Source organism: Schistocerca piceifrons, chromosome 4 (genome assembly GCF_021461385.2).
Source record: "Schistocerca piceifrons isolate TAMUIC-IGC-003096 chromosome 4, iqSchPice1.1, whole genome shotgun sequence".
Classification (NCBI taxonomy): Eukaryota; Metazoa; Arthropoda; class Insecta; order Orthoptera; family Acrididae; genus Schistocerca; species Schistocerca piceifrons.
The window spans coordinates 312,909,398-312,981,486 of NC_060141.1; positions in this window are offsets into that span (position 1 = coordinate 312,909,398).

The window sequence follows — 72,089 nt, forward strand, 5'->3', positions numbered from 1 at the left end:
GTTCTTATTTCAATTTCCAGGAGTGTAGAACGTGGTCCGCTTCGGTAGCTGCGCGGCAAATTGCTAAGCGAGGGGGATACAACTTGCCTATTGTTCTTTTCGACAATGCTTTGTATGAGCGTCTACATGACGCTTTCGCATTTACTATATCAACAAATCAAGAAACGTGCTGTTCTTCTTTGGATCTTCTCTGTTTCTTTTCTCACTCCTATCTCGGAAGTTTGCCAGGCTAACGAGCAATACTCAAGGATTTAGTGAGCCATCTCCTTCGTGGGGAGACTGCACCTCCTCACGATTTTCCCAGTCAACCTCAGTTTGGCACGTGCGTTCCTACCATTAATGCTATCTTGTCACTCCATTGTAAATCGCTCGGAATGCATACTCCGCTATATTATAATGGATCCGACAATTTCCAGTGAGTGTTCGACAGTCCTGTAAATGAACACTACTTTGCGCAATAAACCCTGACTCCTTCGAAGGGAACAGGGTTACTCTCGTGACAGACTGAAAGTCTTAGTGGATCAGTAAGTTGCCCTCGGACGGCGTAATTCGTAGCGCGCTGCCTGCGAGTCGTATTGATCGGAGTTCGAATCTCGGTCAGACACATCGTTTTCGTCACTTTATCTATCTCATACAAGAAGCAGCAAACGAAGATTTATTTCAAGTGTTAGTCTATGACATTGTCACTGAGGAGATACGGGGTCTGTTGATTTGAAACACGTCTAGATAAAAATCCTATGTCAAGACCGTAAATTTCCCATCTTGATTACTAGTTTCGGCTCAATCAATTTAAAATCAAATCAATCTAAAATGTTATTCAATGCTGAAAAAACATTACACATCGTCGTATCCTTAAAGCTGAATCTCCCTAGTTAAATAAACCACACAGTCATAAAGTAAAAGACATTAAGATGTGACACGATAGAAACATACAAAAATATATTATGATTGATAAGAAAGACGTTACCTAAAATGAAAAATCGTAGTTGATTGTGCGAATTGACAACGTTAATCAGTAATCAACGCATGTCTGGCAATGTGGGCACTGTAAGAATATTTGATTAGTGATTAAACACGTGATTTTCGTCTATATAACAAATTATGATTTTTCATTTGAGGTGAGGTATTTCATAGCTCTCAAGATTTATATTTCTGCATGCTTTTATTGAGTCACTTTTTAACGTTTTCCCGTTATGCGTGTATGGTTTACTTAACTCGCACGAGTAAGCTCCAAGAATACGATGTGTAATGAATGTTGCTCTCTGAACAAAATTTTAGATTGATCTGAAGATGACTCGTCAGTGAGCCGAAACCAGTAGTCAATAAAGAAAGTTTGCGATCTTGTCGTAGGGTTTTTTACACACATGTTTTTGTTTCAAGTGGTTGATGGCAACCGTATACAAATGTCATAATGAATAAATGTAAGCGAATATGATATCTAATGCGTCAGTGACAGTCTCTAAGACCACAACCACGGTAGCTACGTTACCACAGCGAAAGAAAAAAATTGTCGAAACGCTCTCATCTAGAACGCACAGAAATTCTTCTCAGGTTACGGATGCGGATGACATATCGCAGGAGACAGTACACGCAGGTGCTAACCCATGTCATGGCGTATTTGGAGTGACACTCCAACACTACTAAGGCTGAAGTTTAAAAATAAACATTTGTAGAATGTGGTGTTGTCAAATGTCCTATTGGTTTTAAATTGAGCAATGAAAACCAATTTTCTGTTAAAAATTTGTAAATAGAAGTCAGTTTTTATTCCCTGTAAACTGGAATTTATTTTGATGCTGCTTAGAACAACAGGGTATCGTCTAGTCTCACACGATAAGGGTGTACGGGAATGTGCTGAAGAACAGGGAGTTTAAAAAAGAATGATCTGATTTCAAAACTCCATATTTATTGATAAAAACAATACAGACATGGGAAGAATTCCAAAATACACACAAAATCTTAAAGTTTTAGGTATGCTATTACACTTGCTCTATGTGTCAACCAGCAGCAGCATGAGTAACATGTAGACGACACGTCATAAACTTTACACGACGTATCCAGTTTAAGAGAAGGTATGGCAGCTGTTATTCTGTTCAACACTACTTCTCTGTCACGAGGTAAACGGGGGATCAACACTCTTTCCTTCATATATTGTCCACAAGAACAAATCTCTGGCGATCTTGGAGGCTAAGAAAGAAGGGCAGTGTCTCGGGTTCGCTTGCGTCCTTCCAGCGTTGAGGCAGAGTGTCACTGAGAAACTGACGTCTGGTGTTGAGCCAGTGTGGTGGAGTTCCATCCTGATGGAAAATGAAGTCATCGTAGTCCTGAAATTGTGGAAGAAGCCGACTCTGCAGCATTTGAAGGTACTATAGTTTAACGCTGAGTAGGGCGCACGGAAGCCCGAGAGACTGCTCTGCATCAAGGCTTGCAAGATCGCAGGACATTTCCACAGAAAAGTGTGTTCATCTTCCCTTCACCTCGTGACATAGAAGTGAAGAATAGAATAACAATCGCCATAACTTCTCTAAAAGCGTACATACTGTGTAAACTTTATGACGAATTTAGCCATCCCCTAGATGTTGTTCGCGGTGCTGTTGGAGGACACATACAGAATTTGTAATAGCACAGTCAAAACATTAAAATTTTACGAGTGTTTTCCAATCCATCACATGTTTGTAGTATATTTTTATCAGTAAATATAGGCTTTTGAATCCAGGTAATTCTTTTTGAAACACCAGTATTCTTATTGCCTGAGTTATAACGGGATTAACTTTATGGTATCAAAAAATAGATATATTTATTTTTACATTATTAACCCCTCCTTTAGGATGACTATCAAAGATCGCAGTGGTTAAATAACCTATAGCTATTTTTACATTCGTTATTTAATGGCCTCTTAGTGTTTATATGTCAGATTTATTAATTTTCGCCATTTAGAACGCTAGATGGTGATTATCCGTTCCTGTGTTGGAGAAGTTGGCGGTCTATTATCTGGAAAAACAATCTGTTTAAGAAGTTAGTGTCCTAATATTATACTTTCCTAAGCAATATTAACCACAAAACTAGCTGCAAAACATCAATTAAAGTCCCCTTTCTAGGTAGCAGAGTACATTTGCAATAGCTTATCAGAAACTGAAATATACTGGATTAATGTTCGACAATAATATTTGTTTTAAATTTCGTTGTGAACGGGCTTTCGGCTTCCTGGACCGAAAACCTTAAGATGATGGTGTTTAAAGTGGAAATCCGGTTGACAATAAAATGTAAACAGAGTAAGTTCTTCGAAATACCGACGAAATTTTCCGTGACTTTACAATAACTGCTCACAGGTTTAGGATGTGTGGAGGCAGCCTTCAACTTTAGTCATCTCCCTTGACAAGCTGTATTCCATGTTTCGACCTTCGATTTGTATTTTAGCGGTTACAATAGCAATCGAAATTGTTGAAGTTTATCAGGAGACGGTTAGGTAGATGGCGCAGGTATCGCTGTGGTCCTACGTCACAAGAAGGAAGAAAGAGAGAGATGAGAGTCAAGAAGATAATAAATTCAGAAGAAATTCGGCAAGTAACCAAACACAGGAATAATGAGGAGGAATAGAAGGTGGTAGATGATGGGAAATTACAAGGAAAGGGTTATAAAGAGCGTCAGAAGTCGTGTGTTACTGAATTTCCGTGACAAGTGCCAGTGTCGTGCAACTTTAAACTCATAAACATATTCCACAACATATGACGAAATCATAATTGATGAGGTGTGATAATTATGATACCCTACCGCGAATTACATGCTTGTTTGCAGCGGGTTACTCAAAGAATCTGTACTTTCAAACTGGAAACTTCTCATTATCTGCACATCGAAACAGATTTTTGGGTGCAACAAGAAGTGTAAAAATAGATGGTAACATCAACCAAGGTAAACTTCTTGGATGTATTCCACATGCCAGAATATGAGTACCGTGTGGTGCAACGACAAAGCAAACCTCTAACACGTCTTATATGGATATGGTGTCTGTTCTTTCGGACATGTCTGAAAGAACACACACCATTGATGACCTACAGCCGTCTAGAACAAAATTAGAATTATATCAATACCTTCAGCGGCTAACGGGGACAGGTGTACCCCGACCGGGAGTCGATCCCGGGATTTCCTGCTTACATGGCAGACGCTCTATCTATCTGAGCAACCGAAGGCACAGAGACTAGCACGACTGCAGGGAATATCTCGCGCACGCCTCCCGCGAGACCCACATTCTGACCTTGTATGCCGACACACTACCTGCGTAGTGTCCCACCCCAACACACTCATTACTCGTGGAAGACATTCTTACCAAGTCCCGTAAGAGTTCGGGGAACATGTGTGGGTCCGCACAGAGGAAGAAGGTCATGGCCGGTATTGCCAGACTATATACTTATATGGATATGGTGTCTGTTCTTTCTGACATGTCCGAATGTAGTGTGTGGACATACAAGGTGAGAATATGGGTCTCGCAGGAGGCGCGCGCGAGATAGTCCCTGCAGTCGCGGTATCCACTGTGCCCTCGGTGGCTCAGATGGATAGAGCGTCTGCCATGAAAGAAGGAGATCCCGGGTTAGAGTTCCGGTCGGGGCACACATTTTCACCTGTCCCCGCTGATATACATCAACGCCCGTTAGCAGCTGAGGGTATTAATATAATTCTAATTCCTAGCACGTCTGGTCCTTGCCCCTAACACCTGACTTTGGTAATGTAATTCTGAACCGACCCCACGGACAGGCATCATTATTGTACCATGCGATAGAGCAACGGTAGTGAAGTCTCATTTTCGGCAAAAAGTGGGCATATCTAATTATTGCACCAATGCGTTCAATTACTGCAGCGATGGGAAAGAAGGCGGCAAGCTCTCGGTGTGGGAGGCAGGCGAGCCGTGTCCTCCTTAAAGGTGCCGCCTGCGGAGTCTGTCACCAGTGCGCCGCAAACGCGGCTAATTAATGTACTGGTAAGGTAATCTTTCCCGTCAGAGTTTTCGCAGGCAGCTGGCCAGCCGTGGGTGGGGTCCAGAAAAAGAGCCGCCTGCCTGCGTTCTCCCCTCCCGCGCTCTGCTACAAGCCTACAGGCGGGGTGATGGATGGTCTATCGCCGGCCGATATTAAATCTGCGTCCTTAATCGGACGTCCCTTATTGGCAGACTGACGTTGCGGAAAGCGGAGCTCCAGTAAGAAACCCGCTGCTGCAGGCTACTGCTGTGCCTGAGGGCCCGCTGGGCGATGCCAGGGGTGGACGGCTTTCAGCGTCACCAGTTAGACACTGCCGAAACTGAAATGATTGTGCGTTTATCGTGAAATGCTTTACGAAAATCGTGGGAGGTGACGAAGAGAGGGAGAACTAAAACTGCCTCTTCACTGATTATTGTGAAATTAATCGCATATCCATATGGTGTAGGACTACATGCGTCGTTCACAAAAATCTCAAACATCAAGGTATTCGATGTATAATTGCTGAGATGTGATCAACTAGTTTTCGAAGCACAAATCGGAACGATGCCCTTATAATTTTCTATCTATGTCCTGATGTGTACAATTAACATTTTTTACAGATCACAGTGCCTCCATATTATTCAAATCGTACGAGTCTTATGATTTACGGAGACGTATTACTCCATTTGCGTCCTCGTTAAACCGATCTTGGATATTATCTGCCCTTTAGTATTAACTGATTTGAAAACTGTAGTTCTCTGTGCGAAACAGTGTCTTTACTAATGATTCAACATGGCCACCTATGGTGGGTTTCCTTAGCAATAGAACTCACCTTTCGTTGCACTTTGACCAATTCATGGAATTCTGCAAGTCTGAATTTATTGATGGAACGTCGAAGTACACATCTTCGCGGTGGAGGCTTTACATTGAAGTGGCAAAAGTCATGAGATACCTCCTAATATCGTGTCGGACCTCTTTTGTCCGGACTAGTGCAGCAGTTCGACATGGTACGAATTCAATCAGTCGTTGGAAGTTCCCTGCAGAAATACTGAGCCATGCTGACTGCATAGCCGTCCGTAACTGCGAAAGTGTGTTCTGTGCGAAGCTCTGCGCATACGATGACCTCTCGATTATGTGCCACACATGTTCGATAGGATTCATATTGGGCGAAATGGGTGTCTAGATCACCCACTCGAATAGTCCAGAATGGTCTACAAACCATTCGAGAACGACAGTGACACTGTTACGAAGCGCAACGTTGTTTGGAAACATGAATTCCATGGATGGCTGCGAATGGTCTCCAAGTAGCTGAAAATAACCAATTCCAGTAAATGATCGGTTGCTGGACTAGAGGACTAAGTCCATTCCATGTAAAGACAGCCCATACCATCATGGAACCACCGCCAGCTTGCACAGTGCCCTGTTGACAACTTAGGTCCAGGCATTCGTGTGGGCTGCACCAGACTCGAAGCCTATCGTCAGCTCTTACCAACTGAAAACTGGACTCATCTAAGCAGTCCTACATTTTCCAGTCGTCTATGTTGCGACCGATAAGGTCGCCAGCCCCAGGTGAGGCGCTGCAGGTGACGTCATGCTGTTAGCAAAGGCACCCGTGTCGGTCTTCTGCTGACTTAGCCCATTACCACTAAATTTCGAGACTGCTACGGTCGCAGGTTCGAATCCTGCCTCGGGCATGTATGTGTGTGATGTACTTATGTTACTTAGGTTTAAGTAGTTCTGTTTTAGGAGACTGATGACCACAGATGTAAGTCCCATAGTGCTCAGAGCCATTTTTAAAACACTAAATTTCACCTCACCGTCCTAATGGATACATTTGTGGGACGTTCCACATTGATTTTTGCGGTTATTGCACGCGTGTTGTTTGTCTGTTAGCTCTGATAACTCGACGCGAACGCCGCTGCTGTCGGTCGTTAAGTGAAGGCCATCGGTCACGGCGTGGCGGGAGGTAATGCCTGAAATGTGGTATTCTCGGCACGCTCTTGACACTGTGAATCTCGGAATATTAAATGCCCTAACGATTTCAGGGCTGATATTTTCCATGGGTCTAGCCTGAAGTATCTTTCCACGTTCTATGTCCGTTAAATCCTGTCGTGTGGCCATAATCGCGTAGGAAAATTTTCTTATGAATCACCTGAGCCCCAATGACAGTTCCGGCAACGCACTGCCCTTTTAATCCATGTGTATGCGACACTACCGGCATTTGTATATGTGCATATCGCTGTCCCATGACTTTTCAACTCAGTATATGTCTCTCGTTTCTATTACTGACTCTGATGACGGCGTTACTTGTATATGGTCATTGAATAAACTGCGATAAATGATGTAGAAATTATGCTGAAAGGAATAAAGAAGTTATGCAACATTTGTCATGCATTCAGTACTGATACTTTAAAGTAACTCACGAACGACAAACGAGACTAACCTAAAACTAACTCATGTGTAGAACATCACATCATAAAGATTTAGCGAGACTGTTTGGTCTGAATAAAGATCGTTTGTCTCAAAATGGACAATGAAAACCCCAAAAGTTCCAATAGTGAACCAAGTGAAACAGAAGTAGTGTCTCTGTGAGCATCGTCCTTCACCAGGAATTGGTCCACAGCGTAACCCTTGTACTTGTATTCGCGTGTGCCTCTTCCAACGTCCGCGAACAGCTGTTTGTTCCAGCCACTGGCAGTTTTCGAAGGCCCTTCCACTAAACAAGAAACTTTGACGTTATATGGCAACTAAACAAGAAAGAATGGGAAAGCAGTTTTTTCCTCGATATTGTCTGTATTTTCTGGGAGTGATGTTTCAGTATGCATGGAAAAGTCACACTGTATATTAAGTGAAGAAAATTCCGCCCGCTCGGACTTCACACTTCGATTTCTTGCGTACCGGCAGTAGAGAAACGTAAAAAAAGTTCGTACTGTGCATATTTTCGGTAGAAAATAAAAGCCACAGAAATACCATTTGACACTTGTTATCCGGTATTTGTGGCCGCTGGTGCTGAAAATAGTGTTAATTGTTAAATGATGTTCAACACCTCAACGGTAATAAGTTTTGGAGTAATTACAGTTTAACTCTTCATGAATGCATCTACCTTATGTGACCAATCGTTACATTTACCACTGAAGAGTCTGTATTGCGTATTTGTGGGATATTTGTGGCTTAGGCAAGAACTGATAGTAATAAACATGCCCATCCCTGGAATCAGATCCTCCACCTTGATCATTCTAACACAGTATTCTATACATTGAAATTACGGCGTAGCGCTGTTATATCATCTGGAATACTGGTAACAGTGGTGTATGTAGCTATGTTGTTTTCAAAATGGTCTTTCTTTTCACGTCCATTTACTACCCGAATATATGCATGCCCGCGCTCGTGTGTGTGTGTGTGTGTGTGTGTGTGTGTGTGTGTGTGTGTGTGTGTGTGTGTGTGTGTGTCAGTGGAGCAAGTACAATAAATGAAGAAACTCATGTGGGGCTACTTCCAAAGAATAAGAAACTTCGAAGGCTATGATGGTGGCAATTGGTGTGGTGATTAAGACTGCTTATTTTCTTAAAAAGTAGAACCTATTTTAAAAAATGGTTCAAATGGCTCTGAGCACTATGGGACTTAACATCTGAGGTCATCAGTCCCCTAGACTTAGAACTACTTAAACCTAACCAACCTAAGGACATCACACATCCATGCCCTACTTAAAAGCAGATGTCGGTGGTGACATAAGATCTATGAAATGCGAATCGACGGAGCATTAATATCAGATACGACGCCTTCAAAAGTCTCACCAGGCAAAGTACGATACACACGCGCTGATGCCGACAGTAAACATTCTCTCAATTAAGCTTTGCCGGAATAAAAACAATCTACGTATGATTACCAGTAAAATCTGCCGAAGCGTCTCGCAACGAGAAGTCAGATATGGTTTATCAAATTATTCCAGAAACTCCATAGCGTTTGGCAAATATACGAAGATAGTGACTACTACCTTTCGACATACGTTTTAAATACGTTAACACGTCCTGCGGAAGGGAGTAGCATCCTATTTTCCCGTTGCTCAGTAACTTCAAGTGTGTGCTTTGCATTTTTCAATTCAGTTGGGGAAATTAATTGTGAGAGTAAGCTCATTTCTCAGTACAATTGCTTTCTATGGTCTCCTTAAATCGATTAAGGCGAATGTTAGGATATCTACCTTTTCCCTCAACCAATCTAGCTTGGGCTCCTTCTGTAACGACTTCCCCAGGCGTAGCCTGCACTCTCTAATGATATGATCTAGAACCATATGTCAACCACTAATGTTTGCGTTATACTTTACTGGGTGATTACGCTGACGCTACCGATAGGTTTTATGCAACCTGCAGTGCCTTCAGAAACAATGTGCTTGATTTTCATATTCACTTGCTTACTTCGTGCAAACTATTAGTCCTACAAAAAAATAAAACAGGACTTTTTGTAGAAAATTTAATCTAATATTAAATTTTGTACTGGGATGCGTTTTCGCTGGAGGCCACACTTTTTGAAGTTATTCAAGAGAAACGTGCTTTAAGATCACTTTTGTACTTTTTTCCTTGAATAATAATAAACTACTGTCTCTATCGAAAACATTAAATTTCCTATAGAAAGATCCAGGTCATTTTTGCTGTAGGACTAGCGTAGGCTCATAGCAAGCCAGATATATATATATATATATATATATATATATATATATATATATATATATGTGTGTGTGTGTGTGTGTGTGTGTGTGTGTATGAAAACCTTGCTCGTGGTATCTGAAGGCTTTGCGGACTGCATAATACGCATGGGGAGGGGCACCTGAATCACCTTGGATGCAAAAGGCTTGCCTACAACAATTCATGAACAAATTTTTATTTATGCTGTTCCCGACACACTAGTTTCATTAACACTACGTTCCCTGGGCGCACATTAATTACAGCAGTCATTTCCGAAAGCTGTTTTGTTAAGATATAACAATACTCTTTTAATGGCCTTCTCTCCCTGTTAATAACTTAATGAATCCTCCACTATTGTGCTTAACAGGCCAAGTTTCCCCATTAAACCCGTACGTTGAACGTTGTCGGGCACAGAGATGCAGTGGCTGTTGATACCCCAAGTACGTCCGAGGCGATAAACATACATACACCAACTAAGCAGACCTCAACGGAAACCGTACGTGTCTGACATGATGGTATATTAGCTCAAGAGAACACTGTTATCGGAAATAACTTAGCAGCATTGGACGCTCCCAGAGACAGCGTGAAACGAAAGATTTGGAGCTGGGTGTGTCTACAATTTCTCCAGTTCCTTCAATCTTCTGCTTTTGGATATAATGGAATACAAACCAAATTTCTGGCATACAGATTTTTTCCATAAAGCTCACTGGTACTTTTGAGAAATCGCAATGTGCAATCAATTTTAGATGAGCTATTCGTTGATCGAACCTAGTATTTGTAAAGTTGAAACTGGAGAATTTTTTTGCGTCTACGTGACCGGTTAAAACTTCATTTCGAACTTAGTCTTAAAAAAAGATATTTACTTTTCGTGATATCTACTCTGTGTTAATATTCCTATCCAACTGACAGTGTTAACTTCGCACATGTAATCCCCACAAAATACTGCACATGTAAATGGGATAAACTATACACGTTTTACACTGAATGTCATACAAATCACGGGTTGATGAAACTGTTGGAAGGTGGTCTTCGACAAAGATCTTGATTTCTTTCGTAGCCACTAACTACATTACAGTTCCTCATATACATCATTGTAAAGGTATGCTAATGAGCCAAAACATTACGACCATCTGCTTCGAAATCAATACAGCAGCGATTTTGCGTTGCATGGATTTCACAAGTCCCAGGTAGACTCCCAGAGGTATGCGCCACCAGATCTCAACGCACAGGTCACGTAGTTCCGGTAAATAACGGACCGATGGTTTGTGGGTGTGTAGCTGCTGCCCGATAGCGTCCCACAAGCGTTCCACTGTGTTCCTATCACGCGAATTTGGTGGTCAAGACATCAACACGAGTTCACTACCCTGCTCCTAAAAAGTCTGTAACACTATTCTGGCCTTGTGACCTGCTGGAAGATGCCATAGTCATCAAGCACGAAAGGCAGCAGGTGGTCCGCAATAATCTTCACGTAGGCCACAACTGTCGTGGGAACCTCGATTACTAGCACAGGCGTACCGTAATAAAGACTCCCCTCCAGCCTAACGCCGTGGCGTGTTGCATTTTTCGAGCAATCTCGATGGCGGCATATACAGAAACGACCATCAACCTGTTGCAACAAGAAGAATGATTAATCCGACTAAGCGAAACATTTTCATAGACCCAAGTTCAAGTTACTATAATACGATGCCCAGTTCAATCGTAACTGACGTCTTTGGGTCAACATGGAGACATGTAGGAAGCGGCTACTGCGGAGACTCGCGTTCAACAACGTGCGTGCTGATAGGTGGGATCTGAAATACTTGTGTCTGCGCCAGCATTGAACCCTGTCGTGATATCTGCCACAGATCCCCGCTTATCTTGACTTACAGAGCAGGAAAGCGTCCGACCTCGATGTTCCGTTATATGGTGTGGTCCTCCTACATCCTGTGGCGTATTCATGGTCTCACCGTAGAGCAACCGCTCTCCATAGGTGCCCAGGACAGTAGCATTGAGCAGCGGACCACCTGCGCCGTTTCCGAGATGCATGTCCCAGGTGCCGGGCCATATCAAACGCGCTTTATCAGAGTCGCTTATGTCACTGAGTTTTCCATGTGTGCCGGCCAGAGTGGCTGAGCGGCTCTAGGCACTACAGTCTGGAACCGTACGACCGCTGCGGTCGCAGGTTCGAATCCTGCCTCGGGCATGGATGTGTGTGATGTCCTTAGGTTAGTTAGGTTTAAGTAGTTCTAAGTTCTAGGGGACTGATGACCTTAGAAGTTAGGTCCCATAGTGCTCAGAGCCATTTGAACCATTTTTTTTTCCATTTGTGGCCCATGTCGTCACTAGAATTGTAGGTCTCTGTCCCGCTTACATCCTTTTCTTATCGCGTCACGCTCCTGTAGCGTCAAAAGTGTTTGGTTCAAATGGCTCTGAGCACTATGGGACTAAACATCTGAGGTTATTATCAGTCCCCTAGAACTTAGAACTACTTAAACCTAACTAACCTAAGGACATCACACACATCCATGCACGAGTCAGAATTCGAACCTGCGACCGTAGGAGTCGCGCGGTTCCGGACTGAAGCCCCTAGAACAGCTCGACCACTGCGGCCGTCCGTTTGGCAGTAGTCAAATCATTTTAGCTCATTAGTGTATTCTCATACACCGACGGAACCAATCAAGTGAATTACGTCAGTAGTACGAGGGGCGTTCAATAAGTAATGCAACATTTTTTTCTCGGCCACTTTCAGTTGAAAAAATTCGGAATTTGTTGTGAGACATTGTGGAATATTCCCGCTTCAGCTCCTATACTTGTAGTTTCATGAAGTGCCGACAGGTCGTGGAGCTAGGAGAGAGATGTAATTAAGTTCATTTTGGTGGGGAACGACAGCACTTCAGTTATTCATAGATGCTTGCACAATGTCTGCGGAGACATAGCAGTGAACAAAAGCACGGTGAGTCGTTGAACGAGGCACCTATCATCGCAACAAAGTTGCAAGAACCTGTCAGAACTCCCGCGTGCTGGCCGGCCGCACACATGTGTGACTCCCGCAATGCCAGGACGTGCGTACTCTTTCATTCGAGGTGATCGGCGGATCACAACCAAATACCTCGCTGCTCAGATGAATTATCTCATCCACCAGATGGGGTACTCATAGGTGTCAGCCCACCCTGTTCTTCGACTCGTAACACAAAACCATAAAGAGCAACGAAGGATCATCTCAGTGGGATTTCTTGCACGTTGTGAGGCTGTTGTGGAGCTTATTGAAGCAGCAAGGTGTTGGCTTCGATGTCGACCAGTGGAGTGTTGCCGTGCGGGCATACAGGCGTTCCTAGTTAGGTGGCGTAAGGCCAACGCATTGAAAGAAGATCACGTAGTAAATAGAATATTGTAGCCAAAAGAGTGAAGAATGATATGGTGTATCCTGGACAGAACCAACCTGCTTCCCGAAAAAAAATGTGTTGCGTTTCTTATTGAACGTTCCTCGTACATCCGCGTCCCATCTGAGCCACACATATTCGGTACAGAACACGTACTTTGATCGTGATGTCCAAGGGAATTGACCAGCGATCTTGGAGAGTGCTGGGTGAGGCAGAAAGTGTGTGCACAAGCTGTGTCCTGTGTCAAAAGATCTTCTCCCTGCCAGGGAAGTAACGGGAACACGTCTGTGTTTTGTCAGAGGTGAATAGGTGTCGTAAGCTACGGTCCCTCCCGCCTTGACGTCGAAGTTTGTTCCGCATGTAGCTGGTTGTCTCCCGTGGTTACCGCTCACTTGCTTGAGACCAGTGAACCATCACTGGCTCCAAGGCACAGCCTGATCTCACCACTAAATATAATTTTCGACCACTTTTTTTTCTCCATTTTCTTTCGTCACCTGCAGGACTATGAGCTGTAAGAGAAAAGCTTGTTCTTGCTCTTGACATAATTTCCACAACAAGATTTATGATGGTCGTAGTTGACAATCTGAGAGGAACTGTAGTCATCATACGTCCTACGAAAGCCGACGATCAGCAATGGGTGCTTACCTTATCCATTCGAAGCGTGATTACCTTGTAATCTTGGCTGAAGATGAGATGTCTTGGAGCAACGGCACGAAGATGGCTAACAGCTCGCGTGCATCATGTTGACTCGTTATTCGGATCAATCTTACGGCTTTCTACAACACCACTACTAACTGCACGAATTGTGCTCACCGCTACGTCTGTTATGTCCAATGGTCTAGTACAGTGACCAAAGCAGATTACTACTCCTTGGAATAAGTGATAAATAGGTGTAAGAGCACACAATTTTTCAGCTCAGTAAGTAATTCCTACTAGTTCCAAGGAACATTGCTACGAATTAATGACTTTACTGCCTTCCATCAGTGTCCCATACAAATAAGAAGTTCTTCCGGCTGTCCCTTAGAGTGTTCTCACTTAATTTATTACCAAATAAGCAACGACAGTCAGGAAGTGACGGATAGTCTAAAGAAATTTCTTTATAGTTATGAGTGAAAAATCACTCATTGACGACAAAATAAACTATGTTTATACAACGAAATAGTCTGGTAATCGAAATGTGTAATTATCATTACACTTCTTGCAAATATGCGTGATGGAAAGGTCTTTAACAACAGTACACCTTCACAAGCAGAGGATGAAGATATCATGTGCCACCTATCATTCATTTTGAACTAAAAATCATTCCACAGCTACGCTGATCAGTAACTGCAACCTTACTAGTTCATCGACGAATTGTGCATCTGATTTATCTGGCGTTGGATAAGAGCGTATAGCAACATGCCCTTGCATAATTTCCCTAGTGTAGAATAAATGTCCCTGAACACACAAAGTCTTCAGTATCATTACTAGAACAATCTCCCTGTGAACTGACTTTTTGTACCCCAATCCCAAAATGATTGGTAGTCAACTAACAAATTCCACGCGGAGTTTTCTTGCTTAAGTACACTGTGGAAAGTATAATGTTTTATGTACCATTCTACAGTTTTGTTTAGGTCCACGTAATAACAGTGCTATGAATTTCACTTTTAAAACCATCGCACCATTGAGCTATAAGTCTGTTTGGCAGGAAGAATGTGTTGACAGGAAACTTTGAAGTGTATCAGTGCGTGCCTGACATTGCGCACATCTTTCCTCCTCTGTGTACTTACGAAGACGGAGCTATTGAAAATCTTACATTCCTTAAGCTCTACAAAACGAATACAATAGAATAAACAGGAAGACGCCCTGAACATTCAGCACTTCAAGTACTGAGTCGCAGTCTTCATTGTGACACAACTTATTGCATCATGCTGTCCAAATGTGTTTGAAGTGTGCTTGCCCTTGCCAACAGGAAAGGTTAGAGGTTTTATTTCAGTGAATCTGCATTAGCAGTTCTGCTTCCTGCTATTACATCTGAGTAGATAAGTATGCATACTCACTTTTTGTGTCAGAATGAGAATGATATCATACTTTATTTGCCACTCGTTGTTCCTTTTGAGACAGAATTGTGAGGAATGTTTGCTGTTGCTGATCCTGAAATTTTCAATCTATTTCAGACTTATCTTTCTATAAACTGATGAGCCGTATGTAACTGGCTGTATGGTGCTTGAAATTCGCCAGGCAAAATTCACCCCAATAATTCAGCAAATATATTTCGACGAGATGATTAACAGAAGACTCTAACTGTTTATCAATTTAGGTTGTTCAGGATGTCCTTGGTACGGTAAGAGAAGATACATGTACTGTTAATCACCAGGAATTTAACATAACAAAATCAACCTAGGCCGACCAAGAACTCTTAGCTCAAAAGATGTTCCAGCACAAGTCGATGACGTAAGCAGCTCTTTCCTACCTTCTGGATCCGTAAAATACAGTACTCCATACGTTAGTACGACATTTCGTATCCGTGCACATTCTTCCTTCAGCGCATTTGTGTCAAAGGAATGACGCCACCATCCCAAGTGATATGTATTCATTTCGTAATAAAAGGTCCTACCAGCTTTTCCGCGTAGGAGGATACAGCTCTTAAATATTTATTGACTTTGTTATCAGTTACTTCACCGCAGTAGGATACTTCAGAATGATGACTGTATTTTAAATTAGCAACACGGTATTTCACAGAACTGTCATAGGGAACAGGGTAACATTTACATACAATTGTGTATTTTAACTCATTAAAGAGGATCTAAGACTATTAGTATTTGCGCCTCATTAAATACGAGTTCCTGTTCATATTTATTTGCGTGTGACCTGTACGCTGCGCTTGAAATACTTTTAGATATATGTTACATCACTGATAATAATTTTTAAGGCTCTGCAGTGTATGTCAAAAATACAGAAATTGCCTGAGTGGCAGTAGAAAGTACTAGAGAACGTTTTTTATTATAGACGTCGAAAATACCACAGACGGCACACATTGTCAGCGAAACGTGAAATAACGTGAAAGCAAGTAATTAGGTATTACAATTACCGAGACCAACATAAACATCGATAAAATAGTCGAAAATTTTGCAACACAATGGACAAATGAGGAGGGGCTGCTATTAAATTACGAGGACAATGAAGCAGACGATTGAACGCATTCGGGTAAACATAGCACTCGTGTTCAGGCCAGATTAAAAATGTGCGGGAAGCCGGCCATTTATGAAATGGAAAGTAGCAGAGGATGAAAAGAATTTATAACGAGAGGGTGCCGCTCGTAACATAAATTAAAAAATATGGAAGATTTAGCCCAAGTAAATCAAAACAACGGTGCAATGTAATGGATTGTCTTTAGAAGAAAATTTAAGGGTACAAATAACTTTTTTGAGACACAGCGTATTGTATACATAATCATTCCTATTATACCTTCACAAAGTGAAGCTCATCTTCAGCCGGAATATCGAATACTTCGAAAATGACATTTTTGTTAACTGTGTAATATGTTGTTCATTCTGTTGGTAAAACTATTCCTTATCTTTTATATACACTTTGCCGTACAGTGCAGATAAAAATTTGTCTATAGTGTCGCTATAAAGTGAACAACACGCGAGTTAAGGACTTCATCTGTGTTTTAAATGGTGTTAAATCTGAATACTATGTAATGGAGAGAGCTAAAATAATTACCAGTAACATCAAATAAATTTAACTTTTGTTTTTGTTGAATATCTCCGAGGAAACTACCGAGTCAGAAAAACCCGCTGTTATGAAATGAAGGGTCTACTCGCAGATTACAATTGTATGCATAGGTGAGATAGTCTCACATGAAAGAGTACCAGCGACTTTTCTAAGGCATTGAAGGCACCCTTTCGGTAACATTTCAGGGCAGCAACTGGATTCCATTCATAGTTTCTTATAAACCAACTAACTGCACTTTCTATTTAAAAGTAGTTGCCATAGTCATATTAATAATTATATGACGATTTTTGCTTTTTTGTTTTAAATGAGGACGACAAGACCAATCGTGAGCCGTATTAGTTATGCGAAAATGGAATGCATTAAACCAAAAATATAAAGTTAAAAATTTGCTAAGACCTTTGAATGCCCTCCAGATACCATTTAATAATATACTTTACACCTTAAAAACTACATTAACGTTTTTAACACTCTTTTTGGAAGAATATTCAGGCTAGTTAAATTTTCATTAATGAAAACACACATTTAAAATCATACTTCTCGTTGTCTTTATTCTAGAACGATATAAGTGAGCAAGATGAGTAGCGGAGGATCTGATAAGACAGGTTTTCCGTCACGTATTCATAAGAGACACTTACCACGACAACAAAATATAAAGCATCCTGAATCAAGACATCATCTTGCGTCTAACAAAATCTTTCAAGTCGCCATGGAACTGAAGACAGTTCAATTGCCACAGAATGTTTCATTGGATCACTGATGTTTATGACAATAATTATTATAGGATTTGTCAAGTAGCACAAATAGCATTAGTAATGAATTAAGAGGTTATAAGAAACTTTACTGACATACCCGAAATTTTTATGGATCTATACGTCTTTCAGCGCTGTTGTAGGACAACACTCTATCTTTCGTTTTCATTATATAACTTCCGTTTTGTAAACGATTACGTCATTTTAATTGCCTTACTTTAAGAAATAGATTGATTAAAAGCATAAGAATTTATAAGATAATTTTATTTCAAACGTACGTCAAATGAGGGTAACCAGCTCAGTGAAAGAGAAAGAAAATGAAAAAGAACCGTTGTGTTAGTGAAATGTTAGCACTCTGCGCATACGTTAATAGTTTCAGAATTTGTACTTGCGCATAAGAGACACGCTTAGCTATAGGTAGGTAGCTAAAACATTCATCACCTTGTGGCACTCTCCGTTCCATAGGGCCGTTACAAAACTCCTTGGCTGTAGGAATTAACGTGACAGCGTTGTATGCCATGTGTTTATTATTATTATTTTCAAATACTAACTTTTGACACACAAGTATCGTCACTCATTTTAGTTGTCACACCACATTATACTACGAAGGAGGGCTATACGAAGCTATCTAACCAACACCTTGCATTCGAAATTATGGGTACCTGCTGCCTTCCTTGGACTTTTAAAGGAATGTGGGTTCATTTACACACTTATGAACGTAATGGATATAGAGCAAGTGTTCTGTGTAATTTACGGCCTTTTCACATGAAAGAAAGAAATATTGTGACCTTTTTAATTTGTCGCTATATGACAACTGGGCGAGTTTCACTCGTCATAACGAAGTAACTCAACCGGTTATCGGACTGTCAAATATACCGAACCGCTCACTATGCCAACAAGAATGATAAATAAAGTTCTTTGGAGTAAATTCTGGTAAAAATGTACTTATCGGACTGTCAAATATACCGAACCGCTCACTATGCCAACAAGAATGATAAATAAAGTTCTTTGGAGTAAATTCTGGTAAAAATGTACTTGTAATAAGTGAATGTATTTCTTCGGTATTTTGGAGCCAATTACCTAAATAGGCAAAATGTATGTAATGCGAGAGAGAACGTTGTTAAAATGACGTTTGGTATTCACTCATTTGCGTGTAGCACGTGTCTGTTTTAGCAACTGCGATTATTAACTTAAGCTTCACAGAACATTTATTGAGTGATAAATGTGTTATCAACAATACATTTGAGTTTGAGAGCATCAGGGTTATTTACATGCAATCAGTTTAACGAATCTAACATCGATAAAGGAAGAAGTGAAAGAAGCAACACTCTTTTACACCACAACGTACGGGAGTAGAATATCAGACTGGCAGTAGAACCGTTTTCAAATAAAGACTAGTTTCTTCTCTTCGACAAAATACTTAAATAGAAACAAATAGTTACAAACTCGTAAACGGTCAACGTTCAGCCACGAAAATACATTTTTAAAATAACTGTGTGCAAATTTAATTCAGCTGGCGCGTTCTCCAAAATACATTTCTCTGCAATATTGCGTGTGTAATGCCGAACCAAATTAAACTCGGCTTTATACAGGCAAAATGATATCCAACGGCATCAGATGAATGTTTTGTAAAGTTCAAAGAAGCAGGATTTTCTTTTGCTGACAAAAGTCTCTCAGTGGCCCGGTTTCTTAGTCACAGAGGTTCGGGCGTGGCTTCTCAAAATTATAGAAACTTAATTCAGCTTAGTAATTACATCTCTAATTAGGGACGTTCAAGAAAAATTGTAGGAAAAGGTATAGAACGAAAGTGTAACTAAGAACTTATAATGTAGTTATCTACAAAGTATTATGTGCAATTATATCCTTACTTACTAACGTTCGTCGGTTTCTGTAGTTTTTTACTGTTGTGATATTTTTGACGAATTTTTCCATATCATTTATTGTGTCATAAGTTGAACGATCATGAGGAGGAAAATTAATCTCTTACCTTTCTTGTCATCCAGACATGTTCGCTGAGTCTATGTTTCGTAAAGCACTGAATCCTTTTGAATCTGTGTGAACTTTCAAATCACGGACAGCCACTACATTTTGCGGAGTATGTACGAATAACAAATCATACGATTAAAGCAAATTCAGAAGTGTACAACGGTATCTTAATATCGATTTATATTTACGTTTCGAGACAAAATGAATCTACAGCCAGACTGTTTTCTGGAAATGACACTCTTATAAAAGGAGAGTCGGAACTCCACCTATTAAGTTTTGGAAGTTGTTTAGGGACATTTTCATAGCATTTTGATATCAGGGACCACTGGGCTTCAGGTCTTCGCTACGTTTAATTATGATTTCTTCGATTTGTTGACGTAATTACCTTTGGTTCTGTGAGAATACCTTGACAACAGAAAAAAGTATATGACAAGCAATCATTATAACGTCAAGACAAAATAAAGAGTAATGAAACATCATCCAGACGTCATTGCCGTTCGTGTGGAACAGTCCATCATATCTTCATCATTTAATTTAGTGAACCCATACACGAGGTACGGATGGGCCATCTCTCAGCACTAAACGTATATGTATTGTTTTGTATCACTGCTGACGTACAACTAACGCAGCTGCAAAACAAACCCGTTACAAATCCGTAGAAAACAGTGCTAAATGAAAGCTTCAGGGTGAAGAATAAAGTGAGAAATGCTATTGTCAGTACCAAGTATCACGAGAAAATGAAACGGGTTTTTGTCCAAGCAAGATATACCGTGTAAACCGTCGTTAACTGCGTCGTCTTGTAGGTATGTTCGGTGCAATACAGATAAATGGGGGTACGAAATAAGAAGAAATTCAAATCGTGTGAAAAACACTACCGGAGACTAGGGATCCCGCATACCATAATTGACAGCCATGATGACCGAGCGGCTCTAGGCGCTTCAGTCCGGAACCGCGCGACTGCTACGGTCGCAGGTTCGACTCCTGCCTCGGGCATGGATGTGTGTGATATCCTTAGGTTAGTTAGGTTTAAGTATTTCTATGTTCTAGGGGACTGATGACCTCAGATGTTAAGTCCCATAGTGATCAGAGCCATTTGAACCATTTGAGCATACTGTAATACTCAGAAAAAATGCCTGAACAATCTTCTTAATTTTGACAAAGAATAATCATCTTTCAGATGTTGATGCCTTTGTTTCTTTCCGTGTTTGTTGAGAAAAATCTGAGAGATATTGGGCCTCTGTTTGCTTTCTTTAGCCAAACATCTTTCAGGACTTTTCGTTCAATTTTAAGTGGGATTTTCTCATGTATCGTTCTTCCTACATGATGATAATCAGTTACTTTTACACTGGCATCTTCACAGCTGCGAGACATTTCTCATCCTGTCGTGATTTTAGGTTCTGTGGCCTTGTATCCAGTTATTTTAGATGCATCTAGCTAGATGGCAACTGTAGTACTGAGTACCGTGCCAAATTAATAAAAATACGTATGTAGCGATCAAAACTTCTGTCAACAAAGGAAATAATGAGTGTCCTAATATATCTGAAATAATGAGAAACAAAGCTACAGAATCAGAAATCGCGACAGGTTGTTAAAACTTGTGGAACTTACAAAGGTACCATCATAAATATAGCTTGTTAGCATCATGTATGAAGAATAATAAACAAAAAAATCTCAATGAAGTGGTGGAACGTGTTTGGGTAAAGAAAATTAGGGAAACAAACCTCTGTTCAGTGCCACGATGGATGGAAGTAGGCTGTTTAGGTTTTTAATTTGGTAACGCCACGTAGCGCTCTGTATGAAAATCACCGGCTGCGCTGTGTGCAGTCTGTGGCTGGTTAGCATTGTTGTAATATTCGCCATTGTAGTGTTGGGCAGTTGGCTGTTAACAGCGCGTAGCTTTGCGCAGTTGGAGGTGAGCCGCCAGCAGTGGTGGATCTGGGGAGAGAGATGGCGGAGTTTCGAGAGCGGATGATCTGGGCGTGTGTCCATCAGAGACAGTAAATTTGTAAGACTGGATGTCATGAACTGATATATATATATATATATATATATATATATATATATATATATATATATATATATAATGACTTTAGAACACTATTAAGGTAAATACATTGTTTGTTCTCTATCAAAAGCTTTCATTTGCTAACTATGCCTAGCAGTGGTTAGTGACTTCAGTAGTTAGAATCTTTTATTTAGCTGGCAGTAGTGGCGCTCGCTGTATTGCAGTAGTTCGAGTAACGAAGATTTTTGTGAGGTAAGTGGTTTGCGAAACGTATAATTTAACGTTAGTCAGGACCATTCTCTTATAGGGATTAATGAAAGTCAGATTGCGTTGCGCTAAAAATGTTGTGTGTCAGTTTAGTGTTGATCAGAATAGGTAACGAGCGAACTGTCTGAGTACGTTCAGTTCTGCTCAGCTGTTTGAAAATCAAATAATGTAAGAGGTTTATCAGCACAGTAATTCATTAATTTTTCTAAGGGGATGTTTCATGGAGTTCGGGTGCGGCGTGTGCAGAAGGATCAGCATGCAGCGAACAAACACAAAAACGAGATGCAATTGAAAAAAATGGTTCAAATGGCACTATGGGACTTAACATCTGAGGTCATTAGTCCCCTAGACTTAGAACTACTTAAACCTAACTAACCTAAGGACATTACACAGATCCATGCCCGAGGCAGGATCCGAACCTGCGACCGTAGCTGCAGCGCGGTTCCGGAGTGAAGCGCCTAGAACCGCTCGGCCCGCGAAATGCTACACAACTGCTCGCTTACTGAGGTTTTAGAGAGTGAAAACTATGAGATTTGGTAACTGTTGCCACTTTATAGATTTTTCTCACTCATGTTGTTGCCGCTAATCTCAGTTCGACTGTACATTAATATTTTCCATCAGGCTCCACTACGAACTACGACGCTCATATATTTTTGTTTTGCATCTTCAGGTAACAACCATTGCATCATTACATTTCACTGTACTAGAAGGGAATACCATTGTAGAATCTTTGACCTCAGCATATTACTTTCTTCTGTGAGAATCCCAGAAGTGGATGGAGGAGGGTGGTGGGGGTGGAGGGGGGTGGGAGAGGAACCGATTAGATACGAGAGGCCAGGTCCGGAGCAGCGAACCTGGGGGATCGCGCAGCACGTGCGACGCACCATCGATCGTGTTTACGGCCGGGCCAGAAAGCTGTCGTTAGGAGGAGAGGACGGCTCTCCTCGTGGCCAGCACGTGCTATGCGGCCCGCGCACACACGGCCGCGGCCGGAGCCACCCTGTCTGAGCCCGCTTGGCTGCCGTCCCACTCAAGTCCCTATCTTCCCCCGTTATCTGAGACGCAGCGTAACTCCTTAAATGTCGCCATGTACCACGGACAGGCGTCACGTACAACGATAATTAATGAAAACACAATCTACAGCAACTCTCATAAGAGCCTACAGCTTTTTATTTAAAACTGCTCTCATATCAGCACCTACCGCTTTTTACATTGAACTTTTATGTGAACACCCTGCGCATGACAAATACCCATCAGAAAATAAAACTGTTCCGTAATCGTGTATAGAAGAATAATGCAATATTTCCACGGACTACACACTGAGTTTGGAACTTGACGAGTTACAGTTTCACTTATTCCAATCATCTGATAACGACTTGGTAATAAGTCGAAACCGTAATAGTAACACCTTTCCAGTGACCTCTGCCTGAAATATGTAATATAAATGAAGTATTTCTACACTTCTCACCTCGACAGCTCGACTTAAGATTATATTTTTATTTATTTATACACTGTTATTGTCCACTTATGTATTAAACATTCAGAGGAAATACGTGGCAGCAGAGAGAATGATAATAATTTTATAGACTCGACACACGACGTATGAAGTAAAAATACTTGCTGCCTACCCTACTTAGCGTATAGCTGAAGAAAATAAACCTTTGCATCCGGTTGAAACAAAGGAAGCTGCCACCTCGAGGTAAGCTATTTCAAATGTTAATTGGGACTGACTGTGCTAATAATCTCTGACGGCCGTGTACAAGGGTGTAACTGAAACATATCGATTTTAAATAAACTGATTTGTTGAGAGACGGTATATCAATGGGAAGGACGAAATTTTTAAAGAACAATTTGTTAGAATTGGAAATTACTAAATCACGAGAAAATAAATATGGGCCGAGTTATGTAAATTTCCGCAAGGACTCCGTGGGTCGATCCCACGAGTGACCTAGTTTGCAGCTCCTTTCCGACTTGGAATGAAGCACCTAAACTCTATTCTTCCGTTATAATATTCCAAGTTAAAATTTAAAGATAAATTGCGAGATCAAAATTAATATGGGATACCAGCAAATTTCAAAAGTCGTATGTCTGACTTCCATATCGATGCACTTAACTTGTGGCTGTGATTCAATAGCTGTTTTAGATCTGAAAACGGCTACAGAGATTGTAGAAATTTCGTGTAACTCCTTGCTGCACTGTTGGTCATTAAAGGTGCATAGAGTTCGGTACATTTGTATTAACATCTGAACCTGAATATGAATTATTTGTAGTGTAAGATTATAAATGGTGCTGGTGGTACATCAGAACATTCATTATTGCTTAAAAAACTAGAATTTTAAGGAAGGAATAAGTAATTTTGTTTTACTCTTACAGTCAATGTTTCACACTGTGGCAAATAATTAATCGTTTACCTCTCGATGAAATGTAAAACATGAATATAAAAAACAACATGTAATGAAGTATTGTGATGCGGAGAAAATAAAAAAAATCTTACAAGATAAAATTCGAATCTTGGAGGCAGAAAATTCTTCTCAAAGTGTACCTTCGTGTTACCTTTGTGGCCTACAAATGTCCAAATAGTTTTGTAGTTCTGTTTTGTAGTGTAACATGTTTATAAAGCTGAAGATGCACCAGAATCTCCAGTATTGTTACCATTATGTTTGTCGAAAGTACTAGAATGTTAACACAGGTACAAGAGCTCTTTTTATTTTGACACTCAAGTTATCACATTCTGGCGTCAAGTAAACCGATTATCGCTTGATGAAATACTGATGAAAACGCGAAAAAATAAAAAAAGAGACCAAGTGTGGAACGAAGAAAGTGAAAAATGCTAAATAATATTGCAAATTTTGAAGGAAGCAAAACCATTTCAAATCATGGAATTTAATTTTGTAGAGCGTAATGCTACAATGCCCGTCATATTGCTGCTAAGACACGTTGTTAGAGCCTGAAACAATTTTCTGGAAGAACGGAATGATAGTGTTGTTTGTTTCATAAAGCAATAGTTCTCACTTTGCTCCCCCTTTCAGACGTCCTCGCCAGTGCGCACGGCAACAGAGCAGTGTGAACTCTGCTCTCTCGGTGTGAAGTAAATATGAGCGATGAGGGAGAATCGCTTGGCAGGGGAGTGGCGTGGCCCGCAGCCAGGGATGTGGACTGGGTCGGTCCAAGCTGCGCCATGCGGAAGCTGCAGCCCCGCGCTGCCATGTGGCTGCAAGGCATGCCGGCGCGCGCACAGCGGGTAGCGGATAAACACTAGCTCCAAAAAACAGGCGCGCCCGCATAAAGAGAACTGAACAAAAACAAGTACTGTTGCAGCGATGGCTGCACATCGACTCTCACCTGGCCAGGGCGAATTCGCCAAAATACTCTGTCATGGCAAACATGTCGAACGGGTGTTAGTGTCATCTCAGTCTGAGGCACGGCGGTAGTTGGACGGGTTATGACGGCACTCGGTCGTTGGTCGTTGTAGTTGTAGTTGTTGTAGTAGTTGTAGTGGTGGTGTTGATTGTTGTTGTGTGTCACGGCAGAGAGTGGAGCGCGCAGGTTGGCATCGCGGCTGGCCCGGAACCCTGCCCCTGACAACTAGTCCAGCAGCGGCGCGCGGACCGGGGGTCGGCGCTCGGGAGCGCTCGGCAGGACTCGGATGCGCTCGGCGCCGGCCCGGACGCCTCGTTATCACCTGCAGCGCCCCGCAGACGCCACGGCCGCCCCAGTAAACGCCGGCTGCTTCCTTTCGTTTGTTGTCGAGGGCCCGCCGCGCCGCCAAGAATTATATCCTGGCCGCGTTCCCGCTCGTGACACCCCCAATGCGAAGACAGTTCTCTGCGCCATCCAGATGACACGCAAACGTTCGTGTGCCGGCGTTATCGCTCACGTCCGCTGTTCTCAGAATAACTTACGCGAAAGACAGGCGATATTGCGTTAGAATTCATTGCGGTCTGGACCATCAGTCTTGGAAAGTCCGAGGACAACCTAACCGAGAATTCCGATCTCTGCCTCACAATCCACAACCGCCCAATCGATCTATCTAAAAACCTAATCAAAAAGTAGCACAGAAACCCCTATCTTGTATGGAGGCCAAAAGCAACCGTAAGTTGAATAATAGCCGCTTGAATGTTCTTACAATCTATTTAACGAGCTGTTTCGTTGCCTAGTAGCCACATGATTAAGTTAAGTCTGTTAATTAACAATAATTATCATTTGTAATTGTTGTATTGTGTTATTCTGGGCAGGATCCTAACACGTCTACGAATGTGACCATGCCGCGAGAATTTCTATAGGTCATATTGCCACACTGCGTATGCGCAGACCCGATTTTTGCCGCTGACACGACGTATCGCTCAGTCTAAAGTTGGCCACTTTCCCGCCTGCATCTTCATGCACTGCTGTCTGTTGTATTTATGGTGTGTGATTTTCACAGATATTTTCCGCATCAACCATCGCTTTTATACTGTTTTCGTTATAAAGCAGGTTCTTGTTAATACTTCCTACTTTGGCATTAAGTTTTAGGCACTCTGAATGGCCTGGGCATCTGTACTTAATGTTTAACCGGTAATGTTCGGCCTAGTGTCGTCCATTTTGATTCTTGGTAGTTGGTTTTGATTTTTAATTTCTGACTGGGTGTTCCAGCCGGTATTGGTCTTTTATCGCGTTAGGTTGGAAGAATGTTTCTTGGTGGTTCCTACCGTTTTTTAAAAAAAATTTAGGCACGCTTGACGAACTGCAGATCCATGCTTTCCGTTTATCTTACGATCCACTAATTGAACTTTTTATTCATAGACAAGGAATGTTCGATCCCGTCCATGTTACAAGTTAACGTCATAATTCACCATGTAAGTAATTTGCTCTATTTATCACTATGGATTGTAACTATAATTCGACCACAATTTTAGCGAACGCTTTTCGTAATGTTTAATCCGATGATGTGGCTTCTAGTCTCAGAAACCGGTTATTAAATAAATTACTTATGAGAGCAGCCAAGCGATTATTACTCAAGATAACATGGAACCCTCACCTATAACTCTTCAGAAGAATGTCTACAACAGACGAAAGTTGCCAACCGGCTGAACATGGCCACATTATTTTCAGTATCCCACACTGCTGAGGAGAGTGAACAGCCGTTTTAGTGTCGGACATTTACTCGCTCTAAATTTTAGAAAACTTGCTTCGTAATTACTAACAAATCTGAAATTTTGTTTAATATATCATGTGCTATTCATGTGCAACATTCGATCTGTTCTTTTTACAGGTTACAGACTATTACAAAATAGCAAATAAATAAATAGTAATAATTTTAGAAAATATGAAGATTAAGTTACGGTTTGGCACGTTTTTTTCTTTCTTTTTTTCTATTAGGTGCTTGCACTGGCTTTGTGTTCCCTCAATTTAAAAAATCTTTCATTATTTCAAAGGTGGCGAAATCGGCTGTGACGGAGCATGCACTGTGTGAGACCGGTCACGCAACAAACAAAATTCACCGACATAGAAGTTCTTTCTGCAGGGAAGAACTACCAACCCCCGCTCGTTCGTGGAAGTCATATAAATCCACAAAAAAGACAATAGCTTCAACAAGAAGGAGGGAAGCCTCACGCTAAACGAACCGTCGATCTCCGAGCTGCACCGAACGAACTATGCAAACAGCAGAGAAGGAACCACAGCGGTAACGATCAGGAAAAAGCCCTCACACATTAGATGGACAGCTATACATAACTCGCTGCAACGAGTTCGACTGCAGTCCGCCACCAGCAATGAAGGGTAAAGCTTTCACAATGTCAGCTACTCTTGCTGTCGGAACATAGGAAAAATCGTCAAGCAAACATCTGCCGGAGAACTCGGGACAGACGCCAACAGCCAATATGTCAACAAGTGGGTGCGGAAACCTCAACAACCTTGTCCTTTAATTCTTTTTTCGTCCTGCAAATGCATTGAAGACACGGGGAAATAACCTCAAAAACTCATCAGAAATAACCTATGAACACTATGTTGAAGTTTTACCTAATGCAATGAGTTCTCATATACACTACTTGTCTACCCTAAATTATTCTCATTCCACGTAAAATTTTGTCTAACCTCACTAATAATCACTATTGTAGTAGGTGATCGTGAGAGTTTCAGTCGTGCATCTAACCCACGATCATCATCCATATGTATAAAACCATCAACCGTGACGTCCTTACCTAAGTCACTGTGGCACAGACTTCCGACCTTACTGAGATTTATCGATCCCCCCCCCCCCCCCCCGCCATTACTGAAACGATATAGACTGCCTATCACTTTCCGTATCTGACTACATACTCCCGCGTTAATCCTGTACCAGCTCACATGGTTCCCACACCTCCGCCTCTCCTACATCTCCTGTAAACTTGAGTCTCAACACCCTGTAGCCTTCCCTGTCCTTGATAAAGTTGGCCATTTACTGTATCTCTATACACACTTCCAAATTTTCCTCCATATACTAACTCTCCATGCCCTTTCCCATTGTAATTTCAGCCGCCTGTCCCTCCTAAAACATCAACTCAGCTCTGAAATCCGCACTAGCACCTGCACCATCCCAAAAGAAGAGCTCCCACACACTCTTTTCTTCCCCAGCTAGCTTCCTATTTATGACAGTTCCTCTCCACGTTGATCTCCCACACTATTATTTATGTAAAGTCCTCCCCAGTGCTTTTCACGTCACCATCTGTACCCACGTTTACCAGGAGCCCCATCAGATCATGGCCTTGAAGCTACACTGCGGGCCATAATTTATCATATTGTGTAGGACGTCACTAGTGTAGCTATGTGAGCTGCTAGGAGAGGTAGATTAGCCATTCGAAAAGTGATAGATGCTCAAGCTATAAGGAGCGGGGGTGTAGGAAAGCGATGCCAACAGGCTTTGTTGTCCTTCAGCAAAGAAAGGTAGGAGGGAATCCCATATCAGATTTTGGGGCCAAGATGTATAACTTCTAGTATAGATATTGAAATCACTAAGAAACCAATGTAACTATGCTGAACACTTTACCTATACGTTCATACAACTACAATTTCAGTTATTATAAATTTTCCTGCTAAGATTACCAAAAAGAGGGGAGGAGAAGGAGGTAAGTGTTTAAGTCCCGTCGACATGAAGGTCATTAGAGACAGAGCACAAATTCGGATTAAGGAAGGATAGGGAAGGAAAGCGGCCACGCTCCTTTAAAGAAATAATCCTGGCATGTGCCTCAAGTGATTTAGGGAACTCACAGAAAACCTTAACCTGGATGGCCCGGCGCGGGTTTGAATCATCGTCCACTCGAATGCGAGTCCAGTGTGCTACCACTGCGCTATGTCGCTTGGTAGGTGTTAATATAATGTTACGAGGGTTGGCAGACTTGAACGACCAATCATAAAAGTGCCCAGTGCGAGCAGGTGGGAGGGCGTTAGGATAGCTCATCCCAGTCTAGTACCACCATCTAGACTGTCAATACATACAGATCACGCGTGCCACATTTCAGTTAAGAAGTAACTTCTCCTCTGAATAGTGCGACGATTTGAACTGAATAAACATGGAAACAGTCACAGTGCTTTGTTTTGTTAATATCATGCTGCTCTAAGGGTTATAATCAGATTCCGACACCGTTACTTTTACGAGTTCAGATTGGCTCTCATAAAGGGTTGATTGTGGAGACTATTTTACTCAGGTTTGAATTAATAAATGATGGAGAATTTCATGCACCATTATTATATCGTTATTGTAGTAGTGTAGTAGTATCCATGAAAGCCATTCCAAAATACACTGTCTTTAAATCACGTATTAGGACCCGCAGCTTACAGAGTAGAAATTCAATGCGGACATCGAGACAGCTGTAGAAGAGATGAGGTGAGGTGAGTGAGCCTCCACCTGATTGTCTAAGGAAAAATCAAATGCAGTTGTTGGAATTTACCATTGCGGTTCATTTAACATAGCCCTCCACATGCAACTTTCTGCAACCTACAACTTGTGCGGTTGGTGCGTCCGAGGTAGTAATGCGCCATGGCGAGAACTCCTCATTTTAAGAGGGGAAATGTTACAAGATCGTGCTCGTAAGAAAGAGACTATACGTTATCCCACTGTCATCTTATTGTAACCATCATTTCTCTGCCTGCTGAAATTTTTTATATTTGAATTGTTAACTAGGTAGCGCCAACGGCCTTGCCGCAGTGGTAACACTGGTTCTCGTCAGATCACCAAAGTTAAGCGCTGTTGGGCTTGGCCAGCTCTTGGACGGGCGATCTCCCGGGTCTGCTGAGCGCTTTCGGCATACGGGGTGCACTCAGCCCTCGTGAGGCCAATTGAGGGGCTACTTTGCTGAGGAATACCGGTTCTGGTAACGAAAACTGACTACGGCCGTGAAAGCGGTGCGTTGAACACGTGCCTCTCCATGTCTGCATCCAGTGGCGCCTGTCGGTTGATGAGGATACGGCGGTAGGTCGGTACCGTTGAGGCTTCTGAGATCTGTTTGGACAGAGAATTAGTTACGCAATGCAATGGCTGCATAACGACAATTAGGCCGCTGTCCGCCCGCGCTGCAGTAGGGATGTGTCAATACCTGTTGACTAGTTGAAAACATGTGATATTCAACACTTTCATTAAATCGCTCAATCGATAAGTTGTATAATAACGTTTACTGTCAGACCAAAAGGAAAAATTTTTCATTTGCCTGTTTCCCGAACACTTTTGGTGCTTTCATGCTGGATGATTTTGACATAGGCTGACGTGTCCCAGACTTTTTTTGTCTCCAATAACTACAATTTAGTGCCACTCCAAATTTTCGAAAAAAATGCTTAGTCAGTACTCTGTGACCTGGTTGGACCTACAGATGCCAGGAATGATCACTACGTTTCACGGAAAGGTACTACACTGGTTGCCTTTGTGGCGTTGTAAGGACAGCGGGTGACCGTAGCTTGCAGTAGGTTAGTTTTTGGGTACATTACATTTATGACAGAATTATAGTAATGTTAGCATTTGTCTTCGATTATTCCTTATCTCTTACGTAATTCTCCTCAAACAGATGGCTTTTCCCGCCTTTCAGTATTCAAGAGAAAAAATTTGGGACTAAAATATATAAACAAGGAAAACAATTAGCAATTTTTACAATTACTGTTAATTTTGTTCCCGTTTGGCCCCTAACGGGCCAAGCGATTTATTTTAGAAACTTATTTCAGCCTTTATTTTTCTATATTACTTTCGTTGTCACAATGAGCTCTTTTCCTACTACCAAACCAAGTGATTTGGTTTTCTGTGTGACAAAATCGCCCGAGTTATCTTTCTCCACATCTCTCTTTTATGTTTAATGTTGTAGTATCTCTTCTTTCAGTTCTTCTTTTACTGCTGTAATCCATGTAAATGCTTCAATTCTAGCTTTACAAAAAGAATGAAATTCTTAATCTATTTGGTTCCATTCTTTTATTGTTCGACCCATTACACTTCTAGAGCGATAGATTACTAGATCATGAGGGCCTTATCGTACTTTTAGAAATGTCATAGTACATTAACGTCACTTTTTAAAATCCGAGTAAATGTTAGTCTGCTTTTGAATTACCTCGTTTGCTCTCTGTCTGTATATTCCATCTTCAGTGCACTTTTTCTTTAAAATTTTGGTGGTTGTTCTTTCTTCTCTGTTTCGGAATTCTCTCTTCCCCTCTCAAATGAGCTTCAGGCCCCAAAAACACTGTGGATTGATGGTCGTGTTGTAGTGGATTTACTGTTTCAAATGTCTTTCAAACGAGGGCCTGGTGAAGTGTAATGCCTCCGAATTTTTTTATGTGAAAACTAGGAAAGCTTACTAAATACACTCCTGGAAAATGAAAAAAAGAACACATTGACGCAAGTGAACAAGACCTGTTATAATTGCACGGGACACTGTGAGAGGGCAATGCATGCGATGATCAAACGCGGCCGGCCGCTGTGGCAGAGCGGTTCTAGGCGCTTCAGACCGGAACCGCGCTGCTGCTACGGTCGCAGGTTCGAATCTTGCCTCGGGCATGGATGTGTGTGATGTCCTTAGGTTAGTTGGGTTTAAGAAGTTCTACGTCTAGGGGACTGATGACCTCAGATGTCAAGTCCCATAATGCTTAGAGCCATTTGAACCATTTTGATCAAACGCGCCACACTGCGGACACACCAGGAACTGCGTTATCAGCCGTGGAATGGTGGAAGCTGTTCAGCGGTTGTTCACCGCCAGAGCCAGTGGCAGCCAGTTTGCCGTGGTATATGGAGCTCCTTTGTCTTCAACATTGTCAAGACGCCGCGACAGCGTGTTTGAGCGTTGTTGGCCTGCTGAAGGCCGGATGGACACACCGCAAAATTGCGCAACACGTGGGGCGAGAGGTCTCCACAGTGCATCGATGTTGCCGCCAGTGGTCAGCAGAAGGTGCACATGCCCGTCGACCTGGGTCCGGACAGCGGCGACCCACAGATGCGCGCCAAGACCGTTGCATCTTACGAATTTCCGTACAGGACCACACCGTCACTTCACAAAAAATTAGGGACACTGTTGCTGCGGGGGTATCATCGAGAACCATTCGCAACCGTCTCCGTGACGCAGACCTACGATCCCGCGTGCCGTTAGCGCGTCTCCCGCTCACGCCCCAACATCGATGAGCCCGCCTCCAGTGGTGTCACCATAGGCGTTTATGGAAGAACGAATGAAGACCTGTCGTCCTCAGTGATGAGAGTCGCTTCTGCCTTGGTGCCAATGACGGTCGAACGTGTGTGAGGCGTCGTGTATGGGAGCGCCAAAATCTGGAGTGTGTACGACAGAGGCACACAGGACCAACACCCGGAGCAGTGAACGGTACATTGAAACCATTATTCACCGTTCATGCACCAACAAGGCGACATGTTTTTTCAACAGGACAATGCACGTCCACATGTCTCCAGTACCACCCAACGTGCTCTTCAAGGAGTACGCCAACAACCATGGCCAGCACGATCCCCAGATCGGTCCCCCATTGAGCATGTTTGGGACCGGATGAAACGTCATCTTGCGTGGTCTGCACGACCGGCACGGAATCTGGCCCAGCTGAGGCACCAGATGGACACTGCATGGCAGGTCATTCATCAAGACTACATTCGGCACCTCTACGATCGTCATAATGGGAGAAATGCAGCCTGCGTTGCTGCAAAAGTAGGGTATACACAGTATTACCGACGACATTGCGCACTCTCTGTTGACTTTTCTCACGTGGGTGTGGCTCTGTCTTTGTGATCGTGTGTTGTATACGTCCCAAGAGTGTATCAAAATTACCCTCTGCTGGGTCGACGAATTCATGGTAATCTTTTTTCATTTTCCAAGAGTGTAAAACTCATTTTATCAACATTCCCAATCTTTTGTCTTCATGTTTACATATCTGCAGCCTTCTGCAGTTAGAGAGCTCAAAATTGGAGCGTGTGACGTGGCGATGTGTGTGTGAATTCCTATCAAAAATAACTGCCATGAGAAACAAAGGTGTAGATATACTCGGTGTAGCAAAGCATCTTAAATCACTTAATAAAGGCGAGGCCTCTGGTCCAGATTGTATACCAGTCAGGTTCCTTTCAGAGTATGCTGATACAATAGCTCCATATTTAGCAATTGTATACAACCTCTCGCTCACAGAAAGTTCTGTACCTAAAGACTGGATATGTGCTCGAGTCACACCAGTACCCGAAAAAGGGAAATAGGAGTAATCCACTGAATTGCAGGCCCACATCACTAACAGCGATTTACAGTAGTGCTTTGGAACATATACTGTGTTCGAACATTATTAATTGGCTAATGGCTCTGAGCACTATGGGACTTAACTTCTGAGGTCATCAGTCCCCTAGAACTTAGAACTACTTAAACCTAACTAACCTAAGGACATCACACACATCCATGCCCGAGGCAGGATTCGAACCTGCGACCGTAGCGGTCGCGCGGTTTCAGACTGTAGCATCTAGAACCGGTCGGCCACCGCGGCCGGCTGAACATTATTAATTATCTGGAAGAAAACGATTTATTGACACATAGTCAGCAAGGATTCAGAAAACATCGTTCTTGTGGAACACAACTAGCTCCTTAAACTCACGAAATAATTAGTGCTACGGACAGGGGATGTCAAATTGATTCCATATTTTTAGATTTTCCGAAGGGTTTCGACACCGTTCCTCACAAGCGTCTTCTAACCAAACTGCATGCCTATGCAACATTGCCTCAGTTATGCTAGTGGATTAGTGATTTCCCGTCAGAAAGGTCACAGTTCGCAGTAATAAACGGGAAGTCCTCGAGTAAAACAGAAGTAATATCTGGTGTTCCCCAAGGAAGTTTTACAGGCCCTCTATTGTTTCTGATATACATATATTAACGACATAGGAGACAATCTGAGTAGCCGTCTTAGATTGTTTGCAGATGATGCTGTCATTTACCGTCTTGTAAAGTCATCAAATGACCAAAACTAACTGCAAAATGACTTATGTAAGACATCTGTATGGTGCTAAAAATGATAATTGACCCTGAATAAAGAAAATTGTGAAGTTATTCAGGTGAGTACTAAAAGGAATCCGCTAAATTTTGATTACGCGATAAGTCATACAAATCTTAAGGCTGTAAATTCAACTAAATACTTAGGGATTACAATTACAAATAACATAAATTGGAACGGTCACATAGATAACGTTGTGGGCAGAGCACACCAAAGACTGCGACTCATTGGCAGAACACTTGGAAGGTGCAACAGGTCTACTAAAGAGACTGCTTACACCACACTTGTCCGCCCTATTCTGGAGTATTGCTGTGCGGTGTGGTGTGGGATCCGCATTAGGTGGGACTGACGGATGATATCGAAAAAGTTCAAGGAAGGACGGCTAGTTTCGTACCATCGGGAAATAGGGGAGATAGTGCCACAGACATGATACGTGAGTTGGAGTGCCAATCATTAAAACAAAGGCGTTTTTCATTGCGGCGGGATCTTCTCATGAGATTTTAATGACAAGTTTTCTCCACTGACTGCGGAAACATTCTGTTGGCACCCACCTACATAGGGAGAAATGAACGTCACGATAAAATAAGAGGAATCAGAGAACGCATAGAAAAATTTAAGGGCTTGTTTTCTCCCGCGCCGTGGAACGGTAGAGAGACAGCTTGAAGGTGGTTCATCTGTCCAGCACTTTTTTATGAACAACAGTGTAATTACGTAGATGTAGACGTGACTACATAGGTGCGTAAAAGACAGCGTGCAGCAGTCGAGTTTCGATTCGAAAAGTTCTTCCACACATGGAGTATCCTCACCTTCAGCATTACAATGCCAGACCTCAGACGAGAGTTGCGACTTCTACAACAATCCGAAGCCTTAGATTCACTGACATCGATCATTCTCCATACAGACTCAATTCGGGCCCATCCGATTTTTAGAGGTTTCCAAGACTTAAAGAACATCTTCGAGGACTTCACTGTGATAGTGATGAGGTGTTACAAGCTAAAGTGAGGTTGTGTCTCCGTAAACAAAATCCAACATTCTACAGTGACAGTATCAACAAACTAGTCTCTCACTGGGAAAAATATGTTAGTCGCCAAGGTGACTATGTCAAATAATAAATATATAGATATGAAGAATTAATACATTGTTCACTTACAGTAATGTGACCACCGCCTGATCAAAAGTATCCGGACACCACCAAAAACATACATTCTTCATATTAGGTGTATTGTGCTGCACCTACTACCAGGTACTCCATATCAGCGACCTCAGTAGTCATTAGACATCATGAGAGAGCAGAATGGGGTGTTCTGCGGAACTCACGGACTTCGTAGGTGGTCAGGTGATAAGGTGTGACTTGAGTCGCACGCCTGTACGCGAGATTTCCACACTGCTAAACATCCCTAGGTCCACTGTTTCCAATGCGATAGTGAGGTGGACACGTGAAGGGACACGTACAGCACAAAAGCGTACAGGCCGACCTCGTACGTTGACTGACAGAGACCAGCGACAGTTGAAGAGGGTCGTAAAGTGTAGACATCTATCCAGACCATCACACAGGAATTCCAAACTGCATCAGGATCCACTGCAAGTACTATGACAGTTAGGCGGGAGGTGACAAAACTTGGATTTCACGGTCGAGCGGCTGCTTATAAGCGACACATCACGCCGGTAAATGCCAAACGACACCTCGCTTGGTGTAAAGAACGTAAACATTGGACCATTGAACTGTGGTAAAGCGTTTTGTGGAATGCCGAATCACGGTACACAATGTGGCGATGCGCTGGCTGGGTGTGGATATGGTCAATGCCCGGTGAACGTCATCTGCCAGCGTGTGTAGTGCCAACAGTAAAATTCGTAGGCGGTGGTGTTATGGTGTGGTCGTGTTTTTCATGGATGGGGCTTGCACCCCTTGTTTTGAGAGGCACTATCACAGCACCGGCTTACATTGATGTTTTAAACAACCTCTTGCTTCCCACTGTTGAAGAGCAATTCTGGGATGGCGATTGGATCTTTCAACACGACGGAGCTACTGCTCATAATGCAAGGCCGTGGCGGAAAGGTTGCACGACAATAACATGCCTGTAGAGGCCTGGCCTGCACAGAGTTCTGACCTGAATCCTACAGAACACCTTTGGGATGTTTTGGAACGCCGACTTCGTGCCAGGCCTCACCGACCGACGTGGATACCTCTTCTCGGTGCAGCACTCCGTGAAGAATGGGATGCCATTCCCCAAGAAACCTTCCAGCACCTTGTTTAACGTATGCCTGTGAGAGTGGAAGCAGTCATCAAAAGCGTGGGCCAACAGCGTATTGAATTCCAGCATTACTGACGGAGGGCGCCTCGAACTTGTAAGTCATTTTCAGCCAGGTGTTCGAAAACTTTTGATCACATAGTGTATATGAAACGTGTTGCGGGGGATACGAGTACCAGTGCAATCGTTGCTATAACGCAGAATCGGAGCAATTTATCTGACGTACAAAAGGGCATGATCATTGGCTTTCGGCTTAAGGGTGGAAGGATTTCCAAAACGGTGTTTGTAAACAGTTCGCCTGCCACCGTGGTTAAAATAAACCATGAACTATAGAATGGCGCTATCCAAAACCTGCGCGTGCGCAATTATGTTGCATCATGGGTCATAGATGACAGGTGTGAGCGACGGCTGCGGAGTTGTGTACGTTCGAATAGACATGCAACTGTTGAGCAACTGACCACCCAGATGAAACAAAGGGCTACCAACAGGGTCTTCTCAACGACCATTCAGCGGAGGTCGGTGCGTATGAGCCTCCGCAGTCGGTGCCCTGTTCATTCTCATCGGCAACGACGGCTGGAATCTGCGCGCCAATGCCGCAACTGGACGTCCACTGATTGGCTGCAGGCGGCCGTCAAATCCTTTAAATATCGAAAATAAAGTAGCTTCTAACATCGGAGGCTGATAATCGGTGTAAATAGACAAGTGCCGCATATGTGAAAGACCATCAGCTGAGAACGGCTTGAGGAATTCGGTTGATTGTTGTCTTTGTTGTGTTCGTAGTTGGGGACGAGGTTTGTATGGAAGAAAATTTTTGGAAAATCCACCAGGAAAGTCGGAAATTAAAATCAGTTTTGAAAAATCATCACTCGAGAACGGGTCGACCGATTTGGTTTTCTTTTTTTGTTTTTTGTTCGTAATTATGGATCGTAATGGTATTTTTGGTATGAAAAACAAAATAGAAAAAATTGCGTTCAGTTTAAGAATTCGGCTGTCATATGTTTACATAAAAAAGTCAGTATATATATATATATATATATATATATATATATATATATATATATATATAATGGGGCAGCGTTGTTACCTAAAGATTCTTGACCGATTTACTGAAAGTTTTTACTTGACACTAATAAACGTTCGGACAGAAATAGGCCATGAAGGGAAAGCGTATTTATTGCAAATCTCGAAAAGATCTTGAACGATTTGCTTCAAATTTACACGATACTCTAATTGACATTCGGACGGACACAGACAGATGAGCAATAGATTTTTGTAATATACTTAATACACGTAATATATACAATATGTAATAAGGGGAAAGCGTTGTTACACAAATCTCGAAACTTTCTTGACCGATTTACTTCTAATTTTTACACTACACTTTATTGAACATTCGGACGGACATAAGCTATGTATTTTTGTAACATATTACATACATAAATACGTGAAGGGGAAGCGTTGTTACCAAAAAGCTCGCAAAGATCTTGACGGATTTACTTTAAGCTTTTACACAATATATTGAGACGGAAGTGGTCAGAGAGGGGGAAGGAGGAGATGGAGAGAGAGTGGCGGAGGAGGAAATGGATAGAAAGAGCGAGGAGGACGTCATTCACAGAGAGATGAGGAGATGAAGTGATGTACGGAGAGAGAATCGGGATTAAAAGATGGGTAGAGAGGGGGGGGGGGGGACAAGGAATGTAGTATGTGTATGCGATTCCCATATGTGTTTAGCAATTGCGAAGATTGCCAGCTTCGCAAGTGTTGCAATAGTACAGGGTGTACGGAGAACAGTCTGCGACACTACACTGCACTGCGCTACACGACAATACGGTAGGCACTGGAGGGAGCAGCGGAGCGATTGACATCAGTTTGAAGTTGAGGTCTGACCCACGCCAGGAGTGCTCTCCATGATGACGTTACCGTGGTAATCAGCGACGTACACGTTGATAGCATAACATAGGTACGACGTGGGCTATGCTTTCTTTATTAATGAAACAGTTTCAACTCTTGACTTTACTTACGGAGGGTGTTAGGAAAATCCCATTACAAACTTCTGGGACTTGTAAAGGGGAGTAAGTACATTATATTTTGAATAGGAACCCATGTCTGGAAATGTCATACAAAGACGGTACAGAGCGTCAAAGCTATAGGTGCCGGCGTCTGCAAATGTATGTATATGTAGGCGATTTCATGATGATTTTAGCAACTTTCTAGGATGATGGAAAAGGATAAATGTATCAATTTGAGGTAAGGGTCCCTGTACCGAAAATGTACGAGTCGAAACATATAAGTGAAAACTGTTCTGGTATCTCTGACTGTGGAATACATCAAGTAGTACTGTTGTTGTTAAGAGTGTGGGATAGTCAACTTTCGAAACAAGAAAAAATATCTAGTAAACATGGACTCTGAAATGTATAGCTTAAGAGTTGTGAGCCTTGTTCAGTAGGAGAGACATGTTTCACATAGCTCCTCACGTAAGCCTTTTAGAGCTCATGTCTACGGGAAGGTTTTCCTTGTTTTGGTCCACACTACCATCTCTGAAAGTTACCTTACCTACACTCTCAGCAACAACTGTTACTGTATATGTGTTCCACTGTCAGAGGTGTCGGAACGGTGTTCGCTTATAATTTCCGACATGTTTGTTTTAGATACAGGAACCCTTACCATAAACTGACACATTTACCTTTGTCCATCATCCTAGAAAGTCTGTAACACTATCACGGAGTCACCCTGCACACACATATATTACAGGTGTCGGCGCCTACAACATTGACGTTCTGTAGCGTCTCTGGATGTCATTTCCGGGCATGGTTCCTATTCAAACTATTATGTACTCACTCCCCTCTACATGTCCTAGAAGTTCGTGATGAGAATTTCCGATCACCCTGTATAACTGGTAGGTCTTATTACGACGTTATCGGACTGATTGCCGGCCGAAGTGGCCGTGCGGTTAAAGGCGCTGCAGTCTGGAACCGCAAGACTGCTACGGTCGCAGGTTCGAATCCTGCCTCGGGCGTGGGTGTTTGTGATGTCCTTAGGTTAGTTAGGTTTAACTAGTTCTAAGTTCTAGGGGACTAATGACCTCAGAAGTTGAGTCCCATAGTGCTCAGAGCCATTTGAACCATTCGGACTGATTTCGTATCGTGCCAAACGGCGCACACACCCGCTGCCTAACCACCAGATCGCAGCCCTGACTGATCAGATTCACTCTCACTCTGCTTCTCATTTTATTTGCTCACTGCCTGTTGCAACCCTTTCTAGCTGGCACAGTTTCCAGTACGTGACAAAAATAGCCATCTCGCGGACAATCACTGCTGCCACAGATTTGTGCCATTGAGTTACGCCAAAACTTCAGGATGAATCGTTACGGCGTTGCACGCTGTGTACAAACCCATTATTTCCTCCCTCGACTCTGTTCCATGCCCCGCAATAAGTCAAACAAGCTACTGACGTCGGTGTTGTATTCTGTGATTCACTTTCGGTCGGTATATAACTCTCCTTTTCGCTTCGTTGCCCGTTACTTCATTCAGCTCTACTTGTGACGTCAGACTTGTTGCAGCTTCTTCAAACAATAGTAATTCAGTTCAATAACAATTCTAGACATCGAATAATGCGCTAACCAAGCTTATTCAGGCGGCATCAGTCACATGCCTGTGTGCGACAGCCAATAACGCACAGCATCACTTGTGACAGACCCTAGAAATTAGCACCAATTTACTGACAACAAGTGATTTTTTTCTTTTTTGTTACTGCAGGAACGTAGCTTTGCAGAAACAACATGGTGCTATATGCCAGAAAAACATTTACGCGATTACATGCCCAATTGTAGGGTGATTCATCTGCCCCTACCGATGTCGTTTAATGCAACCCGCAATGTTATTTCTAGCCTCCAGAACCCATGAGCGAGACTTTCATATTCTCTCGCTCGCTACACGAATTTCGGAATCTTTTGGTTGGAAGTTTAATGCATTTCAATTCTGCACTGGCATACGTTTCAACTAGAGGCCGAAGTCCTCGAGCTATTCAAGAAAAAACCTGCAAAAGTGACTTTCAAACGCACGCCTACTTCCACACTCAAGCCCCAACGATCAACATTTCTAGTATTTTGCTCATGGCATTCCATCCTAACAGTGTAAAAAAATTTGAGACTGCAGGAATTATTTTCCTCATTCGACCTTCTTTAGTCTTCATTGGCTGGCCTTATTACGCCATCGGGTTCGTTGAGCACTTAAAAATTGTAAAATCCACGTTTGTGCAAATTGTACCTAACAATTTTGGGAATTTTAACAGCATAAAGTAAACAATTACTTCGTCGTGTTCGTCAGGCGGTCTGACTATTGGACTATTGTACTTGTAAGGATTAAGTGTGGACTGAACTGTCAAAGTAATTGGTTTCAGCAGTAATGTTTACGAAAGTCGGTTTTCTTTCACTAGCCTCACTCGCACATTTAAGTTAATAATATTAACGAAATAGCAGACCATGGTAGTGGCGTAATAGCCCAATCAATAGAGATCATAAAAGGTCGAATATCGGGAGCAATTCGTGTAATCGGAAATTTTTGTATAGCGGTAGGAGGCAGTCCCATGAACAACGTACTATAAATCCTGACTGGTGATGGATATGTGTGAGTTGAAGGTGCATCTGAGGATAACTTTTGCACGGTTTTCTTGAATAACTCGAAAACCGTGACCTACAGCGAAAACGAATCCCTGCTCTAAATCGAACTACATTAAATTTCCTACGAAAAGGCCCTGTTCATTTCTATTGTCGGGCGGACTATTAGTTTGCGCGTAGCGAGAGAGAGAATATGAAACTCTCGTGTGTGGGTTTTGAAGGACAGATGTAATATTCCGTGTTGCATAAGATGACCTTGGTAGGGGCAGCTAAATCACCCTGTATATAAAATGAAGTGATACGCTAGACAACGTGAAATGACGTGTAAATAACATTTTGCAGCAAATCCGATTGTGACCCATGTGGAAAGCGAACAAATTACATTCTAAAGCGTAAAATGCTTCAACTAAAATCTTCACTGACTATTTACAAAGAAATAATTCTCTTCCTTAACGACTTATGAAGCGGAACACCGCGTCAAAAGCGATTACAAGCATATCACAATGGTGCGCTGCAACTTATGTAATTTACATTTGCCTGTAAAATTCTTCCACTGACAATTTTGATTTTATTAAGAGTAGAACTATGATCTGCCATTCCTAAATGTTCAGCGAACCTTATTTTATTTTCTGTTTAGAATTTCCTGTGTAGTTTCATTTGCTTTCCGATAGAAACTTGATAGTTATATTCTGTTAGGGGCGGTTTATGTGATGTGCTTGCCAATTTCGCGCTATGTATTAAAACTTCGATAGTACTGGCAGTAACATTCGCACCAAATATTAATATTGAACTCGCGGGTTCGCCGCAGCTTGCATTTTGCGCCGTAGAAGCTAGTTGCCGGTAAATGCCAAGCACTCGCATTGCCAGTAAATCAAGATAACAACACAGACAAGAACATATCAAAGGCAGTTTTTAAAAAAAGGTCTAAAACAGGTAGAACAATTCGAAGAGTGGACAGAATATTCTATTACACCCTGGTGAGACTTGTCTGAGGAGCAACTTGCTATACAGCAGCTCAATGTTGCTAAAGTATTAACAAAAAGTCCTTCTGCCTTCGTAGACGAAGCAGATAGATACTATCTATTCAGATGTCGACATTGGTTAAAATTGGAGCGATGTGTACTCGGTGCCTGCATTCACTTCGATATCAGTAAATGTGGTGGAATATCCTTGTAGATCGAATCACCGGACTCTTTGGCACACCGAACCAGAGGCAGACTGCAGAAGCAAACGCCTCTAAGTGTTAATTTTTTTATCTGCTTTTTAATAAAGACAAACAGCTGAAGAGGAAGATCTGACCAAATACGTACACGAGTAACAACAGTTAAAAACAGTGCTAAGCTTTGATACACAATCAGTCTGAGTAAGGGTCTGGAAGCAGAAACAATGTCTCCAAGTACAAACAATACTCTTCTGAAAAAGTTTAATACCATGTTTTGGACTGTGTATACGACTTCAAATACCGCCGACAGGGATGTTTATCTTTATTGTAATTTACACAGGGTATCCCAGAACTGTTACGACAACTTCGAGGAGTTTTAAAGAGTGTCTTGAGAAACAAATCGACGATACGAGCCCGTGTCTGGAAAAGTCATCCATCGACGCTACAGAGCGTCGAAGCCATGGACGCCAGCGCCTGAAACTAGGCCAGCCCTTTCGCAGCAGACGTGATGGATCATAGGCAGAACGTCTCAGAATGTCATTGTTATTCAGTGATCGTGACTGATCGCCACAGACGCTAGTGGAGTAGATGGAGCTAGATTGCAGCGTAGAAGGGTCTTGTCTCCTAAGAATAGATGCTCTGTTGCCTTGGTGGATAATAGTTTAAAGGGTATCAGGAGAAAAATATTTCATTGAGGACTTCGGCTTTTCAACCAATGTGCTTTTGGAGATACGTGGATGATACCTTTTTCGTTTGGCCACATGGACGTGATGCTGTTAATAGATTTGTGGACCATTTCAACTGTCTTCATCCCCGCATTAATTTTACCACGGAGGTTGAAAGTGATGGGATGCTTCCATTTTTAGACGTTATGGTTCATAAAAGCCAGATGGTACTTTGGGATATAGCGTTCACTGAAAGCCGACGCACATATTCACCACACCAACGCAGTGGCGTCCTAGGGACTTTGGTACGCAGAGAGTATGCCATTTCCGACGCGGACGGATTAACCTAAGAACTTGCGCATTTTATGGCTGTTTTTAAGGAAAATAGATACTATGAGAAGCGATTCTTCGGGCTATGGAGTCAGGAACATGACTGAGGTGCATGAAGAGGAACATAGATCTGTGGGCTTTGTTCCTTACGCTGGGCGCATATCGTTTATGACTGGAAGAATTTTAAGGAATTTTAACATTAAAAGTGTGTTCCGTCCACTTAAGGTTAGTGCACTACTCAGCTCTGTGAAAGATGATTTGGGGCTTAGGAACCCCGGCGTGTACAGAATTCCGTGCCAGTGTGGGAAGGCTTACATCGGCCGCTCGATTCGCACAGTTCATGACAAGTGTGTGGAACATGGCCGTCATACGAGGCTGCAACAGCCGGAAAAATCGGCAGTAGCAGAACACTGCTTAAATGAGGTTCACGGTACGAAATTTGACGAAACTGTGATAGTTGCTAACACTTCCTGTTTTTGTAACAATGTCTATAAAGAGGCAATTGAAATTAGGTTGGCGGATGATTTAATTAACAGAGACAATGGGTTTCCTCTTAGCAGGTCGTGGAAACCTGTACTATCCCGCTTCAAAACAGAACGTTCTTCGGTGCGGCCAGTCCGAATGTTCGAAAATCGTCCCTGAGTGCGATATATCGTTCTACTAAGGGCGGCCGTAGCTGCCCAGCCTTGGAGGGCAACAACCGTGATGGGCGGCGCATGCGCTGTGTACGGTACGGTGGCCTATATAGGACGTCGATTTGTAGCCTGGCGTCAGTTCTCGGCGGGACTCATCAGCGGAAGCAGCATGCGCCTAAAGATGGCGACCAGTTGGATGGTCGAAATATCGAATCGAGTTGATTTTAGGATCCGGCAGCAAACCCGAAAAGACTTTCAGGAGAACAATAAACTGCGGATGGAACCCCGTGTCCGAAACTATCATCCACCGAGGCAAGAGACCATTGCGTTCATAAGAAACAAGGTAGCAGATAGCTGCATCTTCTCCACTGACGATCGTGGCAATCAGTCGTGATCACTGAGTAACAAACAACACTACGAGAAGTTCCGCCTGCAGTGCGTCAGCGTACAAGATCACGTTTGCTGCCGAAGAGGTGGCCTAATAGCAGGCGCCTCTCTGTAGCGGCGTTGCATGGCTTCTCCAGACACAGTTTCCTATCCTCTATTTGTTCCTCAAGACACCATCTACAACCCTTAGAAATTTGTCGCATGCGTATCAGGGACATCCTGTATTTTAGAGTTTCACCACTCATGTTAATGACTTCTAGAAGTTAGAGGGTACTTAGCAGATCAAGTTTTACTCAAGAACCTACGTCCGGAAACGTCATTCAACAACTATGCTACACAGCGTCCAAGTTATACGCGCCGGCGCCTGTAAAAGTATGTACATACAGCGTGATATCTTGATGCTGTTACAAACTTTCGAGGATCATGGACATGGTTAGATGTATCAATTTGAAGTAAGGGTCCCTGTACCAGAAACGAACGAGTCGAATATTGTAAGTGTAAACCGTTATACCTCTGACACTGAAATACCTGTACCAGTACTGTTGTTGCTATCAATGTACGGTAGACAACTTTCAGAGGAGTAGTATGGACCAAGGCAAGAAAAAATTTCTAGTAAACATGGTCTCTGAAATGCATGCCTGAGGACCAATGAGCACATGTTAATCTTCGCTAGTGTGAAACACGTGTCCTATGTGGAACAAGTGCTCATAGCTCCTAAGGTATGTAATTTAGAGGCCATGCTCACCACACATTTTTTTCTTGTTTTGCTCCATACTGCCACCTCTGAAACTTGCATGTCCTACATTCTTAGCACCAACATGACGGTACACGTTTTCCTCGGTCAGAGTTATCAGAACGGTCGAAAATTTGTAACATGGTCACGGAATCATCCTTTCTATACATACATTTACAGGCGCCAGCGCCTATAACTTAGACGCGCTGCAGCATCATTGGATGGCGTTTCCGGCCGGTGTGGCCGAGCGGTTCTAGGCGCTTCAGTCTGGAACCGCGCGACCGCTACGGTCGGAGGCACGAATCCTGCCTCGGGTGTGGATGTGTGTGACGTCCTTAGGTTAGTTAGTTTTAAGTAGTTCTAAGTTCTAGGAGACTGTCGACCTCAGATTATAAGTCCCATAGTACTCAGAGCCATTTGAACCACTTTTTTTGACGGCGTTTCCGGACATGGGTACCTCTGTAAAACTTGATCCACGAAGTCCTCTGTACACCCTCTAGAAGAGCGCACCACGAACTGTGAAACAACCTTATAAGTTTCTGTGTGGATATACAAAGCACATAATAGCTGAAAACAGGTTACATAAAAATGGTTCAAATGGCTCTAACCACTATGTGACTTAATATCTGAGGTCATCAGTCCCGTAGACTTAGAACCACTTAAACCTAACTAACCTAAGGACATCACACACATCCATGCCTGAGTCAGGATTCGAAACTGCGACCGAAGCAGCAGCGCGGTTCCGGACTGAAGAGCCGAGAATCACTCGGCCACCGCGGCCGGCAGGTTACATAACATATCTTAGTAATTAGCAATAACTACAGTTCGTTTAGGTTACTAAGGAAAACGTGGTACAAATTTACTAACATGTTCAGTAATGGAAATGCTGTAGAGCCTTTACCATACATGATGAGATAAAATAAATTATTCAGCTAGCTAAGGAAGGCGAAATTTTAGTTGTGATTGGGAACTGGAATCTGTTGGTAAAAAAAGGAACAGAGAGAAAAATAACAGGAGAACAATGACTGGTATAAAGGAATGAAAGGGAAAGCAGCTGGTAGAATTTTGCACAGAGCACAGTTTAATCGTTTCAGACATTTAGTTCAAGAATGATGAACAATGTTTGTAATTTGGAAGAGGATCCCAAAAGGTTTCATATTGATTATATAATGGTAAAACAGATTTAGAAGCCAGATTTTAAACTGAATAATATTTCCATGGCAAATATGCACTCCGACGACAATTTACTAGTTATGAATTGCAGATTAAAACAGAAACTTACAGAACGTTAGCACATTAATTGTAAGAGTCAATGGTCGTTAAGAGTTTTTTAAGGATGCTCACTGAAATTAGTGTACAGAAGCTGAAAGTTCGTCTGACAACAATGTAGACAAGCACACTGTGAACTGGTGCGTTGAGGCAGAGAAATACGACGATGATATTTGGAAGCACATTCAAGGCTGGACGGCCCGTCAACGAATCGAATGAACAACAGCTTTACTGCATTCAAAGATACAGGGTAGCAAATTCAAATATTTCCACAGTTATGTCTATTGACTAGTACGGGGACTCGAATGTACGTTTTCGAATCCTTAAAAAATTGTTCGTAACGGACATAACTGTGGCTGTCCTACAGTACGGGATCAAAATTTAATCACTACACGCTTCCTCCAGACCAGGCAAATTGATATAATCGGTTGGTTGTTTGGCTTTTTACATATGCATCAACACCTGACGGTGTGTGGCGAAGGGTACTCCTGGTAGCACTAACTAAACCTCGTTCCCTGTTCAACTCCCGAATGGGACGTGGGAAGAATGACTATCGGTAAGCCCCTGTGTCAGCTGTAATTTCTAAAATTTTTGGACGTGGTCGTTTCGCGATATGCATTTGGGCGGAAGGAATATGTTTCCTGATTCTTCCAGGAAAGAACTCTCTCGAAATATCAGTAGTAGCACTCTCCGTGATTCACAACGCCTCTCTCGTAACGTCCGCCTTTGGAGTTTATTGAGTATCTGTGTAACACTCGCCCTCCAACCAAACTATCCTGTGACGAACGCGCCGATCTTCGTTGGATCTCCTATACCTTCTATCAGTCCTACCTGTCGTAGATCCCAGATGGACGAACGGTACACATAGTAGATTGAATAACCGACTTATAAGCCACTTATTTCAGGGACAACTTATATTTCCTTAACATTCTTCCTATGAATCTGAGTCTGGCATTTGTTTTTCCTACTATTGTATTTCTTTTTGCCTTTCCACTTAAGATCGGTCTTATCCTAGGTATTTTATCGTAGATAACGTTTCCAGCAGTTTGTCATCAATAGCGCAGTTGAGAAACAGTTGATTTTTTGTGCTGGGTCCACGCAGTATATTACGTTTATTGACATTCAAGGTCACCCACCAGAGCCTGTACCATTCACCAATCCTCTGTAGGTCATTTAGCAAATCGTTACTGTGTCTTCACGTTGCTGCCGGCCGTTGTGGCCGAGCGGTTCTAGGCGCTTCGGTTCGGAACCGCGCGACTGCTACGGTCGCAGGTACGAATCCTGCCTCAGGCATGTATGTGTGCGACGTCCTTAGGTTACTTAGGTTTAAGTAGTTCTAAGTTCTAGGGGACTGATGACCTCAGATGTTAAGTCCAATAGTGCTCGGAGCTATTTGCATCATTCCTTCGGTCGGAAAGATTATGGCGACTGTCTTTTGGGATTCACAAGGGATAATCCTCATCGACTATCTGGAAAAGGGTAAAACTATTACAGGTGCATATTATTCATCGTTGTTGGACCGTTTGAAAAACGAGCTGCAGGAAAAACGCCGGCGATTGAACCGGAAAAAGTCCTTTTCTATCACGGCAATGCACCAGCACACACCTCAGCAGTTGTGGTCGCAAAATTAATGGAAACGGGATTCCAACTCGTTTCACATCCTCCCTATTCTCCAGACTTGGCTCTCTCGGACTACTATTTGTTCCCCAATTTGATGAAATGGCTGGCGGGACAAATATTTTATTCAAACGAGGAGGTGATTGCAGCAACTAATAGCTATTTTGCAGACTTGGACATTTCCCATTATTCGGAAGGGATCATCAAATTAGAACAGCGATGGACGAAGTGTATAAGTCTAAAAGGAGACTATGTCGAAAATAAAGAATGTTTACCCCAAACACGTAAGTAGTTTTTATTTTTGCACGGACTTTTCAAACGCCCCTCGTATACCGTGTATGGCAAAGTGGCGCTATTCGAAAACCGGCGCTAAGGCAATTGTGCTGCACAGGGGTGAAGAAGACTGCGGGAATGCGTACGGGCTTATAGACGTGCAACTGCTCAGCAACTGCCCGCCCAGATGAATCAAGGGGCTACTAACAGTGTCTCCTGAACGACTTAGCGATGCTGGCCACAGCAGTGGAATCGGCATGGGTCCACATTCCTCTCGGTATCTTCCGAACGTCATGGACTCTCTTCCTGCAAGTTTCGCAGCGGTTCGCGCTACGAAAGATGGTAATCCTGGCTTGTGACTGGTGATCACATTATTGTGACTGGGCAGTGTATCTGTCGTCCTAGTGACGCCAAATCAGAGTGCCGCCAGGTGACGGCATCTGCTGAACAGTGGAAAGTCCTTAGAGACGCTCGTCTAACTGATATCAAGGAGACGTCCCCATAGCTATAACCGCGGCTTTCTATAGTTTGCAGGAAACAGGAGGAGAAATATAGTATCTGAAAAACCACGGCTAATAGCGAGTGATGATCACAGTGTAACGTAATTCCTTTCAAAATCTTCGGATTCGACGTTTCGGCCCTATTACTAAGGCGCTCTTCTAGAAACTGCCTCTACAATGTGGCTCACAGATTTCTTTCAATTTTATTTCAACCAGCCACAAAAGCAGATAAAATCGCCCTCCAGCCAAAGATTGTACACATGTAAAAGTAGTTTTAAAAATACATAAAAGACAGATCTCAATAAATTATGTTTCTAGAAAACACATTTTTGGACAATATTTATGGTTTTTCAAATTTATTGGAAAATTTTATTTACAGTCAAAACATGAAATTGATTATGATTTTAATGAAGCTATGGCATAATGGTGATGTTTGTGGTGCATGAAAATGATCAAAATCATGGTGAAGGTGGAATTGAGAGTAAGACTATAGAGCTCTGTTCAGTCACAGTCAGTGACTGAATATCACTGACGAGGAAGAAGGAGTAGAGTGAACAATATGGGAACGGATTTCATTGATGGTAGTGGGAACTGATTGTAATTCCGTCGACAGAGTATGGGTAGGACAAGAAAGCGCATGGGAGGTGGGATATGGATGTAGCGGCGCAGCAGGGTAACGAGCTTGATGATAAGTGTGCCGTGACTGGGTTGGGGTTGCTTGGGGGAGGAGAGCAGACAGCGTGGTCATCGGTCTTATCAGATTAGGGAAGGACGGGAAAGGAAGAAGGCCGTGCCCTTTCAAAGGGACCATCCCGACATTTGCCTGGAGCGATTTAGGGAAATCTCGGGAAACCTAAATCAGGACGGCCGGACGCGGGACTGAATCGTCGTCCTCCCGAATGCGAGTCCAGTGTGCTAACCACTGCGGAACCTCTCTCGGTCCGGCACTTGGTTATGCAAGTAACTGATAGGGTCCAAGGATATTCCAGGAAGAAATGAAGGTGCTAGAAGTGCATGAGGTGTTGTAGGATGCGAGCTGCGGAGGCGGAGTGCATGTCTTTCCTAGATTTCAAGGAACTTGTACACTTTAGGGCAGGCAGAGATCAGGGCTGTGTTGGCATAAGGATTGGGGAGATGAGGAATTTATCGCTAACAACAGTGGTAGAAGGATGCAGACACTAGCTGAAACCTGTTAGTAGTAACTTCCAATCCGTTTCGGGCTGTTAGTTGGATTGCATGGAGGTAGGCATTCCATGTTAGTTCTCTGTCGGGGATTATTCGTAAACACCTTACTATTTTAATGAGAGGGATGTGTAGCTTGTAATCTAGCCCAATGTTCAGAGGTTTGTGACGTCCTTTGAACGCCGAGACCGGTTACCAAGCCACTCCCACAGCCCAAAACCGCCGTCACGGCTGAGGTTGTTCGAACTTCCAACATGCTCGACTGCAGCTCTGACTTTTCGCTGACGCATCACCATCGGAGTCATTGATATAAAGAATTTGGAAGAAAATCGACTGGTATTAGGACTCTGTGTTGTCTGTTGTGGTAATACGCTAGCTGTCGCTCAAATTACGTTCGTCCTCCCAGCCTGTCAGAGACAACGCCTTGTCCGTCACACCGCACTTCGCATTTTGAGAGAGCATTGTCAGTACAATATTACTTTACAATTACGGCTATCGACGTGGGTCTTATACACTGAAGAGCCAAAGAAACTGGTACTCCTGCCTAATGTCTTGCATGGCCCCCGCGAGCACGCACAAGTGCCGCAACACGACGTGGCATGAACTCGACTAATATCTGAAGTAGTGCTGGAGGGAACTGACACCATGAATCCTGCATGGCTGGCCATAAATCCGTAAGATACGGGGGGGTGGAGATCTCTTCTGAACAGCACGTTGCAAGGAATCCCAGATATGCTCAATAACGTTCATTTGTGGGGAATTTGGTGGCCAGCGGAAGTGTTTAAACTCAGAAGAGTGTGCCTGGAGCCAATTCTGGACGTGTGGGGTATCGCATTGTTCTGCTGGAATTGCCCAAGTCCGTCGGAATGCACAATGGACATAAATGGATGCAGACAGGATACTTACGTATGTGTCACCTGACAGAGTCGTATCTAGACGTATCTGGGGTATCGTACCACTGCAACCTGCACACGCCGTACACAGAGTTTCCACCAGTTTGAGCAATCTAATGCTGACGTGCAGGGTCCATGCATTCATGAGGTTGTCTCTATACCCATACACGTCCATTTGCTCGATACAGTCTGAAGCGAGATTCGTCCGACCAGGCAAGATGTCTCCAGACATCAACAGTCCAATGTCGGTGATGACGGGCCTAGGCGAGGCGTAAAGCTATGTGTCGTGCAGTCATCAAGGTACACGGGTGGGCCTTCAGCTCCGACATCCCATTTCGTTGTTGTTTCGTTGAATGGTTCGCACGCTGACACTTGCTGTTGGTCCAGTATTGAAATCTGCAGCAATTTGCGAAAGGGCTGTACTTCTGTCACGATTCTCTTCAATCGTCATTGGTCCCGTTCTTGTAGGATCTTTTTCTGGCCGCAGCGATGTCGGATATTTGATGTTTTATCGGATTCCTCATATTCACGGTACACTCCTCAAATCGTCGTACTGCTAAATCCCCACTTCATCGCTACCTCAGGGTTGCTGTGTCCCGTCCCTGGTGCGCCGACTACAACACTACGTTCAAACTGAAATCCTTATAACCTGCCATTGTAGCAGCAGTAACCGATCTAACAACCGCGCCAGACACTTGTCTTTTATAGGCGTTGCCGACCACAGCGCTGTATAACGCCTGTTTACATATCTCAGTGCTTGAATGCGCATTCCTATACCAGTTTCTTTGCCGCCTCAGCGTACGTCCGTCACAGTGCACTCCGTATTTGTACAGAGAGGTGACAGGGAAACGCAATATATACACTACTGGCCATTAAAATTGCTACACCACGAAGATGACGTGCTACAGGCGCGAAATTTAACCGACAGGAAGAAGATGCTGTGATATGCAAATGATGAGCTTTTCAGAGCAATCACACAAGGTTGGCGCCAGTGGCGACACCTACAACTTGCTGACATGAGGAAAGTTTCCAACCAATTTCTCATACGCAAACAGCAGTTGACCGGCGTTGCCTGGTTAAACGTTGTTGTGATGCCTCGTGTAAGGTGGAGAAATGCGTACTATCACGTTTCCAACTTTGATAAAGGTCGGATTATAGCCTATCGCGATTGCGGTTTATCGTATCGCGACATTGCTGCTCGCGTTCATCGAGAGCCAATGACTGTTAGCAGAATATGGAATCAGTGTGTTCAGGAGGCTAATACGGAACGCCGTGCTGGATCCCAACGGCCTCGTAACATCAGCAGTCGAGATGACAGGCATCCTATCCGCAGGGCTGTAATGGATCGTGCAGCCACGTCTCGTCTCGATCCCTGAGTCAACAGATGGGGACGTTTGCAAGACAACAACCATCTGCACGAACAGTTCGACGACGTTTGCAGCAGCATGGACTATCAGCTCGGAGACTATGGCTGCGGTTACACTTGACGCTGCATCACAGACAGGAGCGCTTGCGATGGTGTACTCAACGACGAACCTGGGTGCACGAATGGCAAAACGTCATTTTTTTCGGATGAATCCAGGTTCTCTTTACAGCATCATGATGGTGGCATCCGTGTTTGGCGACATCGCGGTGAACGCACATTGGAAGCGTGTATTCGTCATCGCGTATCACCCGGCGTGATGGTATGGGGTGCCATTGGTTACACGCCTCGGTCACCTGTTGTTCGCATTGACGGCACCTGAACAGTGGACGTTACATTTCAGATGTGTTACGACCCGCGGGCTCTACCCTTCATTCCATCCCTGCGAAGGCATACATTTCAGCAGGATAATGCACGACCGCATGTTGCAGGTCCTGTACGAGCCTCTCTGGATACAGAAAATGTTCGACTGCTGCACTGGCCAGCACATTCTCCAGATCTCTCACCAATTGAAAACGTCTGGTCAATGGTGGCCGAGCAACTGGCTCGTCACAATACGCCAGACACTAAATGAACTGTGGTATCGTGTTGAAGCTGCATGGGCAGCTGTACCTATACACGCCATCCAAGCTCTGTTCGACTCAATGCCCAAGCGTATCAAGGCCGTTATTACGGCCAGAGGTGGTTGTTCTGGGTACTGATTTCTCAGGATCTATGCACCCAAATTGCGTGAAAATGTAATCACATGTCAGTTCAAGTATAACATATCTGTCCTATGAATTCCCGTTTATCATCTGCATTTCTTCTTGGTGTAGCAATTTTAATGAACAGTAGTGTAGGAGCGCCATCCGCTGTCCGCCAGGAGCCTCAGACAGCACAGGCAACAGCTGTTGTTACTTGGGCAACTATCTGTCCATTAGCTGGCGGCTTGCTCAGTGTGAGCGTCAGCAACAGCAGGACGGAGCGCGAACTCCATCTCCCCCAGAAGCTGTAGCGCGCCGCACTCCCTGCTTCAATACATAGGAGAAAAGCGTTGAGTGAAATCTGTCTTCTGAGGCTCAGAACATTGACACCAATGTCCTTTCCGCACTCTAATTTTTAGTTTTGAATAGATCTTACAACAACTAATAAAATTATGTTAGTTCTAAAAAGAACTGTCATAGCAACGCTGTTGAATTATGTGTTTAAAGTACCATAACGTAATTTACAAGCGTGTAACTTCTGAACAGACGTCTCCTAAAGGTATAGTTTAGTTTATCAATAAAAATACTAGATATATGGCTTCCTAATGTATGTTATTAATAAAAAGCACTCCGTCTTCAGGCCACGGGTGGCCTACCGGGACAAACCTACCGCCGTGTCATCCTCAGTGGAGAATGCGTATAGGAGGGGCGTGGGGTCAGCACACCGCTCTCCCGGTCGTTATGATGGTATTCTTGACCGAAGCCGCTACTATTCGATCGAGTAGCTCCGCAATTGACATCACGATGCTGAGTGCACCCCGAAAAATGGCAACAGCGCATGGCGGCCTGGATGGTCACCCATCAAAGTACCGACCACGCCCGACAGCGCTTAACTTCGGTGATCTCACGGGAACTGGTGTAGCCTCTGCGACAAGATCGTTGCCATGTTATTAATAAAATGAGCCCATATGTATGAGAAATAGTACGCAGTATGTCTCATTTATCTTGACCACCAAAAACAATTATTTTTCTAGATGCGAAATAGAAAAAGTATCAAGAAAATGTTGCTTAGTTACCTGAGAGTATTAATCAGCATTACTGCCTTTCTTCTACGGTTGTTAGGTGTGGCTGTATCAACAGTAATACTTATTTTTTAAACAGCACCGTATATTTTTACTAGGTAATGCTCTTCCTCATACCACTGTGCACCATTCACGTGAACATAGCGTTATTTAAAACTTAACGTGACTGTTGCACTGCGAACTAGTCTCGAGGTGAGCAAGTGAACAGCCGAATGAAACATACGGTGCTGTTTAAAAAAGACGCATTTCATGTCTTCATAACGAAAAATTTTGCAAGAGACGGAATCATTATGGTAACTAAACGACGTCTGCTTGATATTCTTTTACGGTGAAAGTTATTAGGAGTGGTCAATATAAATGGATCTCCCTGTCTACTGGCGGGATAGAATTATGTGAAGATTTAGTATTGCAGGAAATCTGCTCTCCTTTCCAACAGGTTTCAATGGTCTGGCTGATTAATCTCCCGTGACTCCAATGGACACATTGTTAAATTAAGAGTCATCGCCGAGATTTACCCTGCTGCAGCCTATTCTTCAAAAACGGGTATCAGCTAAGTTGGCGATAGTAACAGTGGATTATTATTATGATCAACTGAGCGCTAGATGGGGTATTAAAGAATTGATTGAAGCTGTTGGGGAACATACTAGATCTCATTATCAAAGAACAGCAGCGTTAACGGTTCATATAAGAGCGATTCCGTGACTCGCGCAAGAGACGAGTGGGACAAGAATACTTCAGAATGTGCAGAAAGGTCACTATGGGATGAAATGAACGTTGTCCACTGGAGGAAAAATGGAAGAGTCTGTTCTTGTGTAAAAGCAACATAAGAGATCAGCGGTAGCTTGCAAGGGTAGTTTGCGAGACGCCGCGAATATCCGAGTTCAGTATTAGATTAGTTAATGCAATTAACAAAGGGTTATTAACAACGACGTCACAAAACAAGAGATTCGTTCTATGACGAGAGCCCCTTTTCTCAATCATAAAATTATGTGTATGAACAGAACCGCAGCACTGTTCTTCTTTGTAAGAAAAGCGCTCAACGTGAGGTGTTCTATGATAAAGAAAATAGAATTTTCCGACTGTCACTTCTTTTGTGACGACAGTTCTCCACCGTCTCATATAAAAATTTGGATCGAATTACGATAGGTGAAAAATTGTTTAATGGCCTGCTTCCAGGTATGATCATGACCTGCCGTGTCTTCTCCATGTATAGACTCGAATGAAAGATAGTGAGCCGTGCTTGGCTCGTGTTCACGTCGTCGCGTATTTCACACTCTGTGCTTAACTTACATCCACCTCACTACATTAATTTAAATGACTACTGTCATTGAGTTGCTGTTTTGCCTGACCGTGAGCGGCGTTAGCAGCGCGTATCGATATGTCTCCTCTCGTAGTATCTTTACGGGATTAGCCGAGCGGTCTAAGGCGTTGCAGTAATGGACTGTGTGGCTGGTCCCGGCGGAGGTTCGGGTCCGCCCTCGGGCATGGATGTGTGTGTTTGTCCTTAGGATAATTTAGGTTAAGTAGTGTGTAAATTTAGGGACTGACGACCTTAGCAGTTAAGTCCCATAAGATTTCACACACACATCGTAGTATCTTTGCTCGACTGCTATTACTATCCGGTCGTTGTCTATCGTAAGCGAGTTCAGGTCGCGAGTTCGAGCTGCCGGTGAGTTGGAACGCGTCTGGAGCGCAGTCCGGACCTGCAACTCTGGTAGTTGCAATGCGGCACAAGTGCAGTCGGGTTGGAGGAGCAGTGAGGTCTGCGTCGACATGGCTCGCCCGACCATTCCCGCCACGCATCACTTGAGCCGGTCACGGTCTTGCTGGATCGTCGGTCGTGTTTTTGCTCGCCGATCGTTCCTGAGTCGGCTGTGTGTGTGTGTGTGTGTGTGTGTGTGTGTGTGTGTGTGTGTGTGTGTGTGTGTGTGTGTGTGTGGGTGCGCGTGCATCGACTCCCGATTTTTTTTTTTTTTAAGTCTTATGGGACTTAACTGCTAAGGTCATCAGTCCCTAAGCTTACACACTACTTAACCCAAATTATCTTAAGGACAAACACACACACCCATGTCTGAGGGAGGACTCGGACCTCCACCGGTACCAGCCGCACAGCCATGACTGCAGCGCCTTAGCCGGCCGGAGTGGCTGAGCAGTTCTAGGCGCTACAGTCTGGAACCGCGCGACCGCTACGATCGCAGGTTCGAATCCCGCTTCGGGCATGGATGTGTGTGATGTCCTTAGGTTAGTTAGGTTTAAGTAGTTCTAAGTTCTAGGGGACTGATGACCTCAGCAGTTAAGTCCCATAGTGCTCAGAGCCATTTTAACCATTTTTTTTGCAGCACCTTAGCCGCTCGGCTAATCCCTCGCGGCACCCGATTTGTCTTAGTGTGTGCTTAATTACTGTTGGGTGTCGTTCAGGTCTTCGTGCAAGTGTTTGTCAGGTGGTGTGTGTAGTTTGTGTGATTTTGATTGACAAGTTATTATAAATGTTCTCGGCGTATTGGCTCTGAGAGGTCGGTCGTATCATTGGGCGACGTGTAACTGGTTCTCTGAGCGCTTCTGGGCCCCTTCGGTTACCATCTTGTGGAACTTGTGTCGGTCCTTTCCTGGTGCAGGGATGTCGGTTAGCCAGTGGGTGTGTTTCCTCTGCAAGGTTGGGTTCGAGCCCGTATTTCCGCCGTCGTGTGTCTGGTAGTAAGTGGGAGGCACACCAGCAGTGCAGTCGCTACGGAGCAGCAGTCGCGGACGGACCTGTCAGCAGTCGGTCGGTTTTTGCGGACGAGGGAAGTTATCTCCACGCGGTGCAGTCAGCTGGGTCCTCTGGCAGCCCCGGCAAAGTGTCGGAGCGTGTGGGGAGCTGTCCGATCGCTACGAGCTTCGTGGTTCAACGACCTAGAACGTCAAAGTTGAGTAGTGGTTTCAACTACCCAAGCCACGCCCATTCATGTTGTGATGGTTCGTTGTGGTGGTTTGCTGTTGGGGAGGTTTTCCTGTGAGCAACACCGAGTGTTACTACTGCTGAAATTTAGCCGCCATTCGGCGCAGTTAACTATTTTGGTTGACTACAATTCGAGTGCACCATTGTTATTTTCTGTCTTGTGGCCGTTAGTGTTCTGGTTACCCTCCCTGGGCACTGACGTAAATTCTGGCAGTGTTCTTTTAGGTGAATTGAACTATATTAGCGTGTTTCAAACATAAGTGTACCAGCGGAGTTTTCTGCCTAGTGGCCATCAGTGTTCTGGTTACCTGCCCTGGCCACTATCGTAATTTCAGGCAGCGTCCTTTCCTCACCTGTCGTCGCTGTCCAACATGGTGTGTAATTCTGACAGCTAACACATACTCCATTGTGGATTATCACGTTTGTAACCTTTTCTGTTTCAGTTCTCATGTACTGATTGGGGGGAAACAAGCAGTTGTGGCGGTCGGTCCGTGGCTGTCCCCTGGTTGGACTCACCACCTGTATCGCCGAAGTGAACGAAGGCAGACTGGTTCCCTGGAGACTTCCGAGTGCCACCGGTGTTTAATCATCTGTTTTCAGCTCCTTAAAATTTAAGGCTTATGGTTATTTTTGTCTTTTTCTTAAAAATTTTTGTAAAATTAATTCTTTAATTTATCTTTCAAGCTTAAACATTGCGGCCTTCTGCCTTTAAATATAATGATAATATATTCTAATATTTTGAAAATTAATGGTGGACTTCAGCCTTTCGTATTGCACCTTGCATGTGTTTGTTCCATCTACTGTGACGTTTCTGGTAATTATTTCATTGCTATTATATATGGGCGATATGTGGGAAAACTGTCGCACAATCAGCTGAACATTTCAAGCATTCAAGCTGTAGACAATAATATACAGGAGAATGGAAAAGAAAAGTGGGCATCTGTTACATGAAGATTAGTTTGGCTTTAGGAAAGGTAAAGGCACGAGATGTGCAGTTCTGACTTTGCGCTTGGTAATGGTAGCAAGACTGGAGAAAAATCAAGACTCGCTTATACGACTTCACGACCTAGTAAAAGCGTTCGACGGTCTAAAATGGTGCAAGACGTACGTAATCCTGAGAAAACTACGAGAAAGATACAGGTAACGATTGGTAATGTATACTTCCATACTACTATACGGACAAAAAGTGGTTCAACACTGTCACCGAAAATCTGTAAAAATTCTTACTCAATTTACTTTATATTTTTACGACTTTTACGCGATACTCCAACAAACATTGGGATGGACATAGGCCAATATTTTTAAATATATATGGTATATGAATATGAATATAAAAATGTATACTACATACATCAAAAAAGTTTGGCATCACCTCGATTCCGAGAGTTCCGGAACCTGTACAAAAAATTGGAATAGACATCAACATAAACATCATTTCCGCCCTTTTTATTGCTCATGAAAACCACACATTGCATGCTGTCCCACCACCCACCCAGACCTACAGAGGTGATGGTCCAGATTGCTGTACACACCTGTATTTCTAATACCCAGTAGCACGTCCTCCTACACTGATGCATGCCTGTATTCGTCGTGGCATACTAGCCACAATTTCATCAAGGCACTACAGAAATTCTTACAATCCATATGTGGCATACAGCAAACCAGTGCTTAACAGTATTTGTTAAAAACAGTCTTTGTTGCAATTGTAGTTTTTTTAGTTTTCAACTAAGCGTTTCACCTTATTTAGGCATCTTCAGGTTATCTTAATTTGGTATTTATTAGAAGGACCCTTTAGTCAGTGTATCCAAATTAAGATAACCTGAAGATGCCTAAATAAGGCGAAACGCGTAGTTGAAAAATAATTAAAAAAAACGAAAATTGCAACCAAGACTGTTTTTAACCAATAATCATCAAGGCACTGTTGGTCCAGTTTGTCCACTCCTCAACGGCGATTCGGCGTAGATCCCTCAGAGAGGTTGGTAGGTCACGTCGTCCATAAACAGCCATTTTCAACCTATCCCAGGAATGTTCGGTAGGGTTCCTGTCCGGAGAACATGCTGGCCACTCTAGTCGAGCCATGTCGTTATCCTGAAGGAGGTTTTTTACAAGATGTGCACGATGGGGGCGCGAATTGTCGTCCATGAAGACGAATACCTCTCCAATATGCTGCCGATATGGTTGCGCTATCGGTCGGAGGAGGGCATTCATTTATCGTACAGCCGTTACGGCGCCTCCCATGACCACCAGCGGCGTACGTTGGCCCCACATAATGCCACCCCAAAACATCAGGGAAACTCCACCTTCCTGAACTCGCTGGACAGTGTGTCTAAGGCGTTCAGCCTGACTGAGTTGACGCCAAACATGTCTCCGACGATTGTCTGGTTGAAGGCATATGCGACACTCATTGGTGAAGAGAACTTGATGCCAATCCTGAGCGGTCCGTTGAACATGTTGTTGGGCCCATCTGTACAGCGCTGCGTGGTGTCGTGGTTGCAAAGATGGACCTCGCCATGGACGTCGGGAGTGAAGCTGCGCATCACGCAGTCTATTGCGTATGGTTTGAGTCGTAACACGACGTCCTGTGGCTGTACGAAAAGCATTATTCAACATGGTAGTGTTTCTGTCAGGGTTTCTCCGAGCCATAATCCGTAGGTAGCGGTCATCCACTGCAGTTGTAGCCCTTGGGCGGCCTGAGCGAGGCATGTCATCGACAGTTCCTGTCTCTCTATATCTCCTCCATGTCCGAACAACATCGCTTTGGTTCACTCCGAGGCGCCTGGGCATTTCGCGTGTTGGGAGCCCTTCCTGGCAGAAAGTAACAATGCGGACACGATCGAACAGCGATACTGACCGTCGAGGCATGGTGAAACCACAGACAACACGAACCGTGTACCTCTTTCCTTGTGGAATGATTGGAACTGATAGGCTGTCGGACCCCCTCCGTATAATAGGCGCTGCTCATGCATGGTTGTTTACGTCGTTTGGCGGGTTTAGTGACATCTCTGAACAGTCAAAGGGACCGTGTCTGTGATACATGTCCACAGTCAACGTGTATCATCAGGAGTTCTGGGAACCGGAGTGAGACAAAAGTTTTTTTTGTGTGTTTACTACATAAAGACAAGTCTTTGTCTATCGTTGTTACCAAAACTCTCGAAAAGCTGTTGACTTATTTACTTCAAATTTTTACACGATACTGTAATAAATGTTTGGACGTAAACTATATACAGGGTGATCCATTGATCGTGACCGGGCCAAATATTTCACGAAATAAGCGTCAAACGAAAAAACTAAAAAGAACGAAACTTGTCTAGCTTGAATGAGGAAACCAGATGGCGCTATGGTTGGTCCGCTAGATGGCGCTGCCATAGGTCAAACGGATATCAACTGCGTTTCTTTAAATAGGAACCCCCTTTTTTGTTACATATTCGTGTAGTACGTAAAGGAATCTGAATGTTTTAGTTGGACCACTTTTTTCGCTTTTTGACAGATGACGCTGTAATAGTCACAAATGTAAGGCTCACAATTTTTGACGAACAGTTGGTAACGGGTAGGTATTTCAAATTAAAATAAAGAACGTAGGTACGTTTGAACAATTTATTTCGGTTGTTCCAATGTGATGCATGTACCTTTGTGAACTCATCATTTCTGAGAATGCATGCTGTTACAGTGTGATTACCTGTAAATACTACATTAATGCAATAAATTCTCAAAATAATGTCCGTCAACCTCAACGCATTTGGCAATACGTGTAACGACATTCCTCTCAACAGCGAGTAGTTCGCCTTCCGTAATGTTCGCACATGCATTGACAATGCGCTGACGCTTGTTGTCAGGCTTTGTCGGTGGATCACGATAGCAAATATCCTACGTAAAGAAATATGAATGTTTTAGTTGGATCATTTTTTTCGCTTTGCGATAGATGGCGCTGTAGTAGTCACAAACATATGGCTCACAATTTCAGACGAATAGTTGGTAAGAGGTAGGTTTTTTAAATTAAAATACAGAACGTAGGTTACTTCGGTTGTTCCAGTTTGATACATGTATCTTGTGACGAACGGAAGGAATACTGCTACTCGGAAAGCAAAATAACAGTACAGACAAGGTGGCTATAACAAGCAGACTAACACAGACAAAGAAGGCATTCCCGGGCAAAAGAAGTCCATCAGTAACAAACACTGGTAATTTTTAAATTTGTGACACATTTATTTTTCTATGACGCGATCTTAATCAGTTTCAGGCCTCAAGAACCATCTTCAAATTCCGCGCACAGCATCTGAAAACGGCCTTTGAAATCCGGAACAGGTTGTGATTATATCAAAGAATAGTGGTTATGTAAAAAATTTAAAAAGTAGTAGCTTACAGTGAGTGTCACCGTCCCCGTTAACGGAATGTCGTTTTCCCAAAAACATTTGTCTTCATCTGAGGAATAAATATCTGATAATGTACATTTGGAGCACAACATTGTATGTATTGCATCGCAAAGTGGAGAAAACCGGCACAGAAGAGAATCGAAGGGTTTGAGCTGGCGTACTACAGGGGGTGGAGAAAAATTGTGTCACGAAATTTTAACTCGGCATAGCTGATGCCAGTAGGGACCAAAATTACTGATGTTGAGTATGTCGACAACGCACCCTTTTTAAACTACGGAAACTTGGCGCCACGTACTCCGATTGGCCGTGGGGTTGCCCTGTTGCCCTTCGTCGGTTGACGGGAAGTGATATGGTTGTCGGTTCACACATACAAATGTCCTGTCACTGCCCCAACGTGATACGCACGCTTGGATACATCGCGATTCCAGCAGGCAAAGCATTCGCTGCCATGCGTTGTCCAGAGCATCCGGCAACAGGGCAATCCCGCGGTTAATCGGAGGGCGTGGCGCCAAGTTTCCATAGTTTAAAAATGGTGCGTTGTCAACATACACAACATGAGTAATTTTGGTTCCTACTTGCATCAGCTATCAAGGGTTAAGATTTCGTGACACAATTTTTCTTCACCCTGTATAAGGATGCTGGAAATTAGGTGGACTGATGAGGTGAGGAATTAGGAAGTTCCTCACAGAATCGGCGAATAAACCAACACATGGAAAACAGTGACAAGATGATAGGACACGTGTTAAGTCATTAAAGAAAGAACTCCATGGTACGACAGGGAACTCTAGAGGACAAAAATTGTGGGGGATGATAGAGACTGAAATACATTCAGCAAAAATTGAGGTAGAAGGGTGCCAATGCTAGTATGAGATAAAGAGTTTTGCACAGCAAAGGAATTCATGGCGGGCCGCATCAGAAGACCTATGCAGTATAACGTAACCATCAGCCAAAACATTATGATCTCATAGTTAATAGTCGGCATCTCCACCTTTGGCACGAATAACAGCGTGGCATGGAAGCAATGAGGCCTTGGTAACTTGTTGGAGAGGGCTGCACTGCATTTGCACGTGCAGGTCACATAATTCCTGTAAATTATTGGGAGGAGTACGATGACCTCTGACTCTATATTCAATCAAGTCCCAGATGTGTTCGATCTGGTTCAGATCTGCGAGTTGGGGGCCAGCATGTCAACTGGAACTTGCCGTTGCGTTCCTCGAACCACTCCACCACACTCCTCGTCTTTGGCATGGTGCATTATCTTGCCGAAAAATACCACTGCTTTCGGGAAACATGATCATCGTGAAGGGTGTACGTGGTCTACAACCAATGTACGATACATCTTGGCCGTCATGGCGCCTTGCACGAGGTCCACTGGACTCAAGGATGCCCACGTGAATTTTCCCCAGAGCATAATGGGGCCTCTGCCAGCTTGTCTTCGTCCCACAGTACAGGTGTCAAGGAGCTGTTCTCCTGGAAGACTACGGATTCGTGCCCTCCCGCCGATATGATGAAGGACGTATCGGGACTCATAAGATCATGCAATGCTCTAGCACTGCGCCGTCGTCCGGTGCCGATGGTTTCGTGCCCATTTCAGTCGTAGTTGTCGATGTCGTAGTTCTATCATAGGCGTGGGTCGTTGGCTGTGGAGGCCCATCGTTCGGAGTGTTCGATGCACTGTGTGTTCAGACACATTTGCACTGCCGGCGAGGGTGGCCGAGCAGTTCTAGGTGCTACAGTCTGGAACCGCGCGAGCGCTACGGTCGCAGGTTCGAATCCTGCCTCGGGCATGGATGTGTGTGATGTCCTTAGGTTAGTTAGGTGTAAGTAGTTCTAAGTTCTAGGGGACTGATGACCTCAGAAGTTGAGTCCCATAGTGCTGAGAGCCATTTGAACCATTTGAACATTTGCACTCTCTGATGTTAGTTCCATCACAGTTCGCCGCCTGTCCTGTTATACCAGTCTTCCCAGCGAACGAAGTCCGACATCTGTAATGAGGGGTGGTCGCCCAATCCGACGACGTCTGGACGTGGTACAACCTTTGGTTGGCCACATGTTGAAGACACACATTACAGCACTCCTCGTGCCGAGTCTCTTGGCCATCACAGTATGCTGACGATCAGACTCGGATAGATCGCACGCCTTCCCAATTCTACACACGGACAGCATGCTCACTGATGCTACGCACGGTGCGTGTGTCTCATCGCCTGGACGGGTCTATATCGATAGTAGGTCGGTGGTCATAATGTTTTGGCTGATTAGTAAAAGAATTAAAAAGTATAGAATTAATAATAATAAGTCAGTGGCCCCACTTACAGAGGAGTAGGTGTTAGATTTGAGTGATCTGAGAGTGCGAAGTGCTTGTTTTTCTAATGAATATGGGAAATTTTAAAACTGGTGTAGTATCATACGTTAGCGGCATTGTGGAAGTGGAGAAATGGTGATAGCAGGCAAGCGTGGCAGGGTGCGAGCTGCGGACGCGAGCACGATGCCCGGGCAGCGGGCAGCGGGCGTCGGGCGTCGGCGTCGGCGTCGGGCGTCGCTACGCTGTCTTCATTGATCGCGGCAGCGGCAGCGGCAGCGGCCACCTTGGCGCACTCGCACGTGCTCCGCACCCACGTGGTCGCCGGCTGCGTCCGAGGGCGCTGCCGCCGGCTGAGCCCGCAGTGTCGCAGTGTCACCGCCCCACTTGAAACATTTATTCCCTCACGTATTTCACATCCCAGCAAGAGAGTGCCATCACCGGCACTCGACTGCCTACATCTGAGACTGGCGACAGTCCGTACGTAAGACATTTGAGCTGCTTCTTGAGTAAGCATCCCACTGTACCACCGACTGTAAGAACGGGAGTTACTCGTGAGAAGTGGCCAGTAGAGGTGGTGCCGGCACCCATCATATCCTGCATACACTATCTGATAAAAAGAATTTGGACACCCCCATGTAAAGAGCAGTTGATCACTAGACGTCACGAGAGGCGGACCTGTTTGTATAAAAGGAGGAGGGGGTATTGTGTCGTCAGTAGACAAGCAGTGAAATCAAAACGTGTTCGTCAGAATAGCTCAGTGACTTCGAAGGTGTTACCGGTAGGCTAGAACAAAAACGTAAGTGTTACGGAGATGCTTCGGGAACTCAAATGGGAATCCCTGAAGGTAAGGCGGTTCCTTTTGGGGAAACAGTATTAAGAAAATTGAGAAGCTGACTGCCGAACGATTCTACTGCCACCAACATACATCTTGCGTAAGGACCAAGAAGATAAGATACGAGAAATTGGGGCTCATTCGGAGACACATATGTTGTCGTCTTTCCGTCGCTCTATTTGCGAGTGGATCAGGAGGGGATATAACTCGTTTGTACAGGCTTCCCTCCACCACACACCTTACGGTGGCTTGCGGGTTATCTATGTATGTGTAGATGTAGATGCAGATGTCGACTAGTCATTGGATGTCACCAGAGTAACAAAACAATTGGGTATGCTTTAGCTTCTCATATTGACTGTTGTCGACGTGCTTATGATGTGAAAAGGCGAAGGAAGAACCACAGATAAAAATGGTTCAAATGGCTCTGAGCACTATGGGACTTACGATCTGAGGTCATCAGTCTCCTAGAACTTAGAACTACTTAAACCTCACTAACACATCCATGTCCGAGGCAGGATTCGAACCTGCGACCGTAGCGGTCGTGTGGTTCCAGACTGAAGCGCCTAGAACCACTCGACCACAACGGCCGGCAACAACCACAGATAAACAAAGACCAGGCAGTCCTCATTGTTGATGAGCAAGAACTGTGGACAACTACGGAGGGTGGCTGTAAAAACACTATGAAATCAGCGCAAGTAATCACTCGTAAGCTTCAACGTTCTACCAGCAGTCCAAGTAGCTCACGACTGTGCGTAGGGAGTTAGAAAAGAAAAGGATACAATGACTGAGCAGCTCCTTATAACGCCCATAACTCTAAAGTCAATGATAAGCGACGCTTCGAGGGATATAAAGACTGACGTCTCTGGACGGCAGATGACTGGAACGAGTGGTATGGAGTGATGAATCACGCTGTAACACTGAAGCAATCCGATGAAAGTGTTGGAGTTTGGCGAACGCCATCAGCACGTTACTTGACATCATGTCTAGTGGTAACATTAAAGTATGGAGGTGGTGGTCTTACGGCATGGGGGTGTTCTTGGTTAACGCTTAAGAAAACACTAACAGCGGACGGATGTGAACACATTTTACACTATTGTTTACTGTCTACAGTAGACGAAGAGTTCGGAGACGATGATAGTACCAGCATGGCAATGCGCTGTGTAATAACGCAGCAAATGTGAGGCAATGGTCTGTGGACAGTAACCTTCCTGAAATGGACTCTTCTGCCCAAAGTCGCGACCTGAACCCAATGGAACACCTCAGGATGGGTTGGATCGTCGACTTCGCACTAGACCCCAGAGTCTAACACAGAGTCACAGAATCCAACCACACGTGAAAATGCTGTTATCCTGCCTACACGACATACTCACATGCCACAGATGGACAGAAGACACTTAAGGTCGGCGACCATCGAATGAAACGGTTTCTCAATAATTTAAATAACATTGCTGGGAGTGATCGTGAAAATGTGGAATGTAAGACGTAATACTGTATAGTGGAATTGCTTGTTATAGTGGAACGGTGCTAACGCGCAAGAAATCACAGCAGATAATGGCTGTTGTGCGGGGTAGTATGAGGGTGTATACAGTAGCGCAAAAAACCATCTGCAGGTTGAACGTCCCTAAATAAATGAAAAAAAAAAGAAAAGCGCCGAACAGATTCTGTAGTGCTGACAACAGCATTGGGTAACTGGTTAAAGAGGGTTCATTGTAGTTTTGTGGTAGTAGAGGTAGTTGGAGTATTATGAAAAATTAAGTATCAAAAATAAATAGTTGATATATAATTTATAATTGTACAAGAAATTGTGATATGTGTGGCCTATTTTGCTTTTCAGATAAGAGGCTGTAATTGTGAGGAATGTATAAACAAGGGGAAAGTAAATCCCTATCTTCTCTGGTTTCGGCTGTAGAGGAAAGGTGAGGAGCCATTCCTCTACAGACATTCACCGTCTTCGTTGGAAGTGCCCCAGCAGTGTCCAAGCTGTCATAGAGGTAAAAGGTGGACACAAACAATACGTATTTAGTGTCCGGAAGCTTTTGATCAGAGAGTGCACTCCGACATAAAGATCGTTTCTCGACCTGGCAGTGAGGCACTGATTTTTCGATTACAATACACTTCAATTTCAAGTTATTCACTTATAATTCATTTAACTTTTTCCAAAAATCCTACAAATGCTTAGATTCAAATCCTGAGCTATAATCTGACAATATGAAAACATTAGACTGATATACTAGCAGTGTACGTGCACCGTGATGCAGGGATTGTAATTGTGACTACCTGCCGTTCTCGAGTTAAAAACTAAAGTATAAGCTCGGTATTGTTAAAAAAAATCGTCGTCATCTGAATCACTGACCTGAATAGCCATTTGTTGTCACTGCAGGTAACCGGTGGCCAAGCTCATATTCCGCCTTGTTTGAAGTAAATGAAGCGTCACATCCAGTTCTATACTCGCTGCAGTAAGCTGGCGACATACGCCTGTCAGTGAAAAGAACCTTCTGCAGGTGTAGCCCCCATACAGATTGACAGTTCAAAATGGCTCTGAGCACTATGGGACTTAACGGCTGTGGTCATCAGTCCCCTAGAACTTAGAACTACTTAAACCTAACTAACCTAAGGACATCACACACATCCATGCCCGAGGCAGGATTCGAACCTGCGACCGTAGCTGTCGCGCGGTTCCGGACTGCGCGCCTAGAACCGCGAGACCACCGCGGCCGGCAGATTGACAGTTCTTCAGACGTGAAGCCTCCCCGCACACATTGTGTCAGCTGTTGATGGACTAGGAAGATAGAGACATTAGGACCTTAGTAGAAAGAACCACGAACATTTTTGATGAACGTTTGAAGACAACTACCTAGCGTTACCTCACATCTTCAGCAAAGTCCCTTTACCTGACTACTGGTCGCATTTGGACACACTAACATGAAACCTCTCGGAACGCCCTAACAGCGTAAATAACTTATTTATGGAAGTTGGAAAGTTAGACTGCAAAATATCGCAGATAAAAGGGCAAAAGGGAGCCGCAGAATCCAATAGAATGGTAGGGAGAACAAAGGGAATGTAAGGAAGTGCATGACTGGCGAGGAAATGTAACAGTTCCAGCCAGTTGCAGTATATTGAGTCTCGCTGCTACAGAAGGAAGATGGTGGTGTTAGAACCGAGATTTCATCGGTCTATGAAGATGTTTCTTATTTGACTCAAAGTCCAGTTAATGACCAGGTTATTAAAAGCGAAGAGCGAGCTCGGATTGAGGAAGGCCTTTTGAATGAACCATACCGACGCTTACCTTGAGCAATTCAGGGGAACCATGCAATGCGTAAATTTGTACGTTCGGAGGGAGATTCTAACCGACGGTCTCCGAATTCGAGACCATTTCGCTCCGTCATACAAACGATACAGGTGAATAGATATATTTCGTCATTCTAGATTATCGGAAGACGTTCCACACTGTTACACATGGTCGTCTAATAACAAAGTTACGCTAGTACCAAGGTCGTGGTGTTTAACGGCGTCCATAATGGATGAGATTAATCGTACGGATATGCTATTGGATTGACACTTTTTTACCGATAGAAACTAGTACGTCATACTCAACTAAAAAATGCCAACAGAAAGAAAAAGAACATCAGGAGTAACCCAAGGAAGCCTACTAAGTCCGCTGATGTTCTTGGTATACATTACCTACCATAAAATGGGAGGAGGAAACGAAATCGAGATTCACGGGTTTAGAGGGTATATTATGTTGATTCCCTGATTGCAAAAGCGAGTCAAAATTACAAAGAATTTGGCGGTACGAGCCCCCTTATTATGTATAACGTTGCACAGCTTCTGGCCACGATGCATAAACTCATTCAGTTGGGAAAGGCGTGAACTGTTCGCACACGTGTCCAGTCCAGGATACATTTGGGATCTTGCTGGCCACAGGAGACTTCAACGTCACGCAGAGAGATCATAGAGACACGAGCCACTTGTGGATGAGCACTGTTCTGTTGAACTGCCACAAAAACGCAGGACGACCGTAACGAATCATTGTGCTGTCAGAATTCCCTCAACCACTGCCAGCCGTGACCTAATGTCATACCCGATGGTTTCATACATCATGAGGCCACGAGTAATACCGTTGCACTTCACAAAACACTGGAAGTTTAGGACCTTTCCACAGCCCCCCTTCTCCGATGACAGTGATCCGGGTACTATAGAACTGCGATCCATCGCTGAATATTAGGCGACGACGTCCATCAGCTGCCTATGCTTCCTGGTCACCTCAGCACTCAGAAGGCAGCCTTTAATGTTCTGGTGATAAGGGCAGCCTGCGCGTGGAACGGTAATTCCATATTCAGGCTGCTGCTGTTCTCCGGGATGACAGAGAATATTGCATGGAGTCATTAGTTATTCTCGGATAGCAGGGACGAATCCGAATGGATTAAGATGTGCTTGGTGTATACTACGGCGGTCCTCCCTTATGTAGTCAAACGAGGTCGGTCTGAACCTTGACAACGAGTATGGCCGCCCTCACGTTCCCATGCCATCCATTTCGGGCCAGTGTCACAAGCGAACGACCCATATGCCTGGATAGTGCACGAATAGACCAGCCGGCGAAATCGAGACACACATTGAGGCCCCTTTCAGACTCTGGCAGGTGATGATAACGCTGTGTGACACGTACGTGACATCTCCGCGTCCTTCAAAATGATCGCTCAACATCTGACGCTGTTCAAGTCCCTTATATACCTTGCCAGGTAGACACGAGCCAACGGCCTTGCCGCAGTGGTAACACCGGTTCCCGTCAGATCACCGAAGTTGAGCGCTGTCGGGCTGGGCTTTGATGGGTGGCCATCCAGTCTGCTGAGTGCTGTTGGCAAGCGGTGTGCACTCAGCTCTTGTCAGGCAAGCTGAGGAGCTACTTGATTCATAAGTAGCGGCTCTGGCCTGGGAAACTGACATACGGCCAGGACCACTTGCGCGTCCCCATTCGCATCCAGTGACGCCTGTGGGCTGAGGCTGGCACGGCGACCGTTGGGTTTCATGCCCTGTTCGAGAGGAGTTCAGTTCCTTTTGGCAGACACGAACAAAACTAATGCACTAAGCTGGCCTTCCAACCTGCTACAGAAAATTGCAACTGTAATCATTAACGTACCTGTCGATGGTGTGCATTGACATTCGACCGTTTCCTCTGGGCACTTAGCTTTTCTTGGTCAGGCAGTGTACATAATCGCTTCTTCACATAGGGTCAGCGTGTGCGCCGTAGCCATCAGTGATTCACAACGCTACAACCGGCCACAGGGTTATTGTGCAGTTCGCCCCCCCCCCCCCTCCCCCCGTGGGAACGTCTCATACCAGACGAGTGCAGTCCCAAATGCTTGCGTGGTAGAGTAATGATGGTGCACGCGTTTGTGGAGGCACTGTTTGTGCAGCAATCGCCGACATAGTGTAACTGAGGCGGAATGAGGGGAACCAGCCCGCATTCGCCGAGATAGATGGAAAACCCTCTCAAAAACCATCCACAGGCTGACCTCGACAGTAAACCGCCATGCGGATTCGTGTCGGGGACCGGCACGCCTTGCCGCTCGGGAAGCAGCGCGCTAGACCGCCCGGCTACCTGGGCGGGCTCACAGGGTCAGTATTAGAATCACGTTTTTCTGCTGACGAAGAAGCTGTCTACAATAATTGGAGAAATGGATGGTAGCTGTCTTTGAATGTGAATAAATGCTAAGTGGCGAGCTTATGGAGTACGTCAAAAATTTTAGTTATTTAGGGATTATGTTATCAAGGGATGTGTACAATATTAGATAAGATCAACAGAAGAGAAATCACATACAATGCGCTAGTGCCATTGATTGCAACTACTGTTCTAGCGTATGAAGGCCTTATCTGGTTGATATGACAGCAGATATCAATCGAACTCAGAGACGCGCTGCTAGGGTTGTGATAGGTCGGTACAGCCTGGTTTAAATGGTTCAAATGGCTCTGAGCACTATTGGACTCGACATCTTAGGTCATAAGTCCCCTATAACTTAGAACTACTTAAACGTAACTAACCTAAGGACATCACACACATCCATGCCCGAGGCAGGATTCGAACCTGCGACCGTAGCAGTCCCGCGGTTCCGGACTGAAGCGTCTAGAACCGCACGGCCACCACGGCCGGCCTGTACAGCCTGTATGGAAGTGGAACAGAGATCGCCGTGGAAGTGTAATCTGCATGAACATCTACATCCGCGTACATACTCCGCAAACCATTGTACGGTGCGTGGCGGAGGTTAGTACGTACCACTACTAGTCATATCAGTTATTTCCTTCACTGTTCCATTCGCTAATAGAGTGAGGGAAAACTACTGTTTGCAAGCCTCCTTGCGACCCCTAATAGCGCGCATCTTATCTTCGTGATTCTTGTTCTAAATGTACGTTTGCAGCAGTAGAATCGTTGTTGCAGTTGGCCTCAAACGCCGGTTCACTAAATTTCCACCTTAGTGCCTCGCGAAAAGAGTGTTGTCTGCCCTCCAGGGATTTACATTTGAGGTCATAAATTGTCTCCGTTATACTTGCTTGTTGACCAGAGATACAGGTAACGAATATAGTACCATATCTCTTATTAGATTCTATGTCTTCCTTTAATCCGACCTGGTGGGCATCCTGAACACTCGAACAATACTAAACAACTTGTCGCACTACCGTTCTTTATGCCGTCTGCTTTATAAATGACCTACACTTACCCAAAATTCACCCCACTACCAGCCTGGTGTACCCATTCCATTTCATATCTCTTGCAACGTTACGGCTGACGTGACTGTGTCAAGCAGCGGTACAGTATTGTTTTTCCTACTCACCTGCACTAACTTCCATTTTTCTACATTCCGTGGTAGCTGCCCTTCTTAATATCAGCTAAGACACTGAAAGACGAATAGCGTTATCAGCAACAGCTGTGGATTGCTGCTCACCCTGTTCGCCAGATCATTTATGAACACAAAGAATAAGAAACTTAGCCGGCCTGTGTGGCCGTGCGATTAAAGGCGCTTCAGTCTGGAACCGCGTGACCGCTACGGTCGCAGGTTCGAATCCTGCCTCGGGCATGGATGTGTGTGATGTACTTAGGTTAGTTAGGTTTAAGTAGGCCTAAGTTCTAGGGGACTGATGACCACAGATGTAGTCCCATAGTGCTCAGAGCCATTTGAACCAATAAGAACCTTACTATCACACTCCTGGCGATATCCTAAGTAGGGAGTGATGAGTAGTGAGAGATGAAAAGACACTACATAGACGTCTCACAGAAATGAAAACAACAAAAAATGGGCGTGAACTATGTTACAACAAATGAGTTCAAGAGTCAAAACTTTGAAAGCGGAACGCAATTTTGACAGAGCACGGAGAGACTGTGTGATTGCGGAACTGTTGCGTTTATTTGTTGCAGCTTATGTAACGAACTATTATGTTCTCATCATTTCCTTTCATACGAACATTTCAATCGGGCAAGGAGGCTTATCTCACTCACTTACCAGGCGTACAAACTAGGTACGTCGATAAGAGATTCCCAGCATATGACACACATATTGTCACTAACGTCGTATATGACACTCGAGACGTGTTTTACGGTGGAGGATTCGGATGACTTGTCGCTTTGTCATCAAATGTTTGAGGTTCCAATTTTAAAGCCACTTCCATTCGGATGCTAATAGAGTAGTTGTACAGAACCAATTGTCATTATAGATCCCTTCTTTACGCCTCGATGTTGCAAACGGACGTTACACCACGACACAGAGACAAACCTGAATACAGCGAGCAGTGGAAAAAAAATAATGA